The sequence below is a fragment of the Mirounga angustirostris genome, unplaced genomic scaffold (genome assembly GCF_029215605.1).
Source record: "Mirounga angustirostris isolate CCGP_5_RB_7025 unplaced genomic scaffold, mMirAng1.0.hap1 SCAF_3, whole genome shotgun sequence".
Taxonomy (NCBI): domain Eukaryota; kingdom Metazoa; phylum Chordata; class Mammalia; order Carnivora; family Phocidae; genus Mirounga; species Mirounga angustirostris.
This window is the reverse complement of record NW_026991711.1, coordinates 151,180,269-151,252,357: the sequence shown is the minus strand read 5'-3', so window position 1 is coordinate 151,252,357 and position 72,089 is coordinate 151,180,269. Positions and strand designations below refer to the sequence as shown.

The 72,089-nt window shown below is 38.1% G+C and overlaps 1 protein-coding gene and 1 long non-coding RNA gene across 3 annotated transcripts; one reads left to right on the top strand and one right to left on the bottom strand.

Moving 5' to 3' along the window:
• The first annotated feature begins 32,884 nt into the window (after nt 1–32,884).
• Nucleotides 32,885–56,389, top strand: SLC40A1 (solute carrier family 40 member 1). 2 transcript variants are annotated; one of them, XM_045868365.3, is made up of 8 exons: nt 32,885–33,278; nt 33,777–33,844; nt 40,715–40,874; nt 43,099–43,214; nt 44,448–44,574; nt 51,872–52,117; nt 52,858–53,514; nt 54,772–56,389. In XM_045868365.3, exons 1-8 carry the CDS (start codon nt 33,236–33,238, stop codon nt 55,083–55,085), a joined length of 1,731 nt encoding a protein of 576 aa, XP_045724321.1. In that variant the 5' UTR covers nt 32,885–33,235; the 3' UTR covers nt 55,086–56,389. The 2 variants fall into 2 exon arrangements, with proteins under 2 accessions (XP_045724321.1, XP_064442884.1); XM_064586814.1 differs by lacking the exon at nt 32,885–33,278 and adding an exon at nt 38,245–38,446.
• A 626-nt stretch (nt 56,390–57,015) lies between these two features.
• LOC135363905 (uncharacterized) lies at nt 57,016–60,660 on the bottom strand. Its single transcript, XR_010410247.1, has 5 exons — nt 60,592–60,660; nt 58,922–59,073; nt 58,328–58,389; nt 57,575–57,793; nt 57,016–57,150 (listed from the first exon to the last, which is right to left on the bottom strand). It is a non-coding gene; the product is annotated as an uncharacterized LOC135363905 (long non-coding RNA).
• Nucleotides 60,661–72,089: the final 11,429 nt, after the last annotated feature.

The following is a 72,089-nucleotide window of genomic DNA, read 5'->3' as shown; positions in this document are numbered from 1 at the left end:
TAGGATCCCTTCCTCTCTAGGACAGGCTCTGAGATGAGTAAATAACTCTCTCTCCCATATGCCCCAGACATTTTTTAAACTGCTGCTTCGAGGCTGGATCTCCAGGGGCTTTTTGTGGTCTCTTTAAGGGCAGGGATTCAGTTTCTTAACACCTTCTGGGCTCCCCCAGAACTTAGCCCACTGATTTTTAAAATTCCAGGCTTTGGGGCACTTGGGTGGCTCAGTTGGTTGAGCATCTGACTCTTGGTTTCAGCTCAGCTCATGAACTCAGGGTCATGAGATCGAGTCCTGAGTTGGGCTCTATGCTAAGCTTGGGGCCTGCTTGAGATTCTCTCTCTTCCTCTCCCTCTACCACCCACCTCTGCTTGCGCATCATGCTCTTTTTCAATAAATAAATAAATAAATTTACTTTCAGGCTTTAAGTCCTGTTGGTTGTAAGAAATGAAATTTGGCCTCTCTCAATTTCAAATCCAAATGTTTTGGGGATTTGTCTTTCCTGAAGTCTCCCTGGTGTTATAATCTGTTTCTCACTCTTCTTGGTGCCCCTCACCCCCTCCCAACCACAGATGGCCCAGGGCTCCCCACCATGTCTCTGCCTCTCTTACACTTTTACATGTGGCTTCTTCTCCACTTTTAGTTGTGGAGTTTGTTCTGTCAGTCTTTGGGTTGTTTTCTGGGTTATTTACACCACTGTGAGTGTTATCTGGTTGCATCTGGGGATGAGGTGAGTTTAGGGTCCTCCTACTCTGCCATCTTCCTAACTTCTCTCCCTCCTGTGTGTTTTTATAGTATTTATTATTTATGTCAAACTACAGTACTATCTTCAAGTAGAAGGCCAGATTTAATAGTTTTATGTTTGAGTAACTACCCGTGGTTGTTTTTATGATTGTTCTAACTTCAAGTGACTTAAGCATAGCAAATTGAAGGATAATTTTTTTAGGAGAGCATTTCTTTAATTCACATGGATACCAGGGAATCCATAAAAATCAAGAATGATTAATTTACTATTAAATAATTTTAATTAGCTTTCTATTATTATTACTTTAATTAAAATACCATAAAATGTTTTAATATGGACTACAAATGACCTCAAATCGTACATTTTTATAAAAAGGGCAAAAATAACATGGCATATGGAATTACTTTGAAGTGCTATGTATACAAATGACATGTCACTACTAGAAAATTAGCAGATTCTTGAAGCCTTCTAAACAGCCCTGTCTACTTTATCCAGGTGCATTGACTTGGATTGGTAAATCTGTTTTCTGTCTTAGCCAATTATTTCTGTGGAATGTATAAAAGAAAGTTTTCCTCTATATTGCCAGAATTCCAAACCAGGTAGCTGTAGTATAAGGAGCTTTTAGAATATGATATGGACAACTGAAACAACTACTCTTCCTTTGCCCCAGGTGTTTATTATGTGGGTGATAGCATATGTTAGTCTGAAAGACAAATGTCAGCATTATAATAGTCAGGACTGTGAATGGGAAGGCAGTGAGCATAATTTCAGAGGAATAAGATGAACCATCCTTGCTGTTACTGTTGGTCATTTCCCTTTTTTTCTATAGGTGCTGTGATTAGTTGAACAGACTTTTGCTGAATAACAAAACTCAACAGTTATCCTTTTATAGAATTTTATAGATGGGTGGAACCCATAGATTTAAAAAATTTTAATAGAGAGGACTTTGGACATTGTCTAGCTGAACTCTGTCATTTTATAGATGAGGAAAATGAGGCCCAAAGCAATAAATGATGCTTTAGATTTCTGTATTTGCAACAGAATTAGGTCTAGAATTTAGGTCTCCTAGCTTCTGGACCAATGTTCTTTTCACCATATTATGCTACCTCCAGTGCATATCAAAGATGGAAATGGCTGATTTTAGGAGTTTCTAATAAAGAAGAGGTGTTTCCTCCTAATTCCTGAATCATTGCCTTCTGTATATCTTGATGGAAGACATATGAGTTCTTTTTAAATCTGTTGCTCAAAACATCTGTGCCCCAAGCACTCACCACATATTTTAGACTCAGAATAGAGGCTCCCTCATTGGAAACAATTGGTATTGAGTTGATCAAATAAGATAGTGGTCTCCAAAAAGCTGGGCATGAATAGGTGGCAATTGTAAGAATTAAGGACAATATATTAAAATTATCAGATAGCAAACTTTATTCAGTTTAAAAATTTTAAGTTTGGTTTTTACATTTTTTCTTCATTTTGTATTTATGACATCAGGCACTGTTGGATATACAGTGATTTGTCCTCATAACATTACATTCTAGTAGAGGACACTAGAATGAAACACACATTTTGTTTATCATAAGTTGTGTAAAAAATAAAGCAGGGTAACAAGACAAAGAATGCCTGTAATAGGGCAGGGGTTAGCTAAATAATGTCATTAGAGGTCTTTGAAGAAGTGGCATTTGGGCAGGGAATAGATGAGGAGACAGGACCAACAGGTAAAGATCTGAGGGAAGAACATTTCTTTCAGAAGAAAGAATATTTACAAAGGTCCTGAGGTAAGAATGGGCTTGGTAGCCGAAGTGGAGTGATAAAAGGGGAAGAGGAGTAGAAAATGAGATCACAGAAGAGGTCAGGAGCCAGCTCATGTGGGTAAGGTGGTAAGCTAATAGGGCAAGAGGAGACAGAGAGAGACAAGAGATTACTGCAGTAGTGTAAATGAGAGAAAATAATGGCAGACTAGGGAGGTTGGGGTGGAAATGGAGGTGATGAAAAGTGGCAAACTTGGAGTATATCTTAAAGGTTAGTTGACAGGGTCTGCTGAAGGATTGAGTATAGGAAAAAATATGGAAAATGGCAGACAGACTTTAAGGTGGTCCCCATAGCCCACTGCCTCCTGGTGTTCATGCCCTTGTGTGATCCCCTCCCTTTGAGCATGGGTGGGACCTGTGACTAACTTCTAACCAATAGAATATGCCAAAGGTAATGGGATGTTACATCTGTGGTTATATTATATAAGACTCCATCTTGCTACCAGGCTCTTTCTTTCTCCCTTTTAGCTTTGAAAAAGCAAGCTGCTTTGTTATCAGAAGGCCCATAGAGAGGTTCATGTGGCAAAGAACTGTGAGTGACTTCTAGGAGCTGATAGCAAGAGCTAGCAAGAGGCCAAGGCCCTCAGTCCTACAACCACAGGAACTTAATGCTGCTAACAACCTTGTGAGATTGGAAGTGGATCACCAGCCAAGTTTCAAGATAAGAACAAAATGCTGATCCACACCTTGATTGTCGCCTTGCAGAGCCTTGTAGAACTCCTGACCTGTGAAAGCTATGAGATAATAAATGTGTGTTGTTTTAAGCTACTAAATTCATGATAATTTTCTATATAGCAATAGAAATGTAGCACACATAGGATGTTTAATTCAACTATTCTAGTCTTAGTGCCACAAGGTGGTAAAACAATAAGAAAGCCATGATGCTCAAACATGGCCCACTTATTTTACAGGTTGGGGAAACAACACCACAGAGAGTCAAGTGACTTGTCTGAGGCCACATGGGTCACTAGCAATTAGAATCCCCCTCCCTCTTCCCCATCTATAGCTCTTCCTGCAACCCTATGCTACTTCTAAGTATTACACGTCAAGTTTTTTGTTTTTGTTTATTTTGTTGTTTGCTTGTTTTTTCTGTTAGTCTATATAACGCACTTTATTCTAGCTTATTAAGATTTAGAATTTTTCTTCATTTGATCCACGAAGGTGTGAGTTAGAAGCTCTCTCGAGTTAGAAAAAAGATGTCTTTCTTTATCTTATCAGGGAGATCTGTCCCATGTGTGATTCGAATTCCTAACCTTTAACCAGTGATAACCTCCATCGTGAAAATGAACTGGCTTGGGTTAGAGAGAACTCTTTAGGGTCTCCCAAATATAGCTAATTTTAAAACTTCCTGGATGGCACAGTTGAGTGTTCGACTCTTGGTCGTGATCTCAGGGTTGTGAGTTAGAGCCCCGCATCGGCTACATGCTCAGTGGGGAGTCTGCTTGAGATTCTCTCTCCCTCTCCCCCGTCCTTCCCACTTGTGTTCTCTCTCTCTCTCAAAATAAATAAATAAATCCTTAAAAAAATGAAACAGAACTAAAACTTCCTGCCCAGTCATTTATAAATCCTTGGATCTCAGGAAACCCTTGTCCCTGTTTATGTGGTCTCTCCTGAGAAACACAATCACTGGAGAGCCACGGGGTTGAGGTGATAGAAAACAAGAAAATATTTTCAAGAAAGAAAGAAAGGAATGAAGGAAGAAAAAAAGTAAGAAAGAAAGAGAAAGATAGGGAAAGAAAGAAAGAAAAAGAAAGAGAAACAAAACCATATAAAACAATACACCTTAAAATTCCAGTAACCCGTCATGCTCATGATTAAAAACATGGACCTTGAGCAGCCCTGGGATAAGAATATCTCTCATTAACTGCACAGCTGTTGTCAAACCTGGTGGATTTGTCTTACACTGCTTCTGTGTCCATTGTCAGAGAGACAGGAACTGGAATTTTAGTTAATGTCACTTTGGAAGTTATTCTTTATGCAGTTCATGGAGTATTGGATGGGTTTAGCAAACAACCTCGTCATATTAGGACACTTTAATACTCTCATGGCAATCATCCTCCTATTTTGCTGCCCTTTTTTCACATCATGTTCCTACAAATTACTATAAATTACTATTTTCATTCTTTTAATAATGGGATGAGAAGATGGAATTCTTTTCTTTTGTGTTTGAGCCAAGGAATAATCTGTGTCAAGGCTGATGGAGTGAAATAGGCAACAAGGATAGAGTGAAAGATGATAGAGCAATATCCATGCACAATGGACAACCAAATATTTTTCTATAGATAATAGTAACTTGGGGGTGACTTTGGATGAAATGAATCTTATAAATCATTTTGGCTTAAGTTATCAAGCTGTAAGTTGGACTGCTATTCTGCTACCTGATACAAGCAAATACTAGCAGTCACATTGTATGTGGAAATGTTTCACCTGGCCTAAGTATATATGAATATTTATAGCAATTCTGAAAGTAATTTGAGATTACTAAATTTCTCCTATCCCTTTTGCTGTGAAGATCTCCTCCCCCACCCCACTCCCTGTTATCCTGCAAAAATACTCTTTGTCAAGATCCTGACATTAGAAAATTAACTACTTCATTCTTTCTTTATTTGTTGTTTGACTAAAATTTAAATAACTCAGGAGTGATAGCAAATGAGGTTTTGTCAGCTATTTATACGTGAAAGTGAGCCTATCCTTCATTTTCTGGAACAGGTTTAGCTGAAGGATGGGAGGCTGGTTAGTAGTGGGGGGAGTTATCTGGAGTGTACTTGGAGGGTATATATGTTAGGGGGATACACTTAGAGAGGGTCAAGCAGAAGGAAGAGGAGTTCTGAAGACCAAATCAGCCCACTTGACAGTCTGCTGGCCAGGCAGCAGACTGTCATAATCTCAGCCTGGCTTCCTTCCTGATCCTTGTAAAAGATGGTAGATGTCTGAACAAGCTCAGAAACCTAAATAACAATTATGGTGCCACTCAAGAGCCACACCTTCTTACACATTATTTAGTAACATAAATATTATTCTGTAAAGTTCCATGTATTCAAAGCTTTCAAAAACACCATAGTTTTGCGTGACTCAAGTATGACCTATGGTACTACCTTCTTGTCTGATGAGGGTATATTACTGATAATATGCCTATTGTGCTGTATGTAGACAATGCATAAATGTAGTTACATTCTCTGAATTTCCATATTTTTCAGAAAATTTAATTTTCAGTCTGGGCACTTCATATTGTATTTGATAACATGGTCATGATTGAATTTGTCAGTTCAGTTAAACAAATAATTTAGTAAAATATTATTTCTTTTTTTTAATTTTACATTTAAAAAATTTTATTATGTTATGTTAATCATCATACATTACATCATTAGTTTTTGATGTAGTGTTCCATGATTCATTGTTTGCGTATAACACCCAGTGCTCCATGCAGAACGTGCCCTCTTTAATACCCATCACCAGGCTAACCCATCCCCCCCACCTCCTCCCCTCTAGAACCCTCAGTTTGTTTCTCAGAGTCCATAGTCTCTCATGGTTCGTCTCCCCCTCCGATTCCCCCCCTTCATTTTCCCCTTCCTACTATCTTCTTTTTTTTATATACATTTTATATTTATAATAATACATATAATGTATTATTTGTTTCAGAGGTACAGGTGTGTGATTCATCAGTCTTACACAATTCACAGTGCTCACCATAGCACATACCCTCCCCAATGTCTATCACCCATCCACCCCATCCCTCCCACCCCCCACCACTCCAGCAACCCTCAGTTTGTTTCCTGAGATTAATAATTCCTCATATCAGTGAGCCCAGGGCCAGATGGCTTCCCAGGGGAATTCTACCAAACATTTAAAGAAGAATTAATACCTATTCTTCTGAAACTGTTCCAAAAAATAGAAATGGAAGGAAAACTTCCAAACACGTTTTATGAGGCCACCATTACCTTCATCCCAAAACCAGACAAAGACCCCATCAAAAAGGAGAATTAGAGACCAATATCCTTGATGAACATGGATGCAAAAATTCTCACCAAAATACTAGCCAATATGATCCAGCAGTACATTAAAAGGATTATTCACCACGACCAAGTGGGATTTATCCCTGGGCTGCAAGATTGGTTCAACATCTGCAAATCAATCAATGTGATACAATACATTAATAAAAGAAAGAACGAGAACCATATGATCCTCTCAATAGATGCAGACAAAGCATTTGACAAAACTCTTGATCAAAACTCTTCAGAGGATAGGGATAGAGGGTACATACTTCAATATCATAAAAGCCATCTATGAAAAACCCAGAGCGAATATCATTCTCAATGGGGAAAAACTGAGAGCTTTCCCCCTAAGGTCAGGAACACAGCATGGATGTCCACTATCACCACTGCTATTCAACATAGTACTAGAAGTCCTAGCCACAGCAATCAGACAACAAAAAGAAATAAAAGGCATCCGAGTCGGCAAAGAAGTCAAACTATCACTCTTTGCAGATGATATGATACTTTATGTGGAAAACCCAAAAGACTCCACCCCAAAACTGCTAGAACTCATACAGGAATTCAGTGAAGTGGCAGGATATAAAATCAATGCACAGAAATCAGTGGCATTCCTATACACCAACAACAAGACAAAAGAAAGAGAAATTAAGGAGTCAATCCCATTTACAATTGCACCCAAAACTATAAGATATCTAGGAATAAATCTAACCAAAGTGGCAAAGAATCTGTACTCAGAAAACTATAAAATATTCATAAAAGAAATTGAGGAAGACACAAAGAAATGGAAAAACATTCCATGCTCATGGATTGAAAGAACAAATATTGTGAAGATGTCAATGCTACCTAGAGCAATCTACACATTTAATGCAATCCCTATCAAAATACCATCAACTTTCTTCAAAGAAATGGAACAAATAATCCTAAAATTTGTATGGAACCAGAAAGACCCCGAATAGCCAGAGGAATGTTGAAAAAGAAAAGCAAAGCTGATGGCATCACAATTCCGGACTTCAAGCTCTATTACAAAGCTGTAATCATCAAGACAGTATGGTACTGGCACAAAAACAGACACATAGATCAATGGAACAGAATAGAGAGCCCAGAAATGGACCCTCAATTCTATGGTCAACTAATCTTCGACAAAGCAAGAAAGAATGTCCAATGGAAAAAAGACAGTCTCTTAAAATACTATTTCAATTTGGGTATTTTTATTCCATTGCTTAAAAGCAAATATAAACAAAATTAACCAAGACCAAAACAAAATCCCAAACAAACAGTAAGCTTGCCAGTTAACTGTCAAAAAACTTGAGGCATTGGAAAGCAGATCATTGGCAACACCCATGTGAATTTTTGTGAATCTACCAAGAGTTGAAGGAACTTGATTATGATTAACTTGACTTTAAGAATTAGTTCCTAAAATATGTATTTATAAAGATTTCCCTCTGTAATGGAGAATAACTTGTACAGTTATGAGGGTTAAAATGTCATTATATATTATATACAATACCAAGAATGAACCTTAATATAAACTGTAGACTTTGGATAATAATGATGTATTAATGTAAGTTGTTCAGTTGATACACATATCCCACTCTGGTGGGGGATATTTATAATGGGGGAGGCTGTGCATGTGTGGGGGCTGGGGGCGTATGGAAAATCTCTGTATCTTCTGCTCAATTTTGCTGTGAACCTAAAACTGCTCTAAAAAAAATAAAGTCTATATAGAAAAGAAAGAAGGAAAGAAAGAAAGAAGGAAAGAAAGAAAGAAGGAAAGAAAGAAAGAAGGAAAGAAAGAAAGAAAGAAAGAAAGAAAGAAAGAAAGAAGGAAAGAAAGAAAGAAGGAAAGAAAGAAAGAAAGAAAGAAAGAAAGAAAGAAAGAAAGAAAGAAAGAAAGAAAGAAAGAAAGAAAGAAAGAAAAGAAGCCCAGACTTAACAATGTGGACTTTTCACCAAGGAGGCGGTAATGATGAAAATGCCAAAAAAACAAACAAACAAACAAAAATAGTTATAGTGTATGGGGAAAACAAACAAACAAACAAACAGAAAAGTAATGATTCCAGTTGACTAGGAAAAACTTAGAAATGTTTGGCTAAACTCTTTAGGTGCCAAAGTTTAATTCATGAATTAAGTTCTCCTTCATTTATACCAATATCAGTTTCAATTCATGGACCAAATTACTAAAGCCAGATGGCCACCTAAAAGACAGAAAGAGAGGAAGATGTGTGTCCATGGGTGTGTGCATGCATACATAGTTCAGTTCCCACTCTTGATGAGCTCTGCCTGGCCTCACCCATACCTATCGGCCAGGGGTGGACAGAAAAGCCACTGCTTCTCTCATGGGGCAGAAGACTGCTTCTATCATTGGCTAACTTGTCGAGAGGGTTGCCAGCTTCACTCCAGAACATGGGCCATTTTTTTTTTGTTTGCAAAGACATTTTGAAAAACAACAACAACAAACAAACAAGCTATGATTCTTTGGTTGTTAAAAAATATTGTGTGTGTGGTGGTAGTTAAGCTTGGGAGTCAGGGAAGTTTGAGAATGTTATGTATGTATGGGACAGACCCTTGCTGTCAGGTATGCAGTGTTTGCTGAATAGGATTCAATATGTAACAGACACAAGATAATGCTGATAATCTTCAGAAGCTTAAAGATATTTTAAAAAGTAAAATACGTTAGTTTTTGACCCCGGGATACTATTGAGAGTCATGAATACTTGCAGATCCCAAGACACTAGTGTTTTAGCCATAAGTAGATCAGCTTCCTAAAAAGCTATGAAGGGACAATAAAACCAATATATGCATATATATGTGCATATATATCTATATATGTTCTGTATATAAATACATATGTGTCATATATATCTATATATACATATATAGACATCTGTATACATTCTATGAATTAAGTATTTAAAATAAATACTAATTAAAAATGGCAAAATCAAATGCATAGCTATTTTCTCATTTGTTTTAGATTCCCATTAGCTAACATAGTAAAATTTCCAGCAAGTGCCCTTTTAGAGAGAGAGTTTTATTTATTAAAAATAATTTCACATATCATTTTGTAACTACTCTGCACAGGGAATTTATGTTAAAATGTTTAATATGTCATCTCTGTTTTGAGCTATTCAGAACATTAAAAATACATATAGTAGAGGCCTTTATGCACCAGTTTATTTTTCTTATATAATTCATCTTAGCATTTAAGTCCTACTAAAATAACTCAAGACTATTTAATTTGCTTGGGAAAACTGAGACACATAACAGATTTTTTGGTCTTAATACCTTAGCACAAAGTATCCATAGTTATTATTACTGCAGAATCAAGCATACTTTCAGAAATATGACAATGTACAATTGGGGAAATTCCAAAATTATCTATTTAGACATTGTTTCAGAGAATAAAAATAAATCTTTCCCTCTAACACCAACTATCTATAGTGTTCTTTTTTTTTTAAGATTTTATTTATTTATTTAAGAGAGAATGAGAGAGAGAGCACATGAGAGGGGGGAGGGTCAGAGGGAGAAGCAGACTCCCTGCCGAGCAGGGAGCCCGATGCGAGACTCGATCCAGGGACTCCAGGATCATGACCTGAGCCGAAGGCAGTCGCTTAACCAACTGAGCCACCCAGGCGCCCCTATCTGTAGTGTTCTTACACTCTAAATAAATAACCAAATTAATCATCCTCAATCTTAAATTTGTAGAGTTCTCATTTTTTGCAAGAATAGCTGGTTTTCATTAGCATCTTTTAATGAACTTGCCCATGCTGAGCATAAATATTTGAATCTAATAAACAGTTGGTTAAAATGCATTCCCCTGCACTGGGATGGGATTTGTGTGTGTGTGTGTGTGGTTATTTAGTTTCATTTTTTAATGAGCAGCTTCATCCTGGGCTGGTTAGGATCAGAGCTCTGACCTATTGCTTTGACCTTAAGACTGCACAATCCTATAATTATGATGCCCTTATATATATGCAGAGGCAAGGAGCTCATTATTGTATTTATTTTTAGAATATATATAGTAATCAGGTTTATGAAGGTTGCAATGAATCATTGGCTACCAATAGTTTCATTTATTAGTAAATAATAATTTATCATGATTAAATGGGATTAGGATGTTTTTGTTTCCATATTCAAAAAAAAAGTAAAGAAAAAATAAAATAAACTGTAATAAATATAATTTACTTAAAAAGGCATTTATTTTTTTTAAAGATTTTATTTATTTGACAGAGAGAGACACAGCAAGAGAGGGAACAGAAGCAGGGGGAGTGGGAGAGGGAGAAGCAGGCTTCCCACTGAGCAGGGAGCCTGGTGTGGGGCTTGATCCCAGGACCCTGGGATCATGACCTGAGCTGAAGGCAGATGCTTAACAACTGAGCCACCCAGGTGCCCCTAAAACAGCATTTAAAATACAATTTTGTGTGGAGTTTAAAATTGCAAAATACTTCAATTACTTATACTTTTGGGGGGAATTTCTCCCAAAATAGAAAAATCAATTATTATGGTATCATAGATATTATTGAAAATGTGTTCATATTTGGTAGCATTAAATATATAAATCAAATACTAGCTTTAAATAAAACTGTAAGCAAAATGACTTTGAGAACAGATGGCTTAGTAAAAACAATAGTTTTTCCATTTTTCTCAGGGCTTTTGTTGGTAGCATAATTTCTACCTAAAATGTACTCCACTTCCATATCCCAACCTTTCATGACCATCATAAATGTCAAGTCTTCCTCAAGGCCTTTCCTAATTCTTTCTACTTCATGTAATTTCCTTCTTTCGACCTCCATTGGTTTGTACCTAAAAAATACTTCTCTTGATTCTTTGTCAGTTACAAAGTTTTTTCAATTTTAAGCAACAGAGACTCTGACAGTGGCTTAAATAGATAAGGTTTTATTTTTTTCACATGACACAAAATTTGGGAGGAGGTGGCTGATGGATATATGTTAGCAGCTTAGTGATATCCATGCTAGCATCATTGTGATTCTCTTGTTCTTTCCCATTTGATTTCAAGATGGCTGCTCTATCTGATCTTGTTAAGTTTCATCCTTGGTGTTTCCCTCCTTTGGCAAGCCAGGAAAAGAGAAGCAATCATAAGAGGGGATGAAGCATCCGTGTCTTTTTTTTTTCTGAATGAGTGTATGTGTAACAAAATTAAAATATTTTAATTCAGCAAAGTGCATTTTAATCAATAATGAGCAACATAAGAAAACATGTATTTCATTTGTAAATAAAAATTACAAATGGCCTGTATTTTGGAGTAATTTGTATTTGGGGGAATGTATTAATTCTGATGTATGAGGGGGGAAGAGAAAGAGGTTGATTTTTATTTTTTGCAATCATACAACTTTCTATTTTTTACAACTGTTACGAAATGAAGATCTACATTTAGCTTTTTCAAATTTCCAACAAAAGTCCCTTCCAACTTTTCCTTTTCCAACCAAAGTCTTCATGTTATATGCTTTAAATATAAGTGTTTAGATTTCAAAATGATCATTGTTTTATATTAAATACAGACCCTGGGAAACAATACTAATATACTTCTATGTAAAGGGCCTTGTTAAACACAACCATTTCTTAAAACTATTATTGGTTTCTGCCCTCTTTGTTTTTTTTCTTGGCATTCTTTCTTTCTGGCAGGGAAGATAAGTAGGTTTGCACCAGTTGTGAAACTGGACCTCAGTGTACTATCACAACAAATGGCCCTCACAAGGAGGCCTAGAAAGGCAGAAGGTACCAGTAGCCAAACCTGGCCTGGATTTAAGTGGCAAATAGGAAGGGGGCTTTGAGGTGCCCTGTTGGTAGCCACTCTGCCTTCTCAGGTGCTAGACTAAGAACTTACTGAGTGTCAGTGATCCCTGAGGACTCAGGAATGTGGATGGTTCCCGGTGATTCTGGGCTCCTTAAATCCCAGAGTTGACTTATGTGTCCAGCGCTGGTGATGGTCCAGAGACTGTGAGTGTCTGGGTAATGGCCAGAGATTTCTTCAGATCTATCTGAGTCTGGCTACAGTGAACAGAGTTAAAGTCATACTGACCTTGAACTTAATAGTGAGTCTAAGGGCTTACTACATTATTCCTTTTTACCTAGTTGCCCTTTCAGTGTAGATATTTCCTTAATTCTGAAAAAGTTAAAAGACCAAAGAAAGGCTTTAAAAACTGTTATTACAGTAATAATGCAAAATTATAATAATACAGAAGCCATCTGGCACTGGGTAAAAATAACAATTACGAATGAAAGCTATAGATATGTTTTTAGTCCTTAAAATGTGTTAAGATTTTAGAAAAGTATTAGGAGTAATTTGCTGTAATTGGAAGTGCTTTCAAGTATTTGGATGAAAGACACATATAAAGGATAAGCTCTCTAGTTAATAATAATGGTAATTATTTGGCACTTTTATATAGGGAGTTCAGTGCATATTAGATACATTAAATATCCCAACAGGCAGCCTCTTTCCTAGATGACCAAATAGACAGGAACTGACTCATAAAAGTTCACAGGACAAGTTACCAACATAATTTGAGTTTTAATCTGTGACTTATTCCCAGTCCAGGTAGCTACCTATGGTTATAAACCTATAAGGTGCACACTTGTTAATTAACATTTATCCAGTAGTGACTATGTACCAAGCACTGTAATATGTTCCAGGTCTAAAGATGAATAATACCTAGTTCTGCCTACAAGAAGCTCATAGCCATTTTGTGTTCACCTAGTCATGCTGCAGCTGCCCACATGGTTATTCTGGAAGGGGCAGTAGCCTCGTGGGCTTTACCCTGTCTCCAGCCTGGGAATCTGTCATAAAATAAATATGAGTAATATGTTTTAGAAGTAGAGTTGCTTAGACTCTTTGTGTATCATACACTAAAAATACAAATGTACATGGATATGTGGGGTGGGACCTGACTTTTCTGATGTGAATGTGTAGAAATATCCTTTTGGGAAGTTTTCAAATATTAAATTATTAACCAATCAAATATACTATCCCTGTTCTTTTAAAATTATTTTCTTCTTTTCATTGAAATAGCAAATGGTGTTTCAATGGGTGTTTCAGTTCTGCTCTTGGGCCAGTTGGTTCTAAGCCAGTTGGTTCTTGCCACCTGGTATGCATCCCAGGTTGTCTTCCTCTCATAAATTTATTTTATGTTTATTTCTGACTTTGAAGATCAAAGGTTCTTAGAAAACTCTTTTCTCCTTTTCTGTGGGATAGATACTCCAGGGGTCATCTGTTAACTTCCTTGTCTTCCAGACACAGATTCTTAAATGTCAGATAAGAAAAACTTATAAATGGATACTTCTCAACTTTCATATTCCCTCAGGCCCTAATTTATGCCTGGAGATGCATGATGACTCTTCAGTTTCCATTAACACTGGGCATAAACTTCTCGAAAGAATGAAATGGCTATCAACAACAATCCCAAGGTAGTAATTCCTATTGTTTATCAACTTTTCATATTATATGTTGATACTATAGTATATTCATAGCCCATTTAAATGGTTTTTTAAAGATACTTGGAACAGACTGGTGGTTGCCAGAGGTGAGGAGTGGGCAGTGGGCAAAATGGGTGAAGGAAGTCAAAATGTACAAACTTCCAGTTGTAAAATAAGTCAGTCATGGGGATGTACTGTACATCATGGTGACTGTAGTTAATAATACTGTATTGCATATTTGAAAGTTGCTAAGAAAATAGATGTAAAAATTTCTCATCACAAGAGGGGCACCGGGTGGCTCAGTTGGTTAGGTGTCTGCCTTTGGCTCAGGTCCTGATCCTGAGATCCTGGACTCAAGCCCCACATTGGGCTCCCTGCTCAGCAGGGAGTCTGCTTCTCCCTCTCCCTCCCCTTCCACCGCTTATGTGCACTCTCTCTCTCACTCATTCTCTCTCAAATAAATAAATACAATCTTTTTTTTTTAAAGTTCTCATCACAAAAAAGATAAATTCTGCAACCATGTATGGTGACAACTGTTAACTAGACTTATTGTGGCAATCATTTCACAATATATACAAATATCAAATCATTATGTTGTACACCTGAAAATAATATGATACTTATAAATTATACCTCAATAAAAAAATTAAATTTGGAGTGAAGTCATGTCCAAAAAAACCCCACAGATATTGGGGGGTATTTTTACCACTGTTCCCTTTTAGCAGACATAATTAAGAGATGATTGTATGGTTACACGTGTCTCTGGAATGAATTTTGCACATATATATATTTTTAAAGCTTTTATTTATTTATTTATTTGAGAGAGAGAATGAGAGAGAGAGAGCATGAGAGGGGGGAGGGTCAGAGGGAGAAGCAGACTCCCTGCTGAGCAGGGAGCCTGATGTGGGACTTGATCCTGGGACTCCAAGATCATGACCTGAGCTGAAGGCAGTCGCTTAACCAACTGAGCCACCCAGGTGCCCCTGCACATATATTTTAATGTGGGTATGTTGTGCTAGAAATTTACAATAGTTCTGATTAAAAAAAAAATGAAGCTTTACCATGAAGCTCAGACTCTAAAACACAGAAGCTATCCATTTTCCATGTCGTAGGATTTTCTTATCTGCTCCTTGCTCTCTACCTCATGTTGGGGATTGACCAGCATCTTCACTTTAAAGAAGCATCAGCTTAAGCAGAGATGATTTCCTCTATTCTCACCCAGATGACTTGCTGTTGGCTTTTTGCTTCCATGTTTGTTAGGAAGGTTAATTAAAATTTTTACTTTGAATAGAGGTAATAAAGTCTTTTCCCTTCAGTTTTTGTTAGGCTATAAGTGGACTACTGAGGAAGAAGTTAAGCAGGAAGATAATATCATGAAGATATTGCACTGCTACCAATAATAGGAACAGTTAACATTTATTCATATTCCTTAACTAGCCAAAAATTTATATTATATTTGAGTATTCTCCATATTTGACAGAGAATTACACAACTACATTTCTTTCCCTCCATATTGAATTTCTTTCAATGAAATTAGCCAATCAACAAATGGCACACTTAATCCATTTAGAATGCAAATCCACTGGGCAATTTCTCTTGTTTTCACTAAGCAAACTAAATTCTTCCTCTTTACTTCTGCTCCTCAAAGTGTATTTCCTATGAGTTCAGAAAGGAGAACAATCTCCATTGTTTATTTTTTGGGTTCTCAACATCATTCATTTTGAAGATAAGGGTCAGCCAGCCACTCCTGGAATTTATGTTGTGATAATATGGTGCTGCTCAGGTGAATGACCTCTTGTGACTTTGGTTGTTTGCTTGTTTATAAAGAATTCTCATGGATATAAGAACCTGGAGTCCTTGCCTACAATAGCTCTTCATCTTATCTTAAATTCTCTAAGCATTTTCTTTATTTAGGTAATATTCAGATATTGTTCCCTTTAAGAGGGTAAGACACTTTTATAGTGTCAAATAGCTTCATGTCATACAATAAATGATTAAATAATGAAGCTGAGTTTGGCAGTTTTAAAAATTATTGTTAATCATGCATTCATTCTAAAAATATTTATTGAATGTCTTTTATGTGCCCAGACTGTCCCAATTTGAAGATTCTAAGTATTTCAATGATTTCTATTTTTATAGACTACTGATTGTAGTTCATAATGTAGTCTTGTCTATTTAGGATCCAAAGCAGGGAGGAGATCAGGATATTCCAGTAGCTCTCCAAATCTTGTATGTTAGGTCCACAAGTCAGTGGGGTGCAAGAAGGTCTGAGGAAAAGTGCAGAGCCTCGTACAAAGTGTGTGGCCAGGAAATGTCAGTTCTCTATCCTCCCCTCCATAACTTCTCTTCTCCTGTGGTATAAAGGATTAATATCCCCAACCCTGAGTCTGTCCAAGTGTATGTAAGCCTCACCGGGTAGGGATCTTGTCTGTTCTGTTCACTTATGTATTTCCATTTCTTGGAGAGTGCCTGTTACCTGGTAGGAGCTGCATAAATGAGTGAGGACAGGCAGCCAAGATGCTCCCCCTCCCAGCTCTGCTGAGAACCTGTGGAAGGCAGTGCTCTTCTCCCTGACCCCTCTGTGTAAGCACCACTTCCTCTCCTCCTCTCTTCTCCTGACTTCTCTGGTCATCTCAAGGTTGATGAGGGCAGGAGAGAATTGCACTTCATACAGAGATGGTAAACCATACTTCATGTTTTTCCTCAGTTTACCTCTTCTTTCATTGCTCTCTAATTTGATTATGTCTATTCCTTTAACATTGATAATATAACAGAATACTTGCCCAATTCCGTAGTCTTACCTCCTAAAAAATCTTATTCTGAACAGAATAACAAGATTTAAGTAAGTTTTGTTGGTCAAAGGTAAGAGGTAAACCATAGGGAATTGTTCCGTGCCTATACTTTACTGGTGTTGATTTCAGTTCATCTAAAGATCTGGAGAATTATTTAAAAAAAAAAGCAGTTTTCTCAAACTGAAGTTTTACTCATACATTTTTAGGAATTATAGTGTTTCTGAGGAATGCATGAAGGCTCTTACAACATGGTGGGGTCAGGTTTCATTACTTGCAGTCTGAATATCTAGTACTTGCAAAAGAAATGCACCCTTACAAAACTGGCCTATGGGTTTACAATACTGCTCCTAAACCAGCAATGTAATAGTGTCAAGACAAAATTGCCCATAATCTGTACACCCTAAATGCTCAAGCTATTTCACACTATCTCTACTCTGTGGATGCTAGGTAGATGCCTACTGTGGAGAATCCCTCAGCCATGGTTGATCTGAGAAGATAATAGATTTTGTTTGCAGTTCTTTACTTCATTCTCAAGAGGGAGCCGAGCTGTGTACAGAGTTGCTGAGATGGTGCAGGTACTACCTTGTATGGTAACACGATTGATGAAGCTGTCTATTTTAAGCCAAATGTGAGAAGGTAGAGCCCATTAGGGAATGACTACTAGTTAAGGTTTTAGTTTCTTACCTCTCAGGTTCAGAAACTCAGTAAAATGCTTCCCCAGAGGTCTAAACCTTAATTTCTTTGTCTATAAAATGGGCATAATAATTATATTTACTTAGTTCACGGGGTTTACTGTGAAAATTAAATGAATTGGTATATATAAAGTGTTTAAAGGAACATCAGGCACATAGCAAATGCTCTGTAGGCATTAGCTATTTTTTTTATTGTTATAACTAGATCATACTTGCTAAACTCAAGGGATCTGGTTTATACTGCTATTTTAATTTGCAGAGAGGCATATTCCTTTCCAGGGAAAAGAATACTTCTTAATACTCTCTCTGTCCAGCACCATGTGATCTGTAAAATTAAATGAATAAATACTAGATTACTTGGTGAAAATTAAATAGAAGAAAGTAAGCTAGATGGCTTTAAAGGATTTTTCAAGTAAGTGTGGCAAAGCCAAATGATATATTTACTATGATGAGCTTTCTAGGGCTACCTGTCAGGTAGTTCTGTTTTTCTTGGATGGTGCCGATGACTTTCTTTCTGTCTCTGTCTTTGTCTCATCTCCCTTCCTTCCTCGGTTCCTCTCTCCTCAGAAGGGACCACCTCTTTCATAGGAGGGTTTAATCTTGCTAGAGAGCCTTAACATACCTTATGATAGCCACAGATATATCATGGCTTTGGGTCTAGATTTTAGACTATTACTACTTTGGGCCCTCTAGCCACCTGCCAAATGAGCACACAGTGTGCTATATTATATCCAAATCTTTAAACCGGACGACAGAAATGGAAGTGTGAAATTTGCCCTTATTGGCTTTATGAAGATGGGAAGAAAAATTCATAAAATAATTACTCTTCAACCACTTCTATTTTTTTTAATTACTGAAATTGATGTCTTTTTTTCTTAGATATAATCTTTCATGTTATTTTTGCATATGAAAAGGTTTAGCTCTCCAGTTGTAATGCTGAAATGTATCTTAATTATTGGATGTTATAACTTTTCCCTTACTTGTGTACACATTCTCCATCAATGTCACATAGTGCTCTGTTTCTGCCATAGGTGACATTCGTATTAAGTATACATAACTGATAACCAAAATTTAACCAGTTTCCAAAGAATTTTTATTATAAAGTGTTGCCTGTAAGGGGAGTGGTAGAAATAAGATGAGTGGTTTGTTTCCGCAGTCACAACCATTTTCATCCTGTGGTTGATCCTGAAAAAAATCAATGCCTGGGAAAAGTCAAATGTTGTTTCTTTCTGATGAAAGAAACTTAATTATGATTGATTATTAGTTTGCTAGGGCTGCTGTAACAAAGTACCACAAACTGGATGGCTTAGAACAGCAGAAATTTATTGTCCCACAGTTCTGGAGGCTGGACGTCTGAAATTGCAGTGTGGCCAGCTTGATTCCTTCTGGAGGCTGCAAAGGAGTCTGTTCCGTCTCTGTCCTAGCTTCTGGTGGTTTGTTAGCAATCTTTGGGGTTCCTTAACTTACAGACCCCTACTTTTATGTTCACGTGGCGTTCTTCTTGAGTGTGTGTTTGTTCCCAAATTTACCCTCCCCAGTCATATTGGAATAAGGGCCTACCTCTCTCTAGTATGAACTCATCTTAATTAATTGCATCTGCAAGAATCCTATTGCATAAAGGTCACATTCTGTGGAACCGGGGGTTAGGAGTCAACATGTGAGTTGTGGGGGGATGTAATTCAGCCCATTCATAATTATAGTCCTCAAATCCCATTTTTAAATGCCCATGAGCAATGGGACCTGTCCCTTGGGCTTGTGTCTCACTTAAAAAAATATAAAGAAAAAATTACCAAACAAAAATAAACAAATGAACCCACTAGCCAACAACCCACCGCCAGTCAGGATTCTTGTTGCTCAGTTGACAAATTGACCGAGATAGGCTTCATTTCATAAGCACCAATTCAGAAATGATATTCTCTTACATCCTGACAATATCTAACACCCAAATAAATTATAATGTGGAAAATAACTTCTAAAAAAAAAAAGAGTAAGCAGACAAAAAAGAAAAAAATAAAATTTGGAAATCTTCAGATTTTATATAATCTTAGTAGGAAACCGTAAGGGTGCCGCCCATCCTGCATTCTGTGGAATTGTTCCAATCTTACCAAGAAAATCTTAGACCTTATAAATTTCACTTCATATCTAAATAAATGCTTATTATTTACTAGAGTGATAAAACAAATTATTGGTGATGACTTATCACATTACCACCTCGTTTTTGCCTGGCATAGACTATAAAAAGTATGGAAAACCTATCCATGAATAACTGAAGATATTTTTAGCAGTTACCTTTTAGAGGATACAACATTTAAAAGTAAATGACTTTTAATTTTATGTATTAAATTTAATTTAATATATTGGCTATTTTTTATTTTTATTTTTTTTTTAAAGATTTTATCTATTTATTTGACAGAGAGATAGTGAGCACAAGTAGGCAAAGAGGCAGGCAGAGGGAGAGGGAGAAGCAGGCTCTCCGTGGAGCAGGGAGCCAGATGCGGGGCTCGATCCCAGGACCCTGGGATCATGAACTGAGCTGAAAGCAGACACTTAACTGACTAAGCCACCCTGGGACAAGGGTGCCCCTTGGCTATGTTTTTTTTAAAGGTAGAGATGAGACGAGTGTTTTGGTTTGATAGCCAGGTTTACTCTGATATGTCTGTCTCTTATAAAATATAAGATACATTTGGAGGCTCAGTTATAATGAGAAATGGACAAATTATATTTTTATCCTTTTATCCAAATTATAATCTTTAATAATCATTTGAAAATTACTGGAAACAGATGCTTTTTTTTTTTTTTTGAGGAGACAGCTTACTCCGAGATATCTTAGTATGGTGTGGACAGTTTTTAGTATTGTTGATGTTTGATGCCTATACACCTAAAAAAGTATATCTGAAAACTATGCAGCGTTATTCTTACTAATCCTAACAGTCTGGAGAATCTTGCAAAGCAGTAATACCCCATTAAGTCATAGCTACTACATGGACTACTACTTCCTGAAACCCTGTACTTCCTCATTTAAACTGAAAACAGTTTTTGAGACCAAGCTAGTGTTTTCATAAACAAATAGTTTAAATTAAATTTCAAAAGGTTAGGTTTCCACTTTTTTGAAAGCTTCTATGATACATAAACTAGATATAGTATCTACAACTTTTATGATACTCAAAAGCAGTTTGAATTTTTCACTTTTTGATCCATGATTTTGTTCTTGTGGACCGAGTAGTAGGGCAAACATGAACTCTAAATATTCTTATATTCACAATAAAAAACACGTTTTCAAAAACGGTCCAGGTCACAATCTACTTATATTTGTTTGAATAGATTTTACTCTCTTTATGAAGGCAAAATGCCATTCAAATACAGTTCTTCAGAAATGCTGACAAAATCACAGATACTGACAAAAATTTAGAAAGATTATTAGTTCTTTTCCTTGAATTATACACACCATATTAATTAAACATTTACTTAGTTCTGCAATCAACCTTAGCAGTGATACCTAAAAGTACCAATGTTGTGTCTAGTTACAGCCAAGGAGTATCAACAGAACACTGACTTCTAGCAGGCTGTCCAGGTGATTCTAGTAACACAGTAAGTTTGGGGTTAGCAAAGCCATTCGCATCCTACTCTTTTTTCTTCTTTGCTAAGAGAATCCCTATTTAGATATTTGTTGGAAATGTTATGATCTCAGGGAAAATGGTTCTAGTTTTTGGCCTAAGAACAAGCATGTGACCCAGTTATGACCGATGAAGTGTAAGGGAAAATCCTCTAGGGGTCTTCTAGGGAATATTTTTCTTTCTGATAAGAGACTGGGTACTAAGAGAAGCTCTTGGACCTGTACCACTAGCTATTTCTGTCTTTGAACCTGGTTACCGAAGGACGTGATGCTTGGGACTCCTGCAGTAATCTTGCAACCCAGAAAAGTCCAAGAGACTAACTTCTTTTTTTTTTTAATTTTAATTCCAATGTAGTTAACATCCAGTATTATATTAGTTTCAGGTGTGCAATATAGCGATTCAACGATTCCATATATTACTCAGTGCTCTTAAGATAAGTGTACTCTTAATCCCCTTTGCTTATTTCATCCACCCCACCCCCCACCTTCTCTCTGGTAACCACCAGTTTGTTTTCTATAGTTAAGAGTCTGGTGTTTGGTTTGTCTCTCTTTCTTATTTTCCTTTATTCATTTTTTTTGTTTCTTAAATTCCACGAATGAGTGAAATCATACGGACTTGGCCTTTCTCTGACTGGCTTATTTCCCTTAGCATTATACTCTCTAGATCCATCCATGTTGTTGCAAATGGCAAGATTTCATTCCTTTTTATGGCTGAATAATATTCCATTGTATACAGATACCACTTCTTCTTTATCCATTCATTTATTGATGAACACTTGTGCTACTTCCATTATTTAGCTATTGTAAATAATGCTGCAATAAACATAGGGGTGCATATATCTCTTCAAGTTAGTGGTTTCATATATTTTGGGTAAACACCGAGTAGTGCAATTGTTGGGTAATATGGGATTTTTAATTTCCATTTTTAATTTTTTGTGGAACCCCCATACTGTCTTCCACAGGGTTGCACCAGTTTGCCTTCACACCAACAGTGCAAGAGGGTTCCTGTTTCTCCACATCCTCACCAACACTTGTTATATCTTGTGTGTTTGCTTTTAGACATCCTGACAAATATGAGGTGATATCTCATTGTGGTTTTGATTTACATTTCCCTGATGATAAGTGATGTTGAGAATCTTTTCATGTGTCTGTTGGCCATCTGAATATCTTCTTTGGAGAAATGTTTGTTCATGTCTTCTGATCATTTTTTAAATTAGATTATTGTTTTTCAGGTGTTGAGTTGTATAACTTCTTTATATATTTTGGATACTAACTTTTTATTAGATGTGTCACTTGCAAATATCTTCTCCCATTCAGTAGGGAATGTCTTTTAATTTTGTTGATTGTATCCTTTGCTGTGCAGGAGCTTTTTATTTTGATGCAGTCCCAGTAGTTTATTTTTTCTTTTGTTTCCCTTGCCTCAGAAGGCATAACTAGAAAAATGTTGCTACGACCGATGTCAAAGAAATTACTGCCTGTGCTCTCTTCTAGGATTTTTATGGTTTTGGGTCTCACATAGGTCCTTAATCCATCTTGAGTTTATTTTTGTGTATGGTCAAAGATAGTGGCCCAGTTTCATTCTTTTGGTGAATGTAGCTGTCCGGTTTTCCCAGCACCATTTGTCGAAGAGACGTTTTTCCCATTGCATATTCTTGCCTCTTTTCTGGAAGATTAATTGACCATATAATTGTGGGTTTATTTATAGGCTTTCTATTCTGTTCCACTGATCTATGTGTCTCTTCTTCTGCCAGCACCATACTGTTTTGATTACTACAGCTTTGTAATATAACCTGAAGTCCAGATTGTGATGTTTCCAGTTTTGTTTTTCTTTTTCAAGATTGTTTTGGCTACTTGGGATCTTTTGTGTTCCATACAAATTTTAGGATTGTTTGTTTTAGCTCTGTGAGAAATGTTATTGGTACTTTGGTAGGGATTGCATTAAATGTGTAGATTGCTTTGGGTAGTATAGACATTTTAACAATATTTGTTCTTCTAATCCATGAGCATGGAATGTCTTTCCATTTCTTTGTGTTGTCTTCAATTTCTTTTGTCAGTGCTTTATAGTTTTCAGACTAGAGGTCTTTAACCTCCCTGGTTAGTCTTATTCCTAGGTATTTTATTATTTTTAGTGCAGTTGTGAATGGTATTGTTTTCTTAATTTCTCTTTCTGCTACTTCATTATTAGTGTATAGAAATGCAACAGATTTCTATATATTGATTTTGTATCCTGAGACTTTACGGAATTCATGTATGAGTTCTAATGGTTTTTTGGTTGTCTTTAGGGTTTTCTATATATAGTATCATGTCATCTGTAAAAAGTGAAAGTTTTCCTGGGGCGCCTAGATGGCTTAGATAGTTAAGCATCTGCCTTTGGCTCAGGTCATGATCCCAGGGTCCTGGGATCAAGCCCCACTTTGGGCTCCTGGCCCAGCGGGGAGCCTTCTTCTCCCTGTCCCTCTGCCTCTCTCCATGCTCTCTCAATCTCTCTCTCTCTGTATCTCTGTGTCTCAAATGAATACATAAAATATTTTTTAAAAAAGTGAAAGTTTTCCTTCTTCCTTACCAATTTGGATGCCTTTTATTCCTTTTTGTTTTCTGATTGCTGGGGCTAGGACTTCTGGTACTATGTTGAATAAAAATGATGAGAGTGGACATCCTTGTCTTGATCCTGACTTTAGGGGAAAAGCTCTCAGTTTTTCACCATTGAGTATGATGTTGGCTGTGGGTTCTTCATATAAAGCCTTTATTATGTTGCTGTATGTTCCCTGTAAACCTACTTGGTTGAGGGTTTTTATCATGAATGGATGTTGTCCTTTGTCAGATACTTTTTCTGCATCTATTGAAATGATCATATGGTTTTTATAATTTCTCTTATTGAGGTAATGTATCCCATTGATTGATTTGTGAATACTGAACCATCCTTGCATCCTGGGAATAAAACCCACTTGATCGTGGTGAATGATTTCTTAAAATGTATTGTTGCATTCAGTTTGCTAGGATTTTGTTGAATATTTTTGCAGTTATGATGATCAGAGATATTAGCCTATAGTTCTCTTTTTTTGTGGTTATCTCTGTCTTGTTTTGGTATCAGGGTAATGCTGTACTCATGTAATGAATTTGGAAATTTTCCTTCCTCTTATACTTTTTGGAAAAAATTCAAGAAAAATAGGTGTTAACTCTTCTTTAAATGTCTGAGGTGTTTATAAGGCTTACTGGTAAAAAAAAATCCTTCTGATATATATCTAGATTAATTCTGGACATAAATATTGTATAAATATTGTTCAAATTATCCTTATATAACTATTGCCCCTTCAAGGGAAAGGAAATTTATCTATTGGAATCCTTTTTTTTTAAATAATTAAAAAGGGTAGGGAGATCCTTCTGGTATTTAGTCTAGAATCTTTGAACTTAAATTTTATTTGCTGGCTCTGTTAAGAAGTTAGTCTCTTGGGGCACCTGGGTGGCTCAGTTGGTTAAGCGTCTGCCTTCAGCTCAGGTCATGATCCTGGTATCCTGGGATCGAATTCACCCATGAAGCCATCTGGTCCTGGACTTTTGTTTGCTGGGAGTTTTTGGTAAATGATTCAGTTTCATTGCTGGTAAATGGTGTTCAAATTTTATATTTCCTCCTGCTTTAATTTTGGTAGTTTATATGTTTCTAGGAATTTATCCATTTCTTCTAGGTTGTCTAATTTGTTGGCATATAGTTTTTCATAATATTCTCTGACAAACCTTTGTATTTCTGTAGTGTTGATTGTTAGATCTCCTCTTTCATTTCTGATTTTGTTTATTTGAGTCCTCTCTCTTTTTTGTTTCAGGAGTCTGGCTAGAGGTCTATCAATTTTGTTGATTTTTTTGCAAAGAACCAGCTCCTGATTTCACTGGTCTGTTCTATTGTTTTTTTAGTTTCTGTATAATTTATTTCTGCTCCAGTTTTATTATATAATTTCTTCTGCTGGTTTTGGATTTTGTTTGTTCTTGTTTTTTTCTAGCTCCCTTAGGTGTAAGTTTAGGTTGTTTATTTGAGAGTTTTCTTGCTTCTTGGGGTATTCTTGTATTGCTACAAACTTCCCTCTTAGAAGTGTTCTTGCTGAATCCCGCCGATTTTGTACCACTATGTTTTCATTTTCATTTGTCTCCATGCATTTTTTTGATTTCTTCTTTGATTTCTTGGTTGATTTATTCATTGTGTAGTAGCACGTTATTTAACCTCCATGTACTTTTGCTCTTTCCAGATTTTTTCTTGTGGTTGATTTCTAGTTTCATAATGATATGGTCAGAAAAGATGCATGATATGATTGCCATCTTTTTGAATTTGTTGAGACTTGTTTTGTGACCTAATATGTGATCGACTCTGGAAAAGGTTACGTATGCACTTGAAAAGAATGTGTATTCTGCTGTTTTAGGTTGGAATGTTCTGAATATATCTGTTAAATCCATCTGGTCCAGTGTGTCATTCAAAGCCATTGTTTCCTTGTTGATTTTCTCTGTAGTCTTTCCATTGATGTAAGTAGGGTGTTAAAGTCTCTTATTATTATTGTATTTCTATCTATTATTTCCTTTATGTTTGTTATTAACTATTTTGTGTATATGGGTCCTCCTATGTTAGGTGCATAAATATTTGCAATTGTTATATCTTCTTGTTGTATTGTCCCCTTTATGATGATAAATTGTCCTTCTTTATCTCTTGTTACAGCAAGAGACTAACTTCTTTTTTTTAAATATATTTTTTAAAGATTTTATTTATTTGTTTGACACAGAGAGAGAAAGAGCACAAGCAGGGGGAGCAGCAGAGGGAGACAGAAAAGCAGGCTCCTTGCTGAGTAAGGAGCCTGATGCAGGGCTTGACCCCAGGATTCCAGGATCATGACCTGAGCCGACAGCAGACACTTAACCAATTGAGCCACCCAGGTGCCCCAAGAGACTAACTTCTTAACAACAGAGCCAGCAAATAAAATTTAAGTTCAAAGATTCTAGACTAAATACCAGAAGGATCTCCCTACCCTTTTTAATTATTAAAAAAAAAGGATTCCAATAGATAAATTTCCTTTCCCTTGAAGGAGCAATAGTTATATAAGGATAATTTGAACAATATTTATACAATATTTGTGTCCAGAATTAATCTGGATATATATCAGAAGGATTTTTTTTTACCAGTAAGCCTTATAAACACCTCAGAAATGCTTATCCACTCCTCTGTTGGTTGAGCCAACAATTTATATATCTGGATGGACTTTTAGGTTTAGTTGTGTAAGCTTAACTGTCTTTTTACAGATATGTTTGGCAGAGAACTGAAAGTAATTTGAACTGGAAGTATCAAAACAACTGGAAGTTATTTTGATCTTTTTCTATATGAAGATAGTATCTAGTTAATTTGACTAAAAGGCACAGTTACGGCACTTCTGGGATATTTGTACCATGGAGGCTTTATATACTGTTATGGTTTACAAAGGAGTTTGGAACAAATGGCATTGATGACCTGAGCAATCTCTGAAATATCTGAACAGGAGAAATCAGCAGAATTGTCATATACTTTTACTTAAAAAAAATGTCAACAGTTTGAAAGAGAAAATGTGCCAGATTTTCCCTGGGGCCAGATAGCACATTCAAATAAAGATACATATCAATTTAATGTAACTCCTGAGATTTTAGTGAGGAATTCTTTCCTGAATATCCAAATAATCAGCTCAGGATAAGCTCACAATAGGTAGATGAATACACTTAGTTTGCTATGATTAAAGTGTTGTTTGAGCTGGTCAACTGCTTTAAAAAAGGAGGCTTTTTTAGTAGACAGAAGAGATTCTTGTGACACAAATATGAATCTTTCCTAAACCATTTTATCATCAGTATTCAACATTAGCTTAGAAGGCCCACCCTATGAAGAGCTGACACACAATCATTATTCTGCATCAGTCTACTTTACCTTAAAGGGCAATCAATTGCATATATAAAGAAAAACAAATTAGACATGTCTAAAGTAATTGGTACTAAGGAGAAACAACTAAACTCATTTAATGATACCCTACCTCCTCATAACCTGTTAATTGTAGTTTAGGTGTTGTTCATTTGCAGTTTTAGATTAGTCAAAACATTACTGTTTTCTAATGTGACTTCCTAGGAATGCATTATTATTATTTTTTTTTTCAAAGATGGAGCCATCTTAATGCTGACGAGAACACAAAGTAGATTATACAAAAAGCACACACCTTGTGACCACAAGAAATGGGAGGCTGAGCTTGCTACAGCACAGTAATTGGTTAGTGCTGTCTATCAGAAGGAAAGGGTGGGGATGGACAAGGGAAGACTCACAGTCAGTGCAGATGGAGGGTGAGGTAAACCTGGGGTAAACCTAAAGCAACAACCTGAAACCAGCCTGAGCTGGACTTCCAAAATCAGATGAAACCTAGAAGTGCGAGGACACATTCTTTGAGGTCGACAGCCTTGAAAACATTTTTGCCAATCAGTTCAAGCAGCATATTTTATATATTTTTGGCAACTACACATATATTGAAAATCAATCTCATGCATAAATGCGGTGTTCTTCAGGAAGCAAAATTTCAAATAGCCATTGTTACATTTCAGATAACAGATGGACTAAACAATTCAACTCAAACAATAATTTAAGTGCATAAGCACCAAAATAGTTATCAAACCAATGTCCCTTACTTGGTGATCCTATTTTTCAGGTTATGAAAATTTGGATCCAGTAGATAGTCTAAAAATAAACAAGGATTATATGTCGCCTTAATGAATAACTAAAAATTCCCTAGAGGTATCATAATGGAATCAATTCAACTGCAAAATCAAGTATAGAACATATTTATTGAGCTTTCTTTCAAAACTAATATTGCATCTCAGATTTTTTTTTTTAGATTTTACTTATTTATTTGACAGAGAGAGACAGCAAGAGAGGAAACACAAGCAGGGGGAGTGGGAGAGGGAGAAGCAGGCTTCCCGCGGAGCAGGGAGCCCGATGCGGGGCTCGATCCCAGGACCCTGGGACCATGACCTGAGCTGAAGGCAGATGCTTAACGACTGAGCCACCCAGGCGCCCCGCATCTCAGATTTTTGAAAAGTTTAGTTTACTTTGTATTTTAGGGATCCATGCTTTTGAAGAGAATTTGCAGTTAGCAAATACCGAGTCTCAGTCTTTTTATATGCACAATAGGGATAATAACAGTATTACTTCATAAGGGTGTTGTGAAAATGAAATAAGATCTGATAGTCACCTTCTCGAACATCTGCCACTTGTATTGTGCTCCAAATATATGGTGCCTTTTGTTACATACATGGCTCAATGCAGATAACAATGTAGTAAAACATTTCTGACAGACAACCGTGGGAGGGGCCTTCTTACAGGATTTTTAACTATCCTTAAATGTTGAAATAATCACTCCAATCACTGTTTTCTAACTGCATCAGAGGAAGGCTTTGTCCAGGACACATGATAAGGGATCTTCTTTATTGTGTCAGGATCTTTCTTATTCCACAAATTGAGCACAAATTCAGGGACCCAAGATGAGGAATACTGTCTAATCAGGACTTTGTCTGTGAGACACAATTATCTTCTGCTATGCTGTACTCATAATTGACATGTTAATTAGGCAATTTATGAGATATGAGAGACAAGTCAGCAGTATGGAAGTAGTATTTCTAAAAACAAACAAAATAGAAGAGCAGACACAATGACCACATCACTAATAGTTTGGGGTCAGGAGGGAGCTGGAAAACAGGGACTCTTGCCCTGGACAGGTCAACAGTGTCCCAAAGGGAATGTTAAGGAACTCTGAAATTTGTATCAAGAGCCCAGAAGGCAAACGTCATGCATAAGTGCATGGCCAGCTTAGTGGGAATCAACTTCAAGGTGCTGCTTAGAAACAGGTGTGCAGTGTGGAGTGTCTGAGACAGAAGATTGAGGCTATCAGAGTAAATAACACAGGAGCCCTTTGCTTACATGGGGGAGGCCCTCTGTGCTGTCTTCTGTGAGGGGCTTGCAGGCAAACCGTGCTATTGAAAACGGTGCCAAGAAGACCAACTAAAATGACTGAATGCCAAGAAAGCCATCCTGTTTATGTAGCCTGTGGAAGGTAAGGCCAAGCAAGGTCTTGAGAATGTGAAGGGACTATTGTGGTGATGTTGTGTGTGTCTTCTGTTACTTTAAGATACAAGAGAGTGTATGTTAAGTTGTAACAGGAGAGAGTTAGGTTAGGCAGCTAAAGAAATGACTTGTGGCCAAAGTTGCGTGACTGAAACAGTTATTAAGTGAAATTTGTATGTGTTTTCTGGCTGCACATGGAGAAAACGAACCAGTGAACTCAGTTCCATGTTTTAGTTTCCAGTGAGTATGATGGGCAAGAAGTCTCTTTTCCTCTTTCCAAATCCTTTCTAAAATCACCTAACACAACATTTGGCCTACATTTATACCAATGAACACTATTACTGAAAAATGGCAAACTTCCTATATAGGAATAGATTTTTTTTTGAGGTAAACTTCACATAACATTCATTTCACCATTTTATCCATTTTAAAGTACACATTTCAGTGACTTTTAGTACATTCGCAATGTTGTGCAACCAGCACAATTTGCTTGTTCTGGAACATTTTCATCACCCCAAAAGGAAACCCCTGTACACATTAAGCAGTCGCTACCCACTCTTCCCTCCTCCCAGTCCCAGCCCCTGACAACAACTAACATGTTTTCTGTCTCTATGGATTTGCCGTAGGAATGTATTTCTTTTGGGATCTTCTGAATTCTGCATTTAATTTTCCAACTGGAAACTGTAGACTACAGAGTGTGTGTGTATGTGTGTGTGTGTGAGAGAGAGAGAGAGCGAGAGCTAGAGCGAGTGAGAGAGAGAGAGAGAGGAATGAGAGTCAGTGTTCATGAGAAACTTTGCAAGGTCAAGTCTATTTAAAATATCCAAACAAAATGAAAACCTGAGACAATACTTATTTTTCAGTTAGATGTATGTAACTTAAATTAGGTGTCAACTTAAATTTCTCAAGGGTTCAGTCAGTTATAGGTTATAGAAATATCAAACAATTCTTGAAATATGTAACATGAATGCTATTGCCATGGCTTTATAGCTCCTAAGTTAGGCTAAAAAGTTTCACATGCATCAGAAGCTCTGTTCTGGATCTGAGCTCTTCCTGTAATAGTTGATGATAACCCTATTACTTTTCTTTAGAGCAGTGTAGGGGTGACCATTCTTTATTCTGCATTTGTCTTGGTAAACACATCAGATACAGCAGAGGAAACAGGATGCTGGCGGTAAGTGAAAAAGCAACTTAAAAATAATAAACCCCCTTTTTTCTCCAACCATAAATACTTATAAATTTTAAATTAGAATACACATTTTATTCTGGCTGGAATTTATAAAAAGTTAACCTATTCACAAACTTAAAAACTTTGAAGATGAACTAGAAAATGGTTCTTAGGGCATCTGTTTCTTTGTAAGCTGATTTAAAATTTGCATGGCTTTCTTAGTTATGATTACATTGATAGAGAAATTATGTTTTCTGAGTTTGGAAAAAAATACGTATTTTTGAGAGAAATTTTAATTTTCAGCCTGTCAAATAATTCCTTGGAAGGAAGAATAGCCAGTTGGGTCTTGTGATTTAAGCTGTGCTTTATAATCTTGAATGTCAAGGCCAGGAGATTACTGTCATTTTGCATTTTGTACATATTTTGAGGACTTTTATTCCATTTTCATTTTCAATTCCTTTTCATTTCATGAATCTTAACTAATATATCCTGACTATTTCCATTAATAAGGACTTAGGATTCCCCTGCCAAAGCTCAAACACCTCACTGGTTTTAATGTTATGGATCTTGCCTGTTTTTCTTTCCAGACTATCTTTTGTACGTGCTTCACTGTAGTCTCCCATCTGTTTGTTTTTCTTTTTGTTCTCTCAGTTTGGGCTTCTGGGGACTCCTTGATGACAACAGAAAACGGTTTCCATCTCACATTTTGAGGTATACATTGACTTAGCTACTGTTCCCACAAATACCTCTCGGTCGGTGTCAACCGGAAGCATTTTTTTTTTTTTTTAAAGCAACTGAACCTCCTTTAAGCCACCTGGAAGTCGGGAACGGCACAACACTTCTCTTATGGCACATAAAAATTAATGTAATGCACTTGGAGGTCCTTGTTGCTGAGAGACGCTATGGCAAACGCACAAAGTGTCATCTTTTTTGCCTTGCTTGAGTACCTATCAACAAAATTCATCTCCAGTAAGCACTGGCCATAAGGTGGAGGGGTTTAATTGGCCAGTTCCCTCCTTCTTCAGATCCCTCTTATTGTGTGGCTACATAAACCTATTCTCCAACTTAAGAAGACAAACCAAAACTTCTCTTGGAGTAAAGACAAAGGGCTTGAAAGTCCTGTGGAAAGAAAAGGGGGAAAAGGGCTTGAAAAGGAAAAAACAAAAAACAAAAAAACAACAAAAAAAAGCAGTTACCAGGAGAAGCTAAACTGTAAATCCCCTATCTCTGCCCTCCAGACCACATCCCAACCGAATCCAGCTGTGCCCCGCCCGCTGGTGGACCTGTGAGGCTCCTGATTGATAGTCCAGATACTGGGCATATATTTATCCGAGTCTCCCTTCACTGCTGGGTGTCAGTCCGGCCTGTGCTCAGGGTGTGGAATCTGGTTGGAGTTTCAGTGTGTAGGATCCACTCCCGGGGGTTTGGCAAGATTGAGAAGGGTAAGGTAATTGGCTGGCAATAGGGGCTGGTATGTCCAGGGGCTTCGGCACTGAGGGGGAAAACAGTGTAAAATTCATGGAAGGCTTAAGCCTGATGAGGTTCTTTAGAGTCATTCACCTGCCACTTCAGGAGGCCACCGAATGGCTTTATCTGGACAGGTATAGACCCAGGGACACAACTGGGACAACCGGTATTCCTGGTAACTGCCTGTCAGATACTGGGGCATTTGGAGAGGTGGGGAAGGGACGCAGGGGTGGGGGTGGGAGTGAAAGGTGATGAGGAAGAAGAAAGGATGGTGAAGGGAAATGTTTGCACAGGTTCCTCCTTTCTGCACCTCCAGGAAGAATTTGGAGGCCCAGGTTCTGGACTGGGGGTGGGTCCCTCACACCCTGCGGGCCTTGACCTTTCCACGCCTCCCTTTACTCCCCAGGAGAGGGCTCAACTCTGATCTTTGCGCCCTTCCCTGCCTTTTGATTCTTGTTCTTTGAGAGAAGCCCCGCCATGCAGTCTTGGGAAGAAATGATACTCTCCGCCGCAGGTGGGCCAGAATGGGAAAGCCGGCCCCTGTAATATGGATTATATTTATTTAGAGTTCTATATTAAAAACAACTGCCGTTTAAAAAAGTAATAATCCCCCAGTCTCAAGCCCGGGTAGGAGCTCTGCACAGTGACCATCCGGCTGCCTCCCTCTCCCCCAAAACTGCAGGTAGGCGGTGCGAAGCGCTTTCCTCCCGCACCTGCCGGTTCGCTTGGCTCTGGGCCTCTGTCCTCCGGCCCTGCGGGGTCCACGCTCCGTCCTCCCCTTCCCGACCTCCCCGCGCCCTTCCCGACGCCCTCCCGCGGCGAACACCCCGGCCACTGCGGTCCGCGGGGCCGGAGTCCTCGCAGGCCGCGTAGGTTGTTTGCGGCCAGGTGGCCTCTTGCATCCCGAGCGAAAGACTCCTCCTGGGAAGGGCGTGGAGGGCGGCACGGCGCGTAAGGCCGGCGGGCGCCTGGCCTCGCGCCGCGGGGACGCCCGGCTGGCCCTGGAAGGGAGGGGCGGCCCCGAGCCGGCGGTCGAAGGGAGCTCCGCCCCGGCCCCGTATAAGTGTGCTGGGCTGAGCCGCCCAGGCTGTGGCGGCGGCGGCGGCGGCGGCGGCGGCGGCGGCGGCAGCGGCGGCGCAGGGTGCCCGATCCTGCTCGGACGGCCTGTGGAGCCTCCCACCCGCTTCCATAAGGCTTTGCCTTTCCAACTTCAGCTACAGTGTTAGCTAAGTTTGGAAAGAAGACTACAAGAAGACCCCCGGGCCGTTTCTCTTTTGTTCTTTGCCCTAGCAGTCGTTGGGGTCTTTTTGCACACGGCTGTTGTGTTTTTAGCGGTGCTCTCCTCGGTTCCTTGCACTCCTGTGAACAAGCAGCTCACCAAGAGCAGCGGCAGTAACAGTAGCATCAGAAGAGCAAGCGGGGGGCGCCGGGTGTCATGTCCAAGGCAAGAGAGCAAAACCACCGGGGAGGATGCTGCGGTGAGTAGACCTAATGCATGTGGTGGGCGGTGGAGACGAGCTGCTCCGCGCGGGTTGGGGAGGAATTCGGCTCTGCTGAACCAGAGTGTTTTGTAGCTCCTTTGACTCATTTTGGTGAGGGTCGAGGAAGAAAGGAATTTCAGATTGTGGGGAAAGGGCTTGCACGCAGACGAGGAGTAGACTGAGAGGTTTGGATTGTCTTTTTTTTTTTTCCTTAAAAGAAGGGGAGTTAAAGAATGTTGAAACAAGAGCTTTCTTAACTGTATGTGAGGTTTTGCAGTTATTGACCAATGGGTCGTGGGAATTTAAGTGAGTGGTATTAAGTAAACTGGACACATTTATTACTAGGTGACTTGATAAAAACGTGCATGGTTTATCCCACAAATTAATTTTTAATAATCGTGTTTAATAAGAGAAAATGAAGTAGCATTCCAACCTCAGCTCACTTAAGTGACAAATACGCTTTTTATCCACCGCCCCTCCTGTGTGTCTTTGCAGGATCCATAGCAAACTACCTGACCTCTGCAAAATTCCTTCTCTACCTTGGTCATTCTCTATCTACTTGGGTAAGTGACTATGTACAGTAATTCTTACAACATTCTTGCATAATTTTTTGTTTCATTTGGGCCAATTTTATTAAACCATCTTCCAGGTTTGTCATGCAGCTAAAGAAATAAATCATCCAAATTCACATGTTCTAATGAAAAAGTTTGTTTTCACCAAAGATATTTTCCCGTAGGTGTTAGTAAATGCTATTTAAATATCACACTTTATGTAAATGAACAACTATCCAAAGATAAAATGGAACAAGGACAGGAATATTTGCAATGCTTGTCAATTGTATTTTGCATTACTAGGCTTAGTAAATGGTAACATTTGCTACCTAGAATGGGTGAATGTCTCATGTATCTTCTATTTCACATTTTGAGCCATTTCTCCATTTTCTTCTTTTGTTAAAATGATAAGTTCCAGCATATTGCACTATGACAATACAGAAGAGTGGAGTGGCTGACTTAGGCTAAAAATAGCATTCTAAGATTAATTTAAATATAATTGACCCTAAGAACAAATATCCGAGTGATAAAAATTCTCGACTTTAAAAATGCTGTCCATTGGTAGATATATGTGGGGCATCTCAGGCTATCTTAAAAACCATCATCCACAGAAAATTTGCAAATGATTCATAATTCTCCCTCTGATTTCCTGTGTGGTCCCAGAAGAGTGCCAGTGTTTCTGTGGGCCTGGGTTCCTTCATCAACACCCCAAAAAAGAATAATCCCAAAAGGATGCTGGATGTGTTTCATTAATGATTAGAATCTTTCAAACATTGTTCTTATTGTTGAAAAGCAGTATCTGAATAAATTCTATTTATGTCTCATGTGATATCTCATCTTAAAAAATCATAAATAAGGAGAGAGAATTTTTAGGGTAAATTTTGTGAATGTTATTTTCTTTTTAAATTGGAAACTTCTATTGGATCATCCTTAAGACTTGAATGCAAACTATTGCATGAGGAAATCTGTACTCATGCCCTTGGGAAATTATTAAGCTCGGTTATCAGCTCTTTAAGAAATAGCAGTTCAAAGATGGCTTTGGCTTTTTTAGAAAGGCCAGCTCCTATTTTCCCAGAGGCTTAGACGGGGATGACTCTGCAAATATACGTAAACAAATTGAGTTTGTTTTGTTTCCAGTAGCTGATGGTTCTAAGTAGAAATCTAGTGAAACTACTCTTAATTATATCTAAATCAATAGTTTGTTCTTCCATTTAATTTAATAAGTATTAAGTATTTAAAAAATCAGTAACAGGTGGTGGAGATAGTATCTGAAATTGTCATCTTGTGATCTGGACCTCTCTCTTAGGAGAATGAGGTGCCTCGCTTCCAAATACTCATTACCTTGTTTAATGTTTATGTGACCTTTTGTTATTAGATTGGGAGGTCAGATTTACCAAAAGGGTGGAACTCTAAATGTTCTAGGAGGATCTGTTTGTCATGTTAATTAAGAGTCCCACAAGAAAAGTGACAGACACCCCAATCTTACAGTAAGTTGAGCAAAGGGAGTTCTTGTGGAAAGTTGGATTAAAAAATAAAAAAACCCCCAGCAACTACAACCATATAAGGTTTAGTGGAGTTTTATTTCTTGTTGCAAAAGAGGAATGCTCGCTAACTCTAGATCTAAATTCTGCCTTTCGAGTTTTGTCTCCTGTTTGACAGTGGCTGATTTTACTAGAACAAAATATATGTGCTTATGTATATGTATATACATATATACACATATCTATCCTCCATTTCCCTGGAAACTCTGCCAAATCATGGTTTCCTATACACTGAAAATAGAAGTGTTAGCTTAGAAGGTTATATTTGTGTGGGGTTGAATGCTTTTTATTTCTGTCTGCCAGTAGATCAATGTATTTTACTCTGTATACTATCAAAATACAAACTACTGTAAGAAATGGGTCTTGTTGTTAAGGAGCTTACAATGTGATTTAGTATGGGCTTTAAAAAATGTATCTGGTCATAAAAAGATAACCAACAGTGTAAGGCAGTGGGAAAAGGTGGCCAGTTGCTTATATCTTATGTCATTATGATGGGGTTTTGGAATGTAGGTGAGGTTCAGTGTTGTGGAGTCCAGAGCGGATGACCAAGAAAGAATTCTTGAGACGTCTTTGGTGCAAAATGGTGGTTTATTAAAGCTTGGGGACAGGACCTGTGGGCAGAAAGAGCTCCTGCACTGGGGTTGTGAGGGGTGGCTGATTATATACTTGGGAGTTGGGGGAGGTAAGGAAAAGAGAGGTTTTAAAAGAACTTTCACATGCTGAAGAGGACCCACAAAAGGTACCAGAGGCCTTGGCATTTTCAAGTTAAGGTTGTTTTTCCCTCTAGCAAGGCATTAACAGTAAGATAGTTGGGAGCTTTCCAGAGGAACATTACACTCCGCCCACTTCAAGTATCTGTCAATGGGCTGCAAGTTATAGGCACATTTAATTGAATCTACATTTCCTTCTGGAAGCTAGGTTATTGATAGAAATGCTTTGTTCTTGTAGATTGCTAAGACATTTGTAATCTGAGGGAGACTCCTGTCTTGCAGGATTGTGATCTCTACAAGTTAACTATTTGTTTTTCCTTTCCTTAGCTTTAGGGCAACCAGGAGTGCCTGAGGAATGTCACATATATCCCATGGGGGCGGGGTTGGGGTGTCAGCTTCTGCTTTGTCCTCAGCTTGCCCTTCTGCTCCCTCATCATTTATCCTATGGACTGTCTCTATTCATATCCCGGATGTCTGCATGGCTCCAGCCTTCATTTCCTTCAGGTCTCTGCTCAGAGAGGTCTCTGACTATTTAATGCAAAATGCCACCTTCCTGCTCACGCTACTTTGTATCTCCTCATGGCATTTATACCACCTGGACTGTTCTAGGTTTGCTTTTGGTGTCTGCTCCCTGAGATGCCAGTTACGTGAAAGTACGGACCTTGACTTTTATGTACCACCGAGTTTCTAGTGCTTGCCATAGTATTGGGTCTATAGTAGCCTCTCAATAAGTAGTGAGTGGGTTAATGATTGTGATCATTCATTCACAGATAATCAGTTGGCCGTCAGCCCTCAGTCTGCTGGGGGTAGATGGACATGTAAACAAATCATCAAAGTACAGGGAGAGCACATAGGAGGGCAGGAAATGGATGTAAGGAAGGAATGGGTGGGCTCGAAATTGCACTTGGTCAACATTTACTTAGACTTTGCCTGATTCTTGGGCTTTGTGGGCATGGAATCTGTTACCACTTAAAGCCTAAACCCTTTAGGAATTGGGGTAACTGGGGCAATTTTATGCCTCTCCATCGAGGAGGTGTCATGCCATACAAGGATAAACAAGAAAGAAAATTTTCATTTAGTAGCACTTGTTTTGAGGCCGACTATACCTCTACAGATGTACCTGTACATCTAAAACAAATCTTTTGGGTAAAAAATAGGAGTCCAAAAACAAAGAAAGAAAAAAGCAATAGAAATAGAGTAATATCTTTTATTCTTTAGGTTGAGAAAGAGGAAATTCACTCATGGAGGCGACCTGTCATTAAGGGCATTTGTATGTTTTTTGTCTTTTCCTTGGGAGCTGTTCAGAGGAATGGAGATTAAGATAAAGTAGGGGAGGTACTTTACTTACTCTTTATTCTTTTCTTATGGGAGGTACTTACTCTCCCCATGCCATTGTATTCTAACTCAGTCTAGATTTGCTTCTCCTGTTAAAGACTAAGAAAAGTTTGTTATTCTTATTGACATCCTTATCTTAATAGAAATTTGTCTTTTTATTGGTTTCAAACAAATTGTATGTGTATCATACATTTTTAATCATTTAGTACAATGGTATTTGAAACTTAAATAAATCCTCCTTAATTTAAGTGGGAAAACTTTTATTATCAAAGCAAACACACAAGCTGTGTTAGAAATATTAATTACGGTACTGATTAATCCTCAAACTTTTGAACATTCACGGAACAAATCTAATGTACCAGAACAATGTGATTGATAAATCAGTCTAGGTTTTTGTCACTTATATAATATTTACTCATTCACAACTGGGATTCACAGCATTTCCACTCCTTTGTTGATTCCGCAGTATCTAATCTGGGCCATGCGCTCTCTGAGGTTTGAGAGTGCAGAATGTTCTAGAGCTCACATTCGTTTCCTATAGTGATTTCCAGGGATAGGTTATAATAGAACATCGTTGTCCTGTTTTATGTTAACTCAGAGGTGAAAGATGGAGCCAAAAATCTCATAATAAGGTCCATTATAGATTTCTTACACATTCCAGGCCATCAAGTTACAATCAGTCTTTCAGACATGGTGCTTCCACTGGCTTCCAGTGTTTGTTTTAACATTTACTTGACCATATCCACCCCATCCACCAAGGCCCTACTATGTTAATTTTGAATTGCATTTCCTTTTTTTAAAATTATTTTATTTATTTATTTGACAGACAGAAAGAGAGAGAGAGAGAGAGAGCGAGCTCACAAGCAGGGGGTGCAGCGGGCAGAGGGAGAGGCAGGGGGAGAGACGGAGAAGCAGGCTCCCCGCCGAGCAAGGAGCCCGATGCGGGGCTCGATGCGGGGCTCCATCCCAGGGCCCTGGGATAATGACCTGAGCTGAAGGCAGACGCTTAACCTGACGCAGCCACCCAGGTACCCCTTGAATTGCATTTCTAAATTATGTTCATAATCCCCTACATCACGGCTTCTTTACCTTGGTACTATTGCCATCTTGGGCTGAATAATTCTTTGTTGTGGGAGATGGCCTTAGGTATTGTAGATGCCAGAAGTACCCCCACTCCCTGCCCCCAGAATTGTGACAACCCAAAACAGTTTCAGACATTGCCGAGTGATCCCTGGAGGTAAAATCACCCCCGCAGAGAAATACTGGTCTACATGAAGTTTATTGTACATGATTGCTATTGTATAATGTGCATCAATTTTAAATTTTGAATGCATAGGATTGTTGTCTTGGCTTTATTAAATTGTTTAAATCATTTGATAGACCAAGATAATACTTTGCTCCTGATACATTAAATTTATCAAACAGATTTTAAGAGACTTTGGAAAGAACCAGGACTCAGTACTTCCATATAGGGTCAAATCCATAAGGAGCCTAGCCTGGGAATTTTGTTTCCTGTAGTGATTTCCAGGGATAGGTTATAATAGAACATTGTTGTCCTGTTTTATGTTAACTCAGAGGTGAAGGATGGAGCCAAAAATCTCATAATAAGGTCCATTATAGATTTCTTACACATTAATTTCCCTGACTCATTTAAAAGTTTTTGTTTTTTCTATATTTTCCAGTGTTGAATTCCAAAATTTCCTATATAGTCTGGAGTGAAGAAATAAGTAGTTTTTTTTTTTTCCTTTCAAAACCCATTTGTATTAAAATGTTCAAATGAAAAACTGCTTATGCATTTATTTCTGACATTTTTGTAAATGTGGTGCCAGAATTTGCCCATATTAATTTCACCTTTCTGAGCCCTGCTGTTTTTTGACTTTGAAATTTATTTGTGAAATAGAGCATAGATTTTAGAATGTTAGAGGTAAAAGAAACATTAAAGATCATACGGTTCATTCTTATCAGTTTACAAATTGGGAAGCTGGCTTTTTCTTGACATTCAAGGCATATGAATATTTGTGAACTAGATTGTAGTTTCATTCTGGTTTGGTAGCAAACTACTTTATGCCTCTCAAATCAGAATAGATCAATTCCATACCCAGGTAGAAACCTGACATGAAAGGGAACAAGTTTTGTCTCCAAAAGCCTTCTTTGGAGACATCCAAATGGCCAACAGACACATGAAAAAGTGCTCAACATCACTTGGCATCAGGGAGTACAAATCAAAACCTCAATGAGATAACACCTACACCAGTCAGAATGGCTAAAATTAACAAGTCAGGAAGCAACAGATGTTGGTGAGGATGCAGGGAAAGGGGAACCCTCCTACGCTGTTGGTGGGAATGCAAGCTGGTGCAGCCACTCTGGAAAAACAGTATGGAGGTTCCTCAAAAAGTTGAAAATAGAGCTACCCTACCACCCAGCAATTGCACTACTGAGTATTTCTCCCAAAGATACAAATGTGGTGATCTGAAGGGGTGCGTGCACCCCAATGTTTATAGCAGAAATGTCCACAATAGCCAAACTATGGAAAGAGCCCTGATGTCCATCAACAGATGAATGGATAAAGGAGATGTGGTATATATATACAATGGAATATTATGCAGCCGTCAAAAAACCGAAATCTTGCCATTTGCAACGATGTGGATGGAACTAGAGGGTATTATGCTAAGCGAAATAAGTCAATCAGAGAAAGACAATTAGCATATGATCTCACTGATATGAGGAATTTGAGAAACAAGACAGAGGATCATAGGGGAAGGGAGGGAAAAATGAAACAAGATGAAACCAGAGAGGGAGACAAACCATAAGAGACTCTTAATCTCAGGGAATGAACTGAGGGTTGCTAGATTGGAGGGGGGTGGGAGGGATGGGGTAGCTGGGTGATAGACATTGGGGAGGGTATGTGCTATGCTGAGCACTGTGAATTGTGTTAGACTGAAGAATCACAGACCTGTACCCGTGAAATAAATAATACATTATATGTTAATAAAAAAAAAAAGCCTTCTTTGGCATGGAAACTACATTTTTTCTAGAGTGATAAGGAGTGGGTGTGTTTCATTAATATCATGCCCTTCTGGGTTTACTTAGTAAATGGGCCAGAATATTTTCCATTGGGCCATGATGGATGGTTTTTAACACCTGACCCATATTCAATTCATAGAGGAGTTGTTGACTTTGAAAATCTCGTGGCATAGCCAAAAAGTACCTTTTTGATAAGGAAGCAACTTCCTGAGTATACTTGACTAGAAAGTAAAAATAATTTCATCAAAACATTTTCTCTTTTCTCATTCAAGGGAGATCGGATGTGGCACTTTGCCGTGTCTGTGTTCTTGGTAGAGCTCTATGGAAACAGCCTCCTCTTGACTGCAGTCTACGGGCTGGTGGTGGCAGGGTCTGTTCTGGTCCTAGGAGCCATCATTGGCGATTGGGTGGATAAGAATGCCAGACTTAGAGGTGAGTACTGGTAAACTAAGGCTTTGTATTTGTGGGACCCATGCCTGAGCTTAAGAGAAATCTCTGTGACTAACCCATTACGGGTCTGCCTGCCACACCTGAGGGATGGGATGCTCGATGGCAGCTCTTCTGCCTAGAGGGTCCTGGGGCCCCTGCACAAAATTGGAATGCCAAGATATTAAGCTTATAGGTTTTTTTTTTTTTTTTTTTTTTGATCTTTGGCTGTTCATAAATTCCAGATGTTAATAATTAATACCATAGCTCTTTTCTGGGAACCATGTTAAACATTAAAAGTTTGCTTAACTCTGGCATTCTTTCTTACCATGATCTGCACTGAAATTTGCTAGTGTGATGTTGCTGGGACATCTGTCCTCTGGGTTACAGTGTTTCACATAGAGGTGTGTGTAGGGGAATCGAAAACTATAGATTTAAGAGAGTATATGAGTCTGGATTATGGAGAGCTGAATTATAAATTTTTGAGAGAAAAAGAAGAAATGATAATATAAAGACATTTATTCTAGCACATTAGTGCTGAAATCATTCAGTTTTATACAACAAAGAGAGAAAGTGATTGAACAATTCAGTTGTGCAGAATATAAGGGCAATGTGAATAATAAGTCAGGGCAAAATTTTCCTGAATTACGCAGTTGGTAATGCCAAGACCTGGCCATGTCCATCTTAGACATTGGAGAAAGATTGATGTATCAGTTTCTTTCAGTGCAGGATGACTGCCCCTGGATAGAGAGCAATTTGAGTCATCAAATTCTAGGACTTGATGCTATTAGTGAAATGGTCAAGATACATTTGTTTGTCTTGAGAATGGATAGACCAAAACACATATAAAGTGAAGTTTTGTATACTAGAAAAACATTCCTAGTTGTTTACATCGTTATTTATGGGAACATAGGAATATTATACATTCAGACCTTTTAACCTTAATGATTGTCGAACACTGAAAATCTAGGTTGGGAATGTTGAGTTGGATGAAAAAGTGTGTGGTGGGATAGCAATCTCCCATTTATCCCATGAAACCAGCTCCTATGTCACCTTCCATGAAAATCTCTGATGTTTCTAGGCTGAGTTAATCATTTCTTCCGTTGTGCTCCCAGAAGGCTTTGTCAATACCTCTGCTGTTGTACTTACACTCTTAAAGTTATCTGTTCACGTATCTTTCCTTCCTCTGGTCTGTGGGCTCCTAAAAACTAAAAGGACCTCATGTAGTTGATATTTAATCCTTGTGCAATGAAAGAATGAGTTCTCTGTTGGGATTTCATTCCAAATTAATTTCAGAAAGCAGTTTGTTTGAGGCTTTTATATGACCTTCCAAGCCAGAATGAGCTTTGCTGCCCTTGAAGACAAGAGTTATAATTATACCTTACATATACAACTCTCTATATTTTTCAAAATACTTCCATGAGTATTTTATTTAAGCATCATAATGACCTTGTAAAGTAAAGAAGGCAGGAATGGGTTATCATTCTCACCTCATAGACACAGACATATGAGACATTATGTATCTTGTCCTAGATCACCTCCCCTAGTGTGTGGCAGAGAAGAGACTGCAAGTAAGACTGTGGGTGTCCTTACTTGGTATACTGACTGTCCTTACTCCAATACTTAGTCCACATGGGTGCCTCACTCCAAGGAAGTTGGCATTTTTTGTGAAGAAAGGTGTACCTTAGAATTTCATAGCATGGCATATAGCATTAGAATGCCCAGAGGGACACACTGCTGCTCTTTATTCTTGGTGAATTTTTATGTCTTGCCTATTTATCCAGACCATCTGATCTTACCAGATTCCGCTTACCCTGGAGGAGGTTATGGATGCCATGACTTCTTCCTTAACCTCTTCTATAACTTCCTACATATTCTTATTTTAGCTTAAGCAGCAAAGAGCTGAAAGATGGAGCTTGTCTATGTAATATAGTTCTGTTTATGACAGTAAACCTTTAAGAGAATACACTAAATGAAAATGTGGTCATTATGAATGGCTTCAACTAGTAGGAAAAATGGTGAATACTTCATTCTTTATGCAAGTTTTACTGGTCTGGTGTGATATGGTGGGTCCTACTGGAAATAGTTCATTCAAGATTTACTTCAGGAATTTTTTTTTCTTATAATAATTTTCATATGCATGAATGTAGTAGAACAGGGATGTGTGGACAAAAACGGGTCCATTGAGATGTTCTGGTATAGTGAATACTTTGTTTCTCCCTCTATGCAGTGGCTCAGACTTCGCTGGTGGTACAGAATGTTTCGGTCATCCTGTGTGGGATCATTCTGATGATGGTTTTCTTACATAAAAATGAGCTTCTGACCATGTACCATGGATGGGTTCTTGTAAGTTCCCAGTGGGATTCCTAATGGTAGAAAATAGAACCTGGTATTGGTAAAAAATGAAAACCCTTTGAGACTAGGGAATATCTTTTCACAAAGACACTATTGATCTCTATGTCCACTTTAACATTCCCCTACAGTTATTATGTTTTGTTTTTGTTTGTTTTTTTGTCCATAGTAGGCACTCATTAAGTATTATTTGAATTTTAACTTTGTTCAGTTGTTTTTTTATTTGTTTTTGATGGCATTTCTAAGAGTTTATTATAATTCAGTTTTTAGTTTTCAGCTCACAAGTATTAACCTGTAATTTGTTCACATTATATAAGAAATGTTATCCATATATTTATCAATATGTCATGATTGTGTTCCTCCAATAATAATTGGTATTTATGTTTGGGGTCATGGACTAGGTAACTTCTCATACTAGGGTCTCGTGATAGCTTGATGAAAAAAGGAGAGGGCGCCTGGGTGGCTCAGTTGGTTAAGCCACTGCCTTCGGCTCAGGTCATGATCCTGGAGTCCCGGGATCGAGTCCCGCATCGGGCTCCCTGCTCGTCGGGGAGTCTGCTTCTCCCTCTCCTGCTCCCCCCTCTTGTGCTCACTCTCTCTCTCAAATAAATAAATAAAATCTTTAAAAAAAAAAAAAGAAAAAAGGAGAAAGATTTGGGGAGGGGGTGGAAAACAACGGACTTGATGTCACTCTTGGATCTTCTTAAAAGTTTAGACTGATATTGTAGAGTCAAGGCCAGGTGGGACATTAGAAATTTTCTAGAGTGTTCCCTTTATTTTGTTAATGAAAAAATTAAGGCAAAGTGATGTTAGTTGATTACCCATTGTCATGCAACTAAAAGTGTCAGAACTCTGATTTCAGTACAGGTCTTCTCACTTCCCCTTCAGTGGTTTTTTCCAAAGGAGATATTCTGGGGAGAAATTACAAACTTACCCCCATGTTAACGCTTATTATGATAACTATGTCACATGAAAGTACATATGATTTTTACAATTTTTGTATGATGTGTATTATAGATGACACGGATTAGGAACGCTTTAACTTGACCACTGGTACCTTAATGTTTCATGTCTACAAAGTAAAATGATTTCTTATGATTTTATGAAATGAAGTTAAAATTTTATTATTATGCCATCAAAGACCATTTTAAACTACATTGTGCAGTGAAGTAGGTACCGTGTGATCAAACTGACATTTTAACTCCACTTTTTCTTGTAATTCCTTAGACTTCCTGTTATATCTTGATCATCACTATTGCCAATATTGCAAATTTGGCTAGTACTGCCACGGCCATCACCATCCAAAGGGACTGGATTGTTGTCGTTGCAGGAGGAGACAGAAGCAAATTAGCAGGTAATTTGGTGTTCTCTTTGAAGTAAATGGGTTATATTAGGATTCACTTTAAGTCAGAGGTAGTAAATGAAGCTTAAGTCTTTTTTTCTGGGTATTTAAAAAAAATATTTTATTTATTTATTTATTTGATGGGGGTGGGGGAGCATAGGGAGAGGGGAAGAATCTCAAGCAGACTCTATGCTGAGTGCGGAGCCTGATGTCCCACGAGCCTGATGTCCCACGACCCTGAGATCGTGACCTGAGCCAAAATCAAGAGTTGGCCGCTTAACCAACTGAGCCACCCAGGTGCCCTCTTCTAGGTTTTTTTTTTTATTATTATTTAAAGATTTTATTTATTTATTTGAGAGAGAGCACATGAGAGGGGGGAGGGGCAGAGGGAGAAGCAGACTCCCCGCCGAGCAGGGAGCCCGACGCGGGACTCAATCCAGGGACTCCAGGATCATGACCCGAGCTGAAGGCAGTCGCCCAACCAACTGAGCCACCCAGGCGCCCCTCTTCTAGGTATTTTTAAAGAACGATATATTGAAAACAGTCTTTGTCTTATCATCACATTATCAGTCTCCGTGCAATGATTTATCTCACTGTTAGGAAGTTAATTTATGAGATAGTGAACTTTTATTTATGCAAACCTGGCAAGTAGAAGAACATTCCTTTTGAGCTCTTTGTTTTAAATTCTGATCACGGTCTCTAAATGTTTGCTTAATACTTAGAACAGTGAAAATCTACATGATATTATATCGTCATACTATGGATATTATTACCAGTACTAACTGGTCATACTATGGATTTTATTTTTCTCCAAAACAAATGGAAACATCTTAGTCCTAAAAGAGACTCTAATAGTTAATTCCTTCAACTTTAAAATTACAATCTATAACTTTTATTACACTATATACGATGCAATGTAATTGCTGTTACAAATACTAAAGAAAATTGAGGCCGGAATATGGTTTTCAAGAAGCTTACAATCTTAGTTGTCCATTGGAAACATATATAAGAGGCCAGAGAAAGATGAAAAGATGCTTATAAAGCATCATGTCCTATCACATCGATATTACTTGGGTGCAGAATAACTCACCTCACTCAACCTTCCCTACCTGCCCCTTGACACAGACACACATTGGATTGATAATTACACAGAGTGAAGGAGGAGGGGTACACCTATCTACTGATCAGATCAGCTGAATCAGTTCTGCTGTCACTGAGATAATGGGTACCACAAACCTGTTGCCCAACCATCCTGACAGACAAGAAAGCCATTGCTGATGATTTAAATGGCTTATCCTAGGACACAGAAGGCAAGATTAGGTGCTGGGGATAGCAAGCAACTTTGGGCCATGTGGCTGAAAAAAGGCAAGGAGGTGGTGACAGAAAGGAAGCGAAATCTATGGAAGGTCCAAACGAGGAAAGAGGGGAATTTGCTTAAATCATCACTTTGTGGGGCGCCTGGGTAGCTCAGATGGTTAAACGGCTGCCTTCGGCTCAGGTCATGATCCCAGGATCCTGGGATCGAGCCCCGCATTGGGCTCCCTGCTCTGCGGCTCCCTCTCCCTCTACTGTTCCCCCCACTTGTGCTCTCTCTCTGTCAAATAAATAAATAAAATCTTTAAAAAAAAATCATCATTTTGTTATAGCAACGTTATAATCGAGACAGAAATATCACAGTGATTTTAGAGGATGATGTTTGAATAGGATGAATTTAGCACGTGTGAGTATACCATATGACATTCTTTCTAGAGGTGAAGTAGTGATTCTCATTGATTTTTTTTTCCTTCCTGTAATCATTTACTAATGGGAAATAATTCCATATCTCTTTTTGTCGCACTGAACTTAAGATAAGGCTATGTCCTTTTTTGTTTGTTTTTTTCCTTGTTATTTACTTTATTTAACCTACTATTTTAAGTATGTAATACATGTCCATGGTTTAAAATTCAAAGGGTATAAGAAGATGTGTTTTGAAAAGAGGTCACATACGTATCTGTTAGAATATACTTGGGAGAAAAAGTTGGCTTTTAAAGTGACTTTCTTTCTCTTAATCTGAATTTCTTAACTCATTTTGACTCTGTGAAGTCTCTACACTCCGGGGGAAAAAAATCTGGAGTAAAGTGAAAGTTACTCAGAATCTTTAATTTGTTCTAAATTCGTATATAAATAAATAACAAAAAACAAAGATTCCATATAACTTTGTGGGCTTTTTGATGTCCCCAAACAACAACAAAAACAGGGCCATTTCTCAACTGTCCTTTATTATTAGGAATAATTGCAGAGTGGGAGAATCTAGGCCAGCCAGCCTATTTTCTAACCTTCTGGAATTTCTCAAGTTTAAGAAAGGAAGTGAGCTGCCTATCGAACTTTGGTCCACTGTGAAGTAGCTTTTAGTAAGCGGTGCTTTTTTGCATCCAGCTAGTAGTGCAGGTTAGTAGCCTAGCGAAGGGAAACCTCTGTGTTGTCTTTCTTCAAGTTTTAACATCAGCATTTGTTAAAAAAAATTAATTAAAAACCATGCTTCAAAGTAAGATAGAAACTTTTTTAGTTCAGAAGGTCAGCAAGGGTCTAACTGTGGATTTTTGGTGCCATTTCTGCTATAAGGCAGAGTTATAGAAGAGACAGACAGCAGGAGGAGAGAGGAAAAACAGAGAAGGGGAAAAGTACACGTCGAGGGGACTCAAACTGCCACCTCGGGTACTTCTGAGGTTGAGTCTCTGGACACAGACACACCTGCTCCACTCAGGAATCATGGATGTTTCTGCAGGCCGAGTTTTGAGGCCCCAGCCAAAACTGTGAGGAACCTCAGCAGGGGACTAGGCAGGGATGCTGAAGCTGGGTGCGCCCTGTGTGTGCCCGTCTGTGAAGGGGAAGGGCTGTGAGCACAAAGAAGGGAGGTTGTGAGCTGGGTGATAACTGTTCCCATTTCCTTACCCCAGTGTTTCTTGATTTCAGAGTAGGTTTTTAAGTTGGAAGTTGTATCACCGAGGGTAAAAGAACAAACAAACGCAGGAGAAATTTTCCCTGGAAGGTGAAAAAATTTTAGAATTTCAGTGACATCCGGCCAAACTATAGCTGTTAACATCTAGTTTGGACAGTTCCAGAAAAGGAATTGTTTTTCTACCTAAATACCATTAATTAACCAGTTAACTAATTTGCCTCGGTACTTGGTTTAGTATTTTATTAAAACATTCTCTTGTGCCGTGACCCTTAGCCTGTAAAACCTGTTTGAAATTCACTTCCTTTTCCCAGACTTTCCCCTCTGTTTTATTTCCTTCCCAGTTTTCTTTGTTAACCACTCTTTATTAATAGCTTCTGAGGTTTGTTGTGTTTTTTTTTTTTGTCCTCTGTCTTAAAGAAACATCTGCTGGTTAGCTTGTTCACGTATGGCAGATACATTTCTTATTTGAACTCTATTGACTAAAAATTGATCTCATATTTAAGGTAGACAGACGTCCTAGCTGCTACTTGCTCAGCAGGTCTGTTTATTATTCTTTTTTTTTTTATCCTATGAGATTGAATATATACCTTATAATAGCAAGTAGCTATTTAATGTCATGTTCTGTGCCTTAGCTGTAGCTGAAAACAGTTAAGTTGGAGTTAAATGAGCACACATTGTGTGTTTGCATAGGAATAAAGAGAAATTTGTAAAAAGGACGTGTTTGCATATTCAGAGGACTGATTCTTCTCTAGCCTGTTACCAGTAAAATGATTAGGTCTTTTTCAAAAATCATTATATAATTCATTCTGCTTCAGAGAGATAAAAGCTGCTTCCTGATGCTACATTACACTTAAACATTATCAGCCTCCTAAGCATAATATAGAAGCTAGAATTTGGTGGCATTAGGAAGCTTCCAGAGCACTTGAAACCTGAGGTAGTGCAAGAATAGCAAATCATTATAATTAAATTAATTTTGCTATTGTTCTGTGGTTTTCAGAATGTGCAGATGCTTTCACTAGTCCTCAATTTTTGGAATAAAAATACTGAGTTATTTGAATCAGTTCTGCACTTGTCTGTTAGCATAGGAGTTGGAAACTTATTGGTGGGGGGCAGATGGAAGTTAGCAAGGCCTCTGCAAAAAATGGTCATGTGTAAGATCAAGGCAAACTGCCTTTGCCTCTCAAGTGAAAGGTGAACCGTGTCAAAGTTCTCCTGTTATCATGTAAACCTTATACACTCATAGGACTAATTGGAAGGCTGTTGAGGACCAGGAAGAATTAGAGAAGGAATAAAGGCAATTTTCTGTTAATGCACTTATTAGTCACGCATTGCTTTTCCCTTAAGGTGCCCGACACGAATGATAAGGATTTGTCTCATTAATTCCACTCTACTCTGTGAGATAGAGAATAAGAAAATAGGTCATTTTCGGGACTCTTTTATTCATCTTGTCTTCCACTCTGACTTAGCTATATGTTCCCGTGGTCATACCCTAGGCTTTGTCATCACCACTAAAGCCTCCCCTCCGGTGATCCTAATCTTAGGCATTCATGTCTTAAATTGCCACCTCCTATCTTTCCAGCTCCTTCCTTCTGGAACCCCTACCCCAACAGTCTTCCAACCTGATTGTCACCTACAGGTCATTAAATCCACTTCCTTTTCACTATCTGTGACCCCTCTTGTCTCCCCTCCTTACCCAGCTGAAATTCCAAGGTCAGGCCTTCCGACCACCTCTGATCACCTCCTAGCATATACCCTCAGTTCAGTTGGCCTCTCCTCCTTCTGTCACTTTTCTTTTGTAAGATGCTGGTTAAATCCAATTCTCTACAGTAGAACAGGGCTGGAGAAAAATGCACAGTTGTGCTCACTTAAAGTTTGTGACCATTGGGTTCAAGTTGGCCCTTTCATGCTGCCCGGTGATCCTACTACTTTCTGTGGTCCCTTCCTCCTCCCACTTTCCTAAAGGACTGGGTCTCACTTTCTCCTTTTCCCTCATACAGCTCATCCATTCCATACCTCCTCTCCCATCCTCACTTTCAGTAATGATCTCGCTTTGTGTTTTACTGAGAAGATAGGAGAAACGAGAAGTTAAACGTGCTCTCACTGTCACATCTGCCTGAAGCCGTGTGTGTGGCCCGCACTCTTGCTCATAGTGATGGGCTTGCTCCCATCTAAGAATAAGCCTTCTACTCTTCTACTTGTGGTTCCAGGATGGTTCAGAGTCCATCCCTTCTCATCTGCCCATTCCCAGCAGCCTAGAGATACGCAATAATTTTGCTCTTAAACATTTTTATCTCTCTCTACACCTCTGCCAGCCCATTTCTTTGTTCACCTTTCAACAAAACTTAAGAAAATGATGTCTTTGCTCACTCTTTCCAATTCCTCTCCCTGGTCAGGGCTTTGCTTTCCATAATGCCAGGGGGCAGCATTCACGCTGTGAATCGAGGGAGTGCCACTCACTTAAAATATAATATAAATGGTATCTCCTGGAGTTGGCTCCAGTCTCTTAAACCAACTTCAGTCAGGTATTTGTCCTTACTGCTCTACCAGAACCACTCTTTTTTGAAGTCCCCAGTACCTGCCATGTGACCAGTCTAGAGCTGCTTCTCTGTGCTCGTCTTCCTTGACCTATCAGCAGCTCTTGCAAGTTGATTACCCCCTCTTCTTAGAAACAGTGGTGCCCATGGCTTCTAGGATACCACACTCTCCTGGTTTTTCTCCTCTTTCACTAGTTCCTCTTCATTTTCCTGACCTCTAAACATTGACATGTCTAAGACTCAGTCCTCAGATCTTGTCTCTTCTGGATCTACACACTCAGTCCCTTGGTTGACCGCATCCAGTCTCACTGCTTTAAAACTCAACCACCTGGTTTGCCTGGGTGGCTCAGTCGGTTAAGCATCTGACTTTCGGTTTTGGCTCAGGTCATGATCTCAGGGTCATGCGTGGAGTCTTCTTGTCCTTCTCCCTCTGCTCCTCCCCTCACTCATGTGTGCTGTCTCTCTCTCTCTCAAATAAATAAATAAAATCTTAAAAAAACCCACAAAAAAACAAAAAACAAAACTCAACGAGCTGATGACTACTGAATCTGGCACATATTTCTTCCTTGAAGTCCAGACATATTTAACTGCCACTTGATGTGGCCTCTTGACTGTCAGTAGGCCTATGAAAATCAGCGTCTCTAAACTAAATGCTTGTTCTCTTGCCCCAAACCTGATCCTTTTGAAGCCTTTCCTTTCTCAGTAAGTGGCAACTCTATCCTTCTAATAGTTGCTCAGGAAAAAAAAAAAACCAAAAACTTAAGAGTCCTCCTTAATTCTTCTCTTTCTCTCACACCCCATATCTAATCAATTTGCAAGTCTTTCTATCTTTGAAGTACATCCAGCACCTATCTCCATCCCCATTACTGTCCTGGTTTATGCCACATCATTTTCTACCTCTCGTCTTGCCTCTACTCTTGTCTGCAAATCTCTCCCTCTCATGCCCCAGTCTTTTCACACCACAGAAGCCAAAATGAACCTTTAAAAATATAAGTCGGACTGTGCCACCTCTCTGTTCATTAGCTTCCAAAGGCTTCCTGATGCATTCATTGTCAAAGTCAACATCCATATAATGTTCACAAGACCCTACATGATTGGGCCAGTCTGCCCTCCCTCTCTGTCCTCATCTCTTCCTCATTGTTCTCCAGCCCTACCAGCCTCCTTGTTGTTCCTCTAACACTGTAGGCAGCTCCTCCTGCCCCAGGTCTTTTGTACTCTCCTTGGTCTGGAATCCTCTTTTTACTAATATCCACACAACTGGCTCTTTTTCCTCCTACTGCTTCATGTCTTTGCTATGATGCTCTTTTCTTCAGTGAGTCCTCTCCTGACCTTGCCATATTTAAAACTGAAATTTCTATTTTCCCCTGAGCATTCTCTATGCCCTTTTTGTGCTTTATTGTTCACCCTAATATTTAATTAACATCTGACATGCTGTATATGTATATGCTTGTTGATTTACTCTTTCTTTTCCCATGGGAAGGTAAACTCAGGGCAGAATACTCTTCATGTTCTTTATAGTGACAGAATTGGTGCCTAGCTCATAATGGGCATTTAATAAATGTTTGTTGAAAAAATGAATAAAGAATCACCATTCATTTTAAAAGCTGATGTCAGACTAATTCATGCAATCCCAAGGGATTCATGATTTTTGAGGCAAATTTAATATGACTTGTTCCAAACAATAGATTATTTGCAAAAAATGGTTTGCTCGGAATGCTTTTGGAAATTTGCATTTTAGGAATCTATATACTTGGATTATAAGTTTGTATTATGTAAGTGGGCAGTCTGTCTTTGATAGGTTTACACACTTATCTACCTCTTTTATCTACCTCTGTAGATATGAATGCTACAATACGAAGAATTGACCAGTTAACCAACATCTTGGCCCCCATGGCTGTTGGCCAGATTATGACATTTGGCTCTGCAGTCATTGGCTGTGGCTTCATTTCGGGGTGGAATTTGGTGTCCATGTGTGTGGAATACTTTCTGCTCTGGAAGGTTTATCAGAAAACACCTGCTCTAGCTGTGAAAGCTGCTCTTAAAGTAGAGGAAGCTGAATTGAAACAGCTGAATTTACATAAAGGTAAGCTCAACACAATGGTCTGTTCCTTTTATTCTGATGTTCAGACCTTAAATGTTGATGAAGACAAAAACTACTTTGAATTTATATCCGGTTTATTACTGTTGAAGGAGTTAAATATATGAATCAAACCCAGGCTTTTGACGGCCTGAGGAGCAACTCTGGGTTGAATCTCAGGGAGTTGGAATGAGACCCCTGACCCTTTTCCTTAATATGAGCAGTAGACATGGAGGGGAAATTAATTGAGGGATGGCTGGGAAAAATTGAGTCATAGGAATAGGAAGAACAATGGGGGGGGAAGGGAATAAGAGAATTCATTAGAGTCTGTGAAGAGGAGTTACATGACTATTTGTAGAACAGTGGAAGGGAGTGCGGACATGAAGGTGGGCATTTCCCACAAAGAGGAAATTGGGCTTCTGGCCAAATAGAATCTTAACGGGGCCCCAGAAAATAAAATGCTGTAGTTTTCCAGACAATTACTATATTTTTATTTGATGGGTTTTCCTGTTATTTACTTTGGTGGGAGTATAATTTCTTTTTTTTTTTTTTTTTTAGGTGGGAATATAATTTCTAAGGGGGTCAGTGGGGAAAGGGAGACAGACCATAGGAGAGAGGGGTATCAATAGTATGTTGTTTATTTAACGTAAATGCTACTTGGAGATTGTTCCTTGGCTGAAATTCTTAGATTAGTAAAAGAAAATACATATTATATTGATATATATAATGATGTCTTTTATTAATAGAAACTGAGCCAAAATCCCTGGAGGGAACTCATCTAATGGGTGAGAAAGGCCCTAATGTCCATGAGCTTGAAGTTGAGCAAGAGCCAAGCTGCGCCTCCCAGATGGCTGAGCCCTTCCGCACCTTCCGAGATGGATGGGTCTCCTATTACAACCAGCCGGTGTTTCTGGCGGGCATGGGTCTTGCTTTCCTCTATATGACTGTCCTGGGCTTTGATTGTATCACCACAGGGTACGCCTACACTCAGGGGCTGAGCGGGTCTATCCTCAGTATTTTGATGGGAGCATCAGCCGTCACTGGAATAATGGGAACCGTGGCTTTTACTTGGCTCAGGAGAAAATGTGGCCTGGTGCGGACGGGCCTGATCTCAGGATTTGCACAGCTTTCCTGTCTGATCTTGTGTGTCATCTCTGTGTTCATGCCTGGAAGCCCCTTGGACTTGTCTGTTTCTCCTTTTGAAGATATCCGTTCTAGGTTCATTCAAGCAGAACCACTGTCCACGATGACCCCTACAAAAATACCTGAAAGCATCTTGACAACTGAAACGTACATGTCAAACAGGTCTGACCCTGCTAATATTGTCCCAGAGATGAGTCCTAAATCTGTGCCCATAATCTCTGTCAGTCTGCTATTTGCAGGCGTCATCGCTGCTAGAATCGGTAAGTCCTCTCTCTGTGTGTTGATGAGCTAAAGTGTCTTTCTGCAATGCAGGTTCAGAAAACTCCACAATAAATGACCTGAAATATTCCCGAGTGTTAATTTAAGCAAAATCCATTATTTATCCTTAGGTATGATCCAGTCTTTAATTATGAAATCTTTATTTTATAGTTTAAAATATAGTGTGTATATAGGTACCTATACTGTCTTAACATGATTAGGGCTTGAAATTTTTTTTTTATAAATGAACATCTTAAGTATTACTCCTATTGTAATTTAATTTTCAAAAAGATAGCTATAATAATTATAATGCCATTTAGTAATTTGGAATCTTTATATTGCTATAACTCTGCCAAAAGGACTATTATAATTAGGGAATACTTGTATAGGACAAAGTAAAAAAGATAGTGTTTTTGGTTTCAAAAAAAAAAAAAAGGCATGGTAGCTGGAAGAAAAGTCCTTCAAAAAGTCTCTCTAGCTTATGTGTGTTTATAGTATACTTTGCCAAACAAATGGATTTTATAGCTCTGGAAGGAAACACACTGTAAAGACCTCTTACAAGGCAAAATTTAATTATTAATAGAGTACTGATGAATTATCTCTACCTGAATTTGTTCTTGAAATGAAACCGTATTTATCTTGTGATACAAAGCAATTCATTAATTTATCAAAGACAATTAATATTCAAGCAAGACAGCTTTATTGTAGCAGCTTTAGAACCCAAGCAGTAAATGTAATAATGGTTTAAAGTTTCCTTAAACTTTAACCATAAGAATATATTAATACATTCACTTTAAGCCTTCTAATACTTGAGATTTATTGTCTCTGATTTCAGAGTTTTGCTTTTGTAGTATAAACACAGAAAAATAGAATTAAGAAGTTTGTAGATTAGACTTATTTTTGGATGGTGTGGAAGCTATAAAAATCATTTCTTGAAGCCATTAGTAAACCAGTATTTTGTATCTTATTTTATTTTTTATTTTTCAAGTCTTTATTTAAATTCCAGTTAACTAACATACAGTGTAATATTAGTTTCAGGTGTAGAATTTAGTGATTCAACACTTCCTTAACACACCAGTATTTACTGATGAGAAAGAATTCTCAAAGACAAGGCTATGATGAATATATATATACACAGTGACTTTAAGGTACTAGAGATAAATGTATATTTTGCACATGTCAGCATTTTTAAACTGTAAATCTGAGATGTAAAGCTATAAATTAAAATTCAGTCTTTACCAATTATCTTTTATTAATAGGTCTTTGGTCCTTTGATTTAACTGTGACACAGTTGCTGCAAGAAAATGTAATTGAATCTGAACGAGGCATTATAAATGGTGTACAGAACTCGATGAACTATCTTCTCGATCTTCTGCATTTCATCATGGTCATCCTGGCTCCGAATCCTGAAGCGTTTGGCTTGCTCGTATTGATTTCAGTCTCATTTGTGGCAATGGGCCACATCATGTATTTTCGATTTGCCCAGAAGACTCTGGGCAGCAAGCTTTTTGCCTGTGGTACTGATGAAAAAGAAATCGCGAATGAAAATCAAACGAATACATCTGTTGTGTGAGACAGTTGAGCTGTTGCTGCCCTTCTTACTAGGTTATATAGAGCACGTATGCTTATTTTGTACTTCAGCATCCCAAGAAATGGCTAGGTGTTTCTCTCTGGTTTTACCCCAGTTGTATTGTGAGGGCTAAAAGCTATTTAGGAAACTTAGGTCAGAGGAAGTGAGCTGGTTAATTTCTCTTACATTTAAGGATGGAAAAAAAAAATTCAGAAAAGAAAAACTCTGTTTAAACGTAGAGAGTAGAATGGTAGCACTGATTTTCCCTATTTCTCATGAGTAGATAAAATTTTACATGAAGAGCGGTTAGTCATGGGATTTAACTTAATTCTTTGGCAGATATTTATTATCTGTGCAAGAATTCAGATATGTCATTTTTCCCTAAAACTCATTCATGTCCAGGTCTAGCTAATTTACTTTCTTTTTAGCATCTTATTCACATTATAAAAAGCAAATTCTGCTTCACGTATGAAGATGAGAGTTTGAGAAAGTATTATTCTTAGGGATCCTATTGACTGTAAGGGATTTACATTTATATGGAAAAATGAAATCCTTAACTAGAATTCCCAAATAGGATTTATGGTTGTAACTTTAGAGAGCACCTTTGTATTTTTATTATCATGGTGAAATATTGTATTAAGCATATGTAGCACTTCATAAATGGCTATCACGTAAGCTGCAGGTAGAAGCAAAGCTGTAGATTTATAACACAGTAAACGCATAAGGCCTTCAAATACGCTGATGGTTTGGCCATAGAAACTAGAAGCTAAAAGTCACACAGAAGGGTTAGCAAGATCTGAATGGAACTCACACCACTGTCATTTATGATCTCTATCTTGGAATATGAGGGAGTAAGCTTCCAGCCTGGTAAATGAAATGTAGAAAGCAAGCTCACATGTGGGAAGGTTTTGTTTTAAAATCATCTGATTTACTTTAAAATGTGCTTGGGTAGAGCATTTTTACTTTCACTGTTTTGTACCCTGAAGTTATTTTTACACAGTTGTAGAGCAAGACTGTTCGTCAGTGTATCCCTTTCAAATGTCTTTGAGAAGAATGGAGGAAAAGAAACACTTTTGTATGTATTTAAAACAAACCAACCAACCTGTTTTACAAGTCATTTTGCGACATGCCAGTACCAAGACGGTACTTTGCCTTAACTGTTTACGCACTTTCATGGAGACTGCAATACATTGCTATGAGCACTTTCTTTATCCTTGAGGTTTAATCTTCTTCCTTCTTTCTATGACATAATGATTTCCGGTTGTAAAATCTTTGTAAAATATTTCTATATAAAAACATTTTTAAAATCTTGATTCCTTTTTCCTGAGTTGCGCTCCCCAATTCTTTAATACTGTTTTTGTTACAGAACGTCTGTTTTGGATAAGGTATTTTTTTTCCTCTCTATAACTATGAAGGATATAACACTATAATTTGTAGTGTTACCGTACTGTTCGTATGTACAGTTTATGGTAGCTTTGAGGAAAATACGGCAACCATGAAGCCCAGCCCTCATTCCTTGCCCTTGAAGTCACATTGAACTCTCTGAGTTCTATTATTTCTTCTATCAAGTGGAGATGCTACTATAAAGCCAACTCTACCCTCCTCACAGCTTTCCTGACCAAGACAAATCAGAGAAGTCACGTGAAAGCACTTTGTGCCTCTCAGACCAGGTGGTGTTAGGACCAGGAGTTGGGCCTAACTGATGACAGACAGACAAAGCTAGATTCCTGCTGTAGTCCCCAGAGGAGAGCCACATTCTATACTCAGCCAATGTTTACTGAAGACGCGATCTGTACCCCAGACTGAGGCGTCCTGGGGTGCAGATTTGATGCAGATGTGGTCGATCAGAGGCTCCTTTTCTTTCCCCTGACACTGGGAACTTGAGAACTTTTGATGTCACCCCCGAGCTATGGATCTGCTCGTGACCTTTAAACGGAGAGTCGATGTGTCTGTAAGGTTTGGCGGCTGGTGTTGAACACTTCCTCTGCTCCCTCCCCCCCGGGGGTGGGTTGAGCTGGGGTTGGAGTTCTGGCCCGAGTGTTTGCAGCTGTAACGCAAGGCCTGTGACCTTGTAAAATGAGATAGAAGCATGTTAGCAAAGGAAGGTCGCGGCTCTTCATGTGGGCATTTTGCCAAATTGCGGGTCTGGGGAGAGAGAGGCCTGTGTAGGAGGAAGGAGCGTGGAGTTGGAGGATCGATAGGAATTTTTACAGCGGCCTCCCTTATCTTTGCCGAGTGCTGTTGAGAGCAGGAAGAGGAGGGGAGGGGCGTCACTGCGGGCCTGGCAACCTCTACTGTTTACCACCCCAGGCATCCGAAGTAGGGCCCCGGGGGCGGATGACAAGTCCTGCCTCTGGGTGTGTTTCTAAGTAGGGGGACAAACTCAAACACTTGTGCGGTCACTTAGGTCACACAAATGAGTGAAGCGGCCTAGATAGAGGAAATTGTTTTTCATTTAACTTGTAATTACATTTCATGAAAGAATCACTTACTTTGTTCCCAGTCAAAAAGATTATTACATGCTTTTCATGCTTTGTTCCATGTGGGCTTCATATGGTGGTTATTCAGTTCGTTCTTTCAACGTAGGCATTCTTTGCGGACTAAACGCAGAAAGCCATCCGTCTTCATTCCCGTAAAGAAATACGCCTTCTTCCATTTATTTCCTGAAACGTCTGGCTTGCCTGATATTCCTTGCATTGCTCCCCACCTCCCTCCGCCCCGGAAGAGAAAGATAGGGTATAAGAAATTTCTTTCCTGTTTACCGTAAGACAGAAAAGCAATGCAAGAGGCGCAGTAAATGGAACATAGCCCGGAGGTGCTGTTGGGAGGCAATGGTATGGTGAGGCTCTGGTGAGCTAAGGGGCAGCCGGGAGCAATTGCTGTTGCCGGGCAGGTACGTGGGCCTTGTGTTAAGACCTTTGCATCTTTCCAGAGAAGCTGGGAATCTGGAGTTTTGTGTGAAATCTCCAAATTCTTAAATAGTGGCAAGTAATTTAAAAGTGCTAAAACATCTCTCTTGCCGAACAATCTCGACCTATGGGCTACCCATGAGCCACCATGGGTTGCCATGTTTGACTTTTTCTCTAAGAGGATAGTTTGTGAATAAGAGAATGGTATTTGAATAAAGTGTAAGGAGAGCAGGTATATATACAAAAATTGTGGAGTACAGAGAACAAGAAAGAACTGGGCAGAAGACATCCTTTACTGGAGATCATTTAAGGTCAGATAATCTATGCATTTATTACCTGCCATATTGATGTCAATGACCATTGTGCCCCAAAGTTCTTTATTCCATGTGTTGTTTACACTGTTGGGTTAAAGGATAATGATGATTAAAAAAAAAAAAACTTCTAAAGTTTTTCTGAATTATATATTGTGCTCCTGTTTTGAAAAAGAAAAAGCAAGCACAGAATTTTATATTGACAAAAGTCGCCTTTTCCCATCCCACTCCCTGAGTCCTCAGGATACCCACTGTGAACAGTTTAGGGTATATCCTTACAGATAATTTCTTTGTAATAAAGTTTAAAAAATAACTCTATATCATCATTTGGTTGCTTCACCAAGATTATGTTGATCTCTATATATATCCATTCATTGATTTATAAGTGTATATGTTTCCCCCAAATTGAGTTAAAGTCATGTTTGCATTAAGGCTGTTGATATAGCAATTAAAAAAATTTTAAAACATAGAGCAGATTGAAAACTTTAAAAACATAAAAGTAGGTATACAAATCTCTAGCCAAATATATTTATAATGCCTGAGAAATTCAGTCTGAGATTCCTTTCAGCCAAGACAAAAGGCCTCAGAGTTTTACCTTTCCCCCACAAATGACACTTACTTGAAACTCTTTTATTACTTCAGTTAAACATTGCTGCTCTCCCGTCTCCTTTTCTCCCGTCTTGATCCACCTTTCAGAATAATCTTTGCTATCAGAACATTTTTGTTTTACAACATAGCAATTCAAGAGTAGAGTTGAAATGTTGGAAGAACCTTGTGACAACACATACACACTCATCAGAAACAAGTTTGAACCGGCTACATATAAGTCACACTTTAAAAGTTAAGTGACTTTTTTCCTTATATGGAGATTTGTTTACATTTTCCAAGTCCAAAAGGGAGCAAATATTTTATCTAAAGGATGGACAAATGAGAGATCAAAGTACAAGTAAAGTGCTTTTTCCCCACATTCTTCACCCTGGCCTCTATGTGAATTAGTATATATTTTTCTATTTGAACATTTTCCTTATTGCATTTTAGTGGGAGAAAAGTGCACTGAAGTAGTTATGTTCTAAACTGTCTGAGAAAGAGGTTGTCCTCAACTCATGTAGACAGTTGTAGTGGTGATTACAAATGCTAATCTAATTAAACTGATTGACAATGTAAGAGGATAAATACGTTTTATGGTAATTAAAACACTTCAGGAGAAATATATGTTTGAAGAACTGATTTTCTTACAAAATGATCCCTAATAAGCAGGACACAGTCACATAACAACTCATACTGAAAGGAATATTTGAACCTAACAAATACATATATATTCTAGAAAGAATGGTTATCCATGGATAGGTTTGTTTTTTATCTGCTACTATGTATTTGACCAAGTACAGACAGATATTTTCTTATCTGCTAATTATAAAGTGTTTAAATAAAAGTACAATGGAAAACAACTAACATTTTAACATCTGTTATTTGTCAGTATTTTTTTTATTTAATCCTCACCATAACTCAGTGAAGAAGATATTATTATCTGTGTTTTATAGATGAGGAAACGGAGTCTTAGAATTAAGTGTCATGTGCTTGCACAGCAAGAAGTGGTAGAATCTAAAACCATTTCTGTCTATAACAAAAGCTATCCTCTTTTATCTCCATGCCACACAACCCTAGCATGGGCTTTTTCTAGTGGGAAGTGCCAGAAAATCCTTAATGTCCCTCAGGAGTCTATTTGTTTATGGCAAACATATTTTAACTTACACAGGGAAATGGGTATAACTTTATTAACTGGCTCACTGAACAAGAAGTTTTCGAATTGGAATTGCATTTCCAGGGAGCTAAAGTTTTTCCAGTTCCTAGCCACCGCACCCATTTAAAATGTCTTGGTTGGTCCTTGTGCAGCATTTACAATACTGTGGGATGTCTGACTGAAGTATATTAGGGTGTATGTCCGAACAGCTCTATGAGGTGGAATAGGGAAATGATTAGGAGCAGCACAGAGCTCTGGGTTTAAATTCTGGCCTTGTTATTTACCAGCTTCTGTGCTCCTGGGTAAACGGTTTAGCTTCCCTGAACCTTTGCTTGCACAATGGGAATATTAATACCTCTCTCATAGGGGATCAGCATTTTTAGCCCAATACCTGATATAGAGCCCCCAGTAAAGTGTTTCCCAAATTCATGTGAGAAAGAATTAAGGATATTCTTTGTTTCAATATCATTTATTTTTACTTGAATTACTCTTATGTAAGTGTGTCATGTTGGATGGACTATTCAGTTAAATACACCAATTAATTTTACCTGTTCATTTTTTTTCTTCAAATGTAGCATATTCCCTTTGACAGTGGAAGTCTATAAGCAGATCTGTCTAGAAGAAAAGTACACTGAATTTACATTTAGTTTTAGGTCTTTGGAAAACAATTAGCTGAGATTTCTTTTGTGGACATCAGAAAGAACGTCTATTTTTAAAAACAGGAAAATTCTCATCACAGTTTTTAATTCTAATATTTCCTAATCTTCTAGGCACTTCTCTGTAAATAAAAAGGAGAGGGGGACAGAAGACTAGAAGGATGAAGAGAAGACAGATGAAAGGAAAGAGGGTAAGATATTGGGGCGAATGGGAAGGGAATTCACAATGCAAGTTCTTAATCAGGGACAGTCAACAGAGTCCGTATGTTTATCTACTCTTCTTCCTCAGATGTCACTGAAATGACAGGAAATGAGTTCTAAAAACCTGCAGCTTCTTTTCTTGGCTTGTTCTCAACCTAGGGTAGAATCTTCAGCAGATAAAAGGTACATTTCTGGCATAAAGAAACAAGCAGGTGAGAACATATTGACATCTAAGCCCTGGCGCAAAAGGCTGCAGCAGAGGTGTGAGCTACCTTTCCTGGCGTAGCTTGTCTTGACAGGTATAGAGAGCCCGTGAGCAAAGTGGGCAGAAGCACTGAATACAAAACAGCTGCTCCTCTCCACCTATGGAGAGCATGTATGCAGTGCTAATGACATGAGGACATTTGCAAAGTGAACAGTTAGTCTGGAGAGGGTTAATGCTTCTAGTGAAGGTGTGGACCCCCTAGGGAAGCCCACCTGTTCTAATACTGGAAGTGAAACCGTGATTATCTTTGTGCTCTCTGCCTATGTGTCTTAAAGAAGCCTAGCCCTTGACGTGACTTGCCCACTTACTCAGAAATCTTCCCAGAGCGGTGTCTATTGAGAAAAAACAACCTACTCAACAGTAGAGGAAATCCACATAAGCTACTTCAATTCATTGACCTAGACTGCCTTTCATGTGTATGAACAGATAACCAGTGATGACCAGACACCTGGGAAAAACCAACAACTCCAAATAATGGGACTAAGATGAATAAAAAAAGTGATGAACCAAGAAAACCCAGAGATAATTTAGGAAAGAAAACAGATTTTTTCAATTCTAGTTAATATCCTCAGAGAGATTCAAAAAGGAATGCTATCTATAAAGTAAGTACAAAGTTTTATGCAAAAAGAGAACAGGAGGAAATTACTAGAAATTAAAAATATGACTCTCCCCAAAATTCAATAAAAAAATGAATTTAAAAGTAGAGCAAAGAGACAAAAATAAAGTATAAGAGAAAAATAAGCGACCTTAAAGATGGATGTCAGGGATGTCAAATACCTTTCTACTGACAAATTAAGCAAAAAAAATGGAGATGAATGGAGAGGGAGGAAGGAGAAGGAGTTGGATTACTTAATGATACAATGAAGGGTTCATATGTTTCTTGTCCAATAGAAAAAAAAAAGGTAACTAGAAAATTCAGAAAAAAAACCCCAAAACTTGTACAAGTCATTTCCATAATGACACAAAGTCAACTGTGGCATGATTCTGAGGAATTGTTGGAGTAAAACAAAGGATAATTAATTTTAGGGGTGCCTGGGTGGCTCAGTTGGTTAAGCATCTGCCTTCAGTTCAGGTCGTGATCCCAGGATCCTGGGATCGAGTCCCATGTCGGGCTCCCTGCTCAGCGGGGAGCCTGCTTCTCCCTCTGCCTCTTCCCCTCCCCCGTGCTCTCTCTCTCTCAAATAAATGAATAAGATAATTAATTTTACTTTGATTCTTAGATCATTTTCTTCGAGTGGTGACATAATAATATGTCATTTGCTTTTAATTTTTAGAATTAACCACTAAGTGAAGCTCAGAAGCTTTTTAATAAAGCTTTAAGACAAGGACAGTGTGGCTGTAAATGTAAATGTTATAAATTCTTATAAGTTAAAAAGTCTTGGTGTAGTTGACAAAAGCTAGGAATTGGTGGTAGAAAAGAGGTGAAAGATAGTGTAGGGTTCTTATACCCTCATTTTATAGAGAGGGAATTAAGACACTATCTAAAAATGATGACAATAAAGTAACTTTAAGCATGTTATATGAAATGATATAAATTGCATCATTTGAAAGCAATAGAAAGCAGGACATAATGTGAAATTAATTCCTTATCTCTTATAATACATCACTGAGAGATAATGTCTCAGGTTGTTAAATCAAGAAATAGGTATCAGTAGTATTGAAAATTTGATGTAGCTGGCTTACCTGAGCCACTCTAGCAGATTCTAATAGTTACCTAAGTCTCTTATCTATATTATCAACTCATTCTTTGCAAATACTTTTTTTTTTAAAGATTTATTTATTTATTTGAGAGAGAGAGAGTACATGAGAGGGGGGAGGGTTAGAGCGAGAAGCAGGCTCCCCGCTGAGCAGGGAGCCCGATGCGGGACTTGATCCAGGGACTCCAGGATCATGACCTGAGCCGAAGGCAGTCGCCCAACCAACTGAGCCACCCAGGCGCCCTGCAAATACAATTCTTAATTAAGGAGCCCAGTGATTGAATTATAAAAAAAAAACAAAAAAACTTATCCTGCTCATTTGGAAATTCAAGTTTAGGAGGGCATGAGCAGAGTTTTTCAAAAAAGAAGTCTCAGTGGTCATTGACTTGATTAAATATATAACAGATTGCCTTACTTTGAAAGTGAAAACTGTATTTGTGTAGAGTGGGAGGAAAAGACTGTGTGGTCTCAGAACTGTATCTAAGTTAATTACAGTATTTATCAAATAATTATCACATGTCATAATGGTTTATGTTTTACTATTTACATCATATGCAATTGTTTTGACTATAGCTTATACGTTATTTGCATCTGGTACTTCTTTTTTCATTCTTCTAATTTCTAATCATCTTTTAATTCTCCCCCATCCTTCTTTTTCCTGACAGTATTTCATTCATATTCGCCGATGTTTTACATTTCTTAAAACTTTTGGTCCATTGATTTTAAGTAAATAAATGCTTAGCCAAGCATACATGTCTTATAAACAGTGTTATGTAATATGTTAAATTCAAAATGATGACACAAGCTTAAAGTAACACATTGTAGAAACTCTAAGCTCAACTGACAAAAAATTAATAAACACTCAGAAAGACACTGATTGACCTAGAAGTGTCAATATTTATAAAATAAGAGTCACAGATTTCACATGATCATTAAAAGCTGGTGCTTTCATTGGCTGGAGGAGCGTGTGAAAATCACACCCGCCTCAACACAGTGAAACAAGCCTAATGATGAGGTAACTACCTGAAAACCTAAGAATAATGAGAAGGCATTCTCTCTAGTTGGTGTAATGAGGGGTAAAGCTGTAACTTTTCATTTACTACCATTCTGTCCTGTTTGAATTTAAGTAGCAATAGCACCGTCAACACCACAAAACCGACACCATCTTCTAGCATAGGTTTACAAAAATACATTAACAGTTTGGATATGAAGTCTAGGTCTTTCAGTTTTTAACTGATTTCAGTTAGAGGGCTCCTTTTTACTCTTAGGCTATCTGATTTGTTACCTACTCCCCTTTCCATGTATTTTATATTTCATGGGAATATCTGATAATATCTTCTAGAGACCATTTTCTACCTTCAATTCATATCTGTGGTTATAGTTCAAAAGCACTAACCCTGCAATATAATTTGTGATCTGGCTAAAGGAAAACCTCACATGATGAAGTCAACAAACAGATAAGAGGAGTTTATTGTGAAACATTTTTGAGTGTCCCTCAGTGCTGAAACATTGTTTTCAATGTCAAAATAGAGACAGAGTTCACTGGAAAATTTGGAGCTGAAATAAAGCAGGCCAAAAGCAGAGCCCTCGAGCAAATACTCTTAGCTATTCCTCATCACCCCTCATTGGAGGTTAGATGCCTGTTGCTGGGTGAAATTCTCCCATTTCGAGTTTGCAGAGGCAGAAAGTGAGAGTTTCAGAAAAGTAGACATGTTCCCAGTCGTAAATCAGTGTCGGTCATTGTCAAGACTTAAACAGAAGTACCCAAAATATTCTGAAGAATGTTAATTTACTGAGACCCTGAATCTTGCTTGAAGGGAGAGAGATCCATTTAAAAAAAAAAGGCCATTACTTTGCATTTTTCCCACAATCTATTTATCTCATTAAAACTGTTGAAAAAAATCACATCTTAATCTCATAAAACTGACACCTACATTTCTTACGATCTATCACAGTTATAGGATGTTTTTGAGTTCCCAGATAGTTTGAGTCATGGAGTGCCTGTATGTGCTAAGGCTCTGACCTTCACACAAGAAAAACAAAACATATCAGGGATATTCAAAAGCTGACGATTTCATGGGAAATGATATCTTTACATTGTAATATGGTTTTGCTGTGGTTGAGATGTGCATAGGATGCTATGGGAGTTCAGAGAATAGCTCTTAGTGCAACCTGGAGTTAGGGAAGTCTTCCTGAAAAGGCAATGCTTCAGTTCTATCTCTTCTGTTCCTTTGTCCAGTGGTATTTGTTTGCTTATTTAAAAATTCCAAATAATACATGAAAATATAAACAAGAGAGTAAAATTCACCCCAAATCTCTTCATCCAGAGATGATCACAGTTTGATATTTTGGTGAATACCCTTCTAGGCAAATGTGTGTATGTGTGTGAATAGATGAAATTTTACATAAATGTGGCTATACTCCACCTGTTATTCTGTATCTTGATTTTTTTTACACTCAACAATATATCCTGGATTATTCCATATCAATGAATTAGAAATTCCATCACTTTTCACAGCTATAGAATATTACCCTGTATTTTGTACTTTTATTTAGCTGTCTCTTATCAAAGTACAGTTAGGTTGTTTCCCCTCTTATTGCTGTTTAAAATAATTCTGTACTTAATATCATTGTATATATATCTTTGGATACTCAGGCAGTGATCTCTATAGATAAGTCTCTGGAAGAATTGCTACACGATAAGTGGCAAACATTTGAAATTTTGATTTACAAATGCCAAACTGCTCTCCAGAAAAGCACCAATTCAAGTTCCCATGTTTTCCTGTGCTTTTGTCAACATGGAATTTTATGTCATGGTTTTGCCAGTCTAATACATGAAAAATTTTTTATTCCAGTGTTCATTTCTTTAACCATTAGTAAGTTTAAACATCTTTCCACATGTTTTTGTTTCTTTTTAAAACTTTTCTGAGTTATTTATGTTTTCGTTGGCATGTCTATCACCATCTGGTTGATTTGTAAAAGATCTTCTGATGCTAGGGATGTTAACGTTCACTTGTCATATGTACTATGATTATTATTTCACCTCTTCGTCTGACTTTATGTTTTTAAAATGTTTGAGTCAGGCCTATCAGTCTTTTCTATTTTGATTTTGACTTTTGTGGGGGTGGTAAAAAGGCCTCTCCACATCAAGATTTCTCAAAGCTCATATTTTCTTCAGTAACTCTTATGGTTTTATTTTTATATTTAAATATTTAAGCCATCTAAAATAAGCTGGATATAAAAACTGAGGTAGGGTTTCAGTTAGCTACCTGTCTTGAGTGATATTTTTTCCTTGTTGATTTAAAATACTATGTAGAGTAGTGATAAAGAGAATGGGTCTTGGAGGTAGGCTGTCTGGGTCCAACTTCCACTGCTTACAAACTGGGCCTGATTTCTCATACATAAAATGGGATTAAATATCTATCTCTTAGAGTTGTCAGGACTACATACATTAGTATATGTACAGGGATTAGGAGAATACATGGCACATTATCAGAGCTCACAAAATAGTAACTATTATTGGGTGCCAAATTTATATGTCATGTGGGATTGTTTCTAGACCCTGCTCTGTTACACTCACTGGAGTCTAGAAGTTCATTGGTCGGTACCAATTCTAACTATAACATACCTGTGGACAAGCTCTCTCATTCTTTTTCAGAATTTTCCTAATTCTTCTAGCATTTTTATTTTTCTGGAAAAACTTTAGAGTCATTCTGTCAATTCCTAACAAGTTTATTGAGATTTTGATTGTCATTTTAGAGAATATATACTATTAGGAAAAATTGATTTCTTCATAATTTTGAATTTTTCATTCTGTTAAATAGGTATGTCTTTCCATTTATTTGAGTGTTTCCTTCTGTTACATTATAAATGTTTATGGTTTTATTCTTTAGGTCCTTCTCATTTCTTGATACTGAATATTTTGAGCTAATTCTTGGAGGATGAATAGGAGTAAGCCAGACAGAGAAAGAGAAAGATTGGTCGTGTCTCTTTAGCTTCCAGGAGTCATAGCTATGCTTGGAACACTCCTAGTTCTAGAAATAATGTTCTTTAGTCAATCCACATAAGATACAAGTAGTAAACTGAATTGCCAAAAAAAAAAAAAAAAAAAAAAAATCTTTCTGCAAAGGTCTTTCCCACAAAGAAATGGAGTAAGGCAGGCAGCCAATGTAAGAAATATTTATGCAGCTGTTGCCTGGACTAAGCCAGGAAACTTCTGGGGACTGGCAGTGATATACTTGTTCAGCTTTTTCTGAGCCTACTGACTTGTTTAAAAAAATCCAAAGTCCAATATGTGTATATGAACCAAGGCATCTGAATACAGACTGATGTGTGTTTGTGGGTGTTTTGAACTGAGCTGGACCAAGGCAAGTTTGTGAAGTGATTCCAGTTTTTCTTCATTTGCCATTCGACCTCATTTTCAGTCCATCCCACCTCAACTTCAGAACCATGACTCTGGAATACTATCACTAGAGTTTAATTTCTTGCCCAGGTATACTCACATTCTGTGCCCTGTGCAAGCTAATACTAAACAGAGCTCTGTCCCTTAGATGTCCAGTCATGAGTAGCTGGTCCTAGTCCATCTGGGCTTCGCTGATTGATGAAATAAACAATATTCCCTCTCCCCCTCAGAAGGTACCTTATCTAGCATTGTCCTTCAGATCTCAGAATTTTAAAGAAATTTATGATCCCCCATCATGTGACACTTTATTACTACTCTCTCTGCCACTTAAAAGTGTAGGTTTGCAATGTCCCCTTCCCCAAGCCCTTTAAAAATACAATGTATACTTGGGTAAGGGAATTCATTTCATTCTCAGGGCACAAGTCCAGCTTACAATCCAACTATTGAAAAAGATAATTAGGCCATTGCTTTTCTCTTTCCTACCAGCCTAATCTTAGGATCTTAGACCCTTTGTGAGACAGCCAGGAAGACAGAATTCATCCAGTACTGTCCTCATGTTAATTAAAGTGTGTGTACCTCCCCAACTCAAAAAATTACAGGTGGTTCCATTAATAAAGTGTTTCTTCTATTGGTCAACATAACCTTAATAGGGACTGTAGGAAGAATTCTAAAAAGGCAATTAGAATGCAATAATTGAAAAAAAAAAAAAGAGTTGGTAATTTATTATGCAAAAACATAGATCAAAAATGTCCTAAAGTTAGGTTGTGGTGATGTTACACAATTCCATGACTATAGCAAAAACCATTTTATTGTATACTTTACATGGGTGAAATGTATGGTATGTGAATTATATCTCAATAAAGCCGTTTTTAAAAAGCCATTGATATCCAAATGTCTTAGAGTGAAATTAGGAAGAAAGAAAGAAAGAAAGAAGAAAGAAAAAGAAAGAAAGAAAGAAAGAAAGAAAGAAAGAAAGAAAGAAAGAAAGAAAGAAAGAAAGAAAGAAAGAAAAAGAAAGAAAGAAAAGAGGAAGAAATCAGTTAGTGAAATTTGATATAGTAAGTGCTCTAAATAATAATAGTAGCTAAAGTAGCTGGAATGGCTTCTTTGAAGTAGGCAGCTTATGTAAACTCTCATGTAATGTTCACAATAAACTTATGAGGAAGGAAACATTATTATCGCCCTTATTTCACAGCGAGAATGTGCTGCTTACAGAGGTTGAATACATTGGCTACAGCTATGCAGTTAGTGCCATGCAGTTAGCAGGTTGGAGAGTAGGCATCTGTCTCAGGAGCTCAGCCTCTGAAACACTGAACTAATCCAAGCACCCAAGACTGGCTTGCTTTTCACTATCCTTTGTTGTAAGCAGCAATTAATCCTGACTGTTCGTATCATCTCCAGAAGACTTAGACAGTTCTTTCATCTAAGTGGTTCTAGTGACTTGATCTTATACAATAGGCTATATAAAAGAGTTATTTACATAGTAAATTCTCTATAATCTTTAATTTAGTAGACATTTTCTGAAAAAAAAAATCTATCATAGTTTGCAATTCAGATTGTGTTTTAAAGGATTCAGGGCCAGAGCAGTTTTCTGTGGAGAGGGATCTGTATTCCTCCTATATAATTAAACAAAAATGGCGAATATTTTCCATATCTGTAAACCTGTATTTTTGGACTGCATTTGTTTCATTGTGGTGTCAGATATCTCTTCATTTTTAGAAATTCCAGCATCATTATCACTCCATATGTATCTACTAGCTCAGGGGAAACCAGCGTTATCATGTTGGAGGAGAAAGGAGTCTCCCATTCTTCCGTAGGAGAACTCAGCTTCTAAGATAAATCAAAAATAGACTTGGATGGTTTACTGGGAGCTTGTGAGAAAGTACAAGGAGAATGACTTTTATTATTATTGAATGTTCAATTTAAGTAATTAGGAGGTCTTTTGTGGGAAATCTTGTACTAAAGAACAATAAGAACAGCTACATATGAAAATGTCATGGGGACATTCTTGAGGTTGATGTTGAGATTTGGGATCATTTCTTCCCCATCACTCTTAATAGGGCTCATAGGTGCATGAGGTTTCCTTGTGTTGTTCTTCACCCCTCTCCTCCAAGTATCCAGCCATGAGCAGCCCATGGTTCATAAGAGGATTGTTATGATTTTTGAAGATAAGGTTACATAATCTAGTGGTTAATGTATGTTTAATGAACTATTTAGATTAAGTAATTATTTTGACCTTCTGCTCATCCACTGGCTGTGAAGTTTATAACAATTTTTTGGTGTGTCATGTTGATTTTCCAATATCGTTTTTAGTTTAAATCAATAGTTTTTAATTAGGGGTCTACTGAAGGCCCAGAAAAAATCACTGGAAGAGTATATGGGAGTTTGCAATCTAGTAGACTGGGTAAGCCAAGCATGCCAGTAACTCTAAAGCAGGGCATCCTGGGAAAGGCAGTCAGTTAAGACATTTGTTGAGCATATATCATGAGCCTATCACTGGGGTTTGTGTTAAGTGGAATGATGCACAAACAAAATGCTAAAAATCAGAGATTTTGTTTGGTTATCAGAAATGACTTGGTGGAGAACATGGAATAAATAAGTCTTTAGCCTTAAAGAATACACTGTTTGGAAGAATCCATTTCTGTGAAATCCATTTAAAAAAAAAAAAAAAAAGGCAAGCAAGTAGTCTACTCTGGCCAAAGAAACAGGTATGTGTATAGAACTGGCAGGAGATAAGGGAAACCAGAAGAGTATATCCATATCATAGAGGTCATAAATGCCAGTTTATTTATTTTTTTGAAGATTTATTTATTTTAGAGAGAGAGAGAGAGTGAGTGGGAGGAGGAACAGAGGGAGAGGGAGAAGCAGACTCCACTCTGAGCACAGAGCCCGATGTGGGGCTCAATCCCAGGACCCTGAGACCATGACCTGAGCTGAAATCAAGTCCGACACTTAGTGGACTTTGCCACCCAGGGACCCCACAAATGCCAGTTTAAAACTGATGTCTCAGTTTAAAATTTACAGAAAATGGGAAATCAGTTATGTTTTCCAGCTGAACTCTTGGAAGTGGAAGACGCAGGGTATAGTTGAGAATGGAGCAGAGAGAGGCTGAGGTAACAGGAAGCAATTTAAACTCTGGTGAGAAATAATATGGGGTTTGGATCAGGACAACTTAGAGAAAGATCATGTACATAGCAGAGGTAGAGACAACAGAATTTCTAGAATGCCTGCATGTATGGGAACACGAAGAAAGACATGTATGATGATTGCGAGGTTCTGAGCCTGGTTGAGTGGAAGAAGAATAAATTAGCAGAAACAATGTAATAGAGAGGAGAGAACAGCTCAGGGAATTGGAGGATATGATGCTCTCCGTTTTAGTTTTATTGAGTTTCAGGTGCAAACAACTGGAAATGCAAGTCTGCAGCTAGAGAAGCCAAGGCTAGAAATATCAACTTAGGAATCAGGTACCTGAAAATGATCATTGGATCCAAGGAGTAAATGTAGTTACAGGAATAGAGTAGGGAAAGAGGAGAGGATTGGAGTATAATATGGAGAAAATTCTACATTTAGCCATTGGAAGGAGAAGTGTGAAACCCTGAAGATGTAAAGAGTAAGAATAAGACAGGAAAAGAATAAAAAATGGGGAGCTAGGCATGGGAGCCAAAGAGGTTTAAAGAGGAAGGCCAACAATGGCAGAGGTTGCACAGTGATGGACAGTGATGGGGAGAAGGTTTCCTGGGTTGTTGTAAAAAAACCCTATGCTTGAGCCAAGTTGTCTCCATTTTAAGAAATAAATTCAGCTATCATATTCGAAATGCTCTCATTCTTTCATTTTTAGCTCTTAAAATAAAGCCTAACAATATTACTTTACCCATTGCTAGTCTTGGAAATTAGTCTCTGGTAAAATTTAATTACAATGTCTAAATGCTGATCAAAACTTTCCATAGCTTTTACCGTGATAAAGGCCTATCATTCATAAATATGTATCCTTTCTCCAAATGCCAAGAACAGAGAGGATGGTGTATAAGAGAAAAATGAGAGAAAACACTAGTTTAGAATTGCTCTCTTTTTCTTTTAGCATGATTTTGTAAGAGTTTGGTCTAATTGATATAGAACATCCATTTGGAAGCACCTGGGTTGTTTAGTCAGTGAAGCATCTGACTCTTGGTTTTGATCTCAGGATCCTGGGATTGAGTCCTGCATTTGGCTCCATGTTCAGCACCGAGTCTGCTTGAGATTCTCTCTCCCTCTCTCCCTGCCCTTTCCACTCATGCTCTCTCTCTCTCTAAAATAAATAAATAAATCCTAAAAAAAAAAGAACATGGATTTGGTCCTGTTATGAGTTGAATTGTGTCCCCTCAAAATTCATATGTTGAAGTCTTAGCACCAGTAGCTCAGAACGTGAGCATATTTAGAAATAGGGTTGTTGCATGTAATTAGTTAAGATGTGGTCCCATTGGAATAAAGTGGGATTCTAATCCTTATGAAAAGGGGAGATTGGGACACAGATACATGCAGGAAGAAGACCATGTGAAGATGAAGGCAGAAATTGGGGTGATTAGCCAAACCCAATGAATGACAAAGATTGCCAGCAAGCCACCAGAAGCTAAGAGAGAGGCGTGGAATGCATTCTGACAGCCTTCAGAAGGAACCAACCGTGCCAACAACTTGATCTAGAACTTCTCACTTCTAGAACTGTGAAACCAATACATTTCTGTTGTTTAAACCACCTAGATTTTGGTACTGTGTCACACCAGGCCTAGTGAGCGACAGGTCCATAAACAAGTAAGTCACCAATGTGTTTGCCCAGTGGCGCAGAGAAGTC

Excerpts from the sequence above, each read along its gene's own strand:
- SLC40A1 (XM_045868365.3), top strand. The coding sequence starts at position 33,236 with ATGTCCAAGGCAAGAGAGCAAAACCACCGGGGAGGATGCTGCG. Across the intron at positions 33,845-40,714 it reads GTCATTCTCTATCTACTTGG|GGAGATCGGATGTGGCACTT; the intron begins GTAAGTGACTAT and ends TTCTCATTCAAG. Across the intron at positions 44,575-51,871 it reads AGACAGAAGCAAATTAGCAG|ATATGAATGCTACAATACGA; the intron begins GTAATTTGGTGT and ends CTACCTCTGTAG.